Raw genomic sequence first — 72089 nt, forward strand, 5'->3', positions numbered from 1 at the left:
ATATGCAAATAATGGGGCTGATTTAAAATGAATGTCATTTAAATCCTCAGATCATAGTAAAATATACAATCTGGGTTAAATTTTCATTAACTTGTCAAAGACAACATCTCTAGCTGGAGTCAACACTCCCCTTCCAGAGAGCGAGTGAGCTCAGTGATGCAGGCTCAAGGTGAGCCGACACCAAAAGAGACTATGGACCTGTTGCACAGCAGATGAGGCCTGGCTGTGATCAGCCTGATAAAAGCTGGCTTGTTGGAGAGGGTCTGCTGAGTGATCTCATCAGGAATTCCCATTAGCAGAGAAGGAAAGGGACCTAGGCTGTCCTGTCCTGTCTCTCTGGCAGCTGGGTTATGTGACGTCTCTCTCAGAGCACTGAGATCGACGACACTACATCTCTTGCCTCATAAGCAACTGCTGAAATCTTCATCACCATACTCCTCGTTGTTCCTTCTGGTTTTAACATACCGATAGTCAAACATATGACGATCAAGTCTACTAAATCTTCCGAAGCCAAGATGCTTAGCCAAATTGGATGAAATTCTTGTTTGCAATCATGTAAGGAAAAACACAAATTGATCATCTGGAAAAAAAAAAGGTTTGTGTTATGAAAGGTTTGTGTTATGACTGAGTCTGACTGACTGACTGACTTATCAGATTGTCTACCACACAATTTATTATTTCTCATTTATCACAATGAGTTCTCCCAAAGCCAGACAATGCTAGACAATAGCAAAGCTTACTCATCGGGCACAATTTGGGCCCAGGTACCAGAGCAGGATTCCTCTAGCACCACAACCCTTTCAGTTTCTCAATCCCAACATGCCCTTGGATTCCAAGAGGAGCCTCTGGGACTTTTATTTTTTGTCTAGACAGTGTGTGAACTGCTGTCCCTCCTAAAGATGAAGACACAATGATATCAGGGGGAATTCAGCGCAGGCTTTTTAATAAATGGAATGAGGGGGATTCATTGAGATAATGGGTTGTCTGGGCGGGATGATACATGAGCACTCCTGCATAGAATAGTTTTCTCCGGTATGCTATAGTATGTTTGCCAAAGCTAGAGAATATAAAAGACCATTAAAGGGATCATATATAATCAGAACTGTGTTCAATTATTTCTATATGAGCTAAGCTACTATGGTTAGGTTACAATTAGCCTAGATAATTCTTTAGGCCTATTGTAACACTGTCTTATACAAAATTTACTGGCCTTTCCTTTCTATAAAGACATTTAATGGCCTTTGATGCTTCTATGGAAGGAGATGGAAGTCATACACAGCTTTGTTCAATTTACATGTCTGAAATGTGTTTTTGTGATCATGCACAGACATTTATCCATCTGTAGAGTTGTCATAGTAGCTTTGAATGCCCTTTAGATCTATAAGGAGGATAACTAGTAGTATACAAACTACAGTCAAGCTACATGAGGAGAGAAGAAAAGCAGTATTGTGTCCCTCTACTTCCCCTCAGCAGCTGATGTGCAGACTCAGAGAAACCTGAGCAGTCACCTGAAAACTCCTGGGGACCATCTCTATTGACAGCTTGTCTAAATCCCTCCCAACAAAATGTGTCCTAATTTACAGAGTTAGGGGGCGAGAGGAGGCAAGGTCTCAGTACTGCAGGAGGCTTAGAAAGGATGGACATCAGGGGGGTCTAACAGGGTTGAGGGCCTCATTGTATTCAAACCTACCTGTCCAGACAGGTCTTCTGTGCTACACAGCTATGACTGGGGAAAACGTCAAATGCAAGGATAAGAAACACCAAAGTACTATATCAGAGTTAACATTTCCACATACAACATATGTCATTTCTCATGAATGCACAACATAATTGTTGGCTCTGTAGAAAACCTTATTGAGAGAACAGTTTTTTATCTAATGTTCTATTGAGGCAAAGATTTGCCATTGTGCTGCTGGGTGTTACCAAACAAATGTGCACACAAAGACAGCTTTGTGCCTGCCTCCCTAGAGGTCATGTAAAAATGGCTTCAACATTTCTCAGGGAGAAAAGAGCCACATAAAGAAAAGATAGAGCCTGCTGAACGCATTGCTTGACTTTGTCAACTCTACCTAAGGCATGGTCACCAAAGACAAAAGTGTGGACAGGAGACCACTTCATGAGAACACTTCTGTCTACCAGCCTTGTATTTGGTTATGCATTGTGAGGTACTGCTCTAAGCCTCATTACCTAGAATACTTTATATAGTGTACAAACTATATGGTAAGGTAGGGGTGAGTTACCAATGACAAACTTGACGTTTTAAGATGGTCTTGGCTAATAGGACTTTTGGTGGAAGAATGAGAGCATTATCTACATGAGGCCATTCAGATGTGCCATTTCTTTCAGGGCACTTTTACAAGAGATGAGCCTAAGTAAGAATGGAGAGAAAAGAAACTGAAGATGGGAGAAGTGCACTGGATCTCATTTTCTCCTGTGGTCCCCAATGGCAGTACCTGCAGCTAACAATACCTTTTTTGTGTTCACTGACTGGCTTGTTTTGTAAACCTGTCTCCCAATGCAATGGGTAGGCCTTGTGTATCTATGACAATACAATGGACTGCAACAAGTTGCATCAAGCAATTCTAAATATTGCTTCTGGTGGGTATGATTGGTGTGTTACAAAATATCTAAAAATGAATATAAGCCACTTAGCTCACTGTTACCCTGATGGGTAATATGACACTTTCACTCAGAAAAGAACAGATGGGTGGAGTAGCTCATAATCAAATAACTGTATAATGTTGCTTGCTCTCATCATTCTGTCTGAAGAAATATTGAATTAGAGGATACAAGAGCCTGTTATTGCCCAGCTGTTGAGAGAGAAAGAGATATAGAGATATAGATATATAGAGAGATAGAGCGAGAGATCACACAACATGGATGATGTAGGCTTATTCACGGTTTTAGTCAGAAACTCAAAATAAATCTTTCAATGGGAATTAAGTTTTGAGATTTTTCATTGTATGATCAAAATTAAGTGGCTATGAACTTAAAATGAAGTGGGGATGGAATGCTCGCTCGCACGCTTTTTAATACATTCCCTTATAAATGGTTTCTCCCAAGTCACGAGTATTTACATGTGTTGAGAAAATGTTTTGGTTATTGGCACATTTAATTTAATTTCAGTTTCATTATTAAATGCAGTAATTTACCTGTTTGCATCCTCAAAGTGGATGCGATATTTAGGTGCACATGAACACCTTCTGAGCTTACAAAAAATACAGTTTGTTTGTTTCCTTTGTTTATAATTTGAGTATCTCGGGGCTCCATGTCTGTCTGTGTCTGTCACATGCGTACTAGGAGCGCGAGTGAGCGACTGCCGAGATCCACTGATCCGTGTTGAACACGATAGGGAGATGAAGCCATTCATTTTCATTGGAGGGAAGTGAAGTGGGCGAGGGGACCATTGGGTGATGCGAGCATGGGCGAGGGAGCATGAACAGGGGAGGGGATTTCCACATAACACGGTAATTCGGTAACACGGTAGCCACTCTAGCTTCACCCTCATGCTATTGCTAGCAAGCAGGCTAGGTACACTCTTAGAAAAAAGGGTTCCATAAGGGTTCTTCGGCTGTCCCCATAGGAGAACCCTTTTTGGTTCCAGGTAAAACTATTTTGGGTTCGAAGTAGAACCCTCTGGGGAAAGGGTTCTACATGGAATCTAATAGGGTTCTACCTGGAAGCAGAAATTGTTCTTCAAAGGGTTCTTCTATGGGGACAGCTGAAGAAATCTTTTAGGTTCTAGATAGCAAAGGGTTCTCCTACAGTATGATATGATAGCACCTTTTTTTCCTAAGAGTGTAGCACTCTCTAGCATGACTGCTAGTATGGACTGGTCAAGAATTTGGATTTTCGGCAGAAGCAAGGAGGGCAAATGACAACCGGCCATCAAGTCCTCAAAAAGAAAATCACTAGATTCTATGAATGTGATGACAACAGTAGCGCAACAACGGGAAAAAGGACACTAACGAGGAACAAGAAAAAAACAGAAGCGCTTCTTAAATAGCACAATTCAGAACCTGTATCAGAAGTTTAAGAGGGAATATTCAGAGATTCAAATTTCCTACTATGAATTCTGCAAAATACGTCATTTTTGGTTGCCGAGCCAGCAGTCCAAGATTGAGAACCTTATTGAGTCTTTGTGTTGTGAGAACCTGAAGAGGGAGTGCATGTAAAGAGAGTGCTCCCTTTGCCAAGCAAAAGAGCTTAATTAAAACATATGACTTTGATGCTGGTGAGCAGACATGGTGGTTTGAGTGGAAAACAAAGCTGAAGAGAGAGAGAAGAAAAACAAAGACGGAAACATGGAGAAGTTCACTGTACATTTGACAGTAAAACAAAATGTGTGGAGGACTTCTACAAAGGATTGAAAAAGAAGTTGGGGAAAAGACGTGTACAACATTCAACACCAATATTCCAAACTGAGAGAATAATTATCCTCTATGGGATCAGTGTCCCTAAACCGGGACAGTTGTTGCTTAATATGCAATAATGTGACTAGAATAAACAACAGCCAACTTTCCGGGGAACATAGACATGTCTTATATGGACAGAAAGCTTACATTCTTGTTAATCTAACTGCAGTGTCCAATTTACAGTAGCTATTACAGCAAAAAATACCATGCTATTGTTTGAGGACAGTGCACAACAACAAAACACTTTTATAACGGCAACTGGTTTGATACATTCACCTCTGAACGTAAATAATGTACTTACATTCAGTAATCTGGCTCTGATTTGCCATCTTGAGGGTCCCAGAGAAAAAATGTAGTGTAGTTTTGTTTGAATTTTTTTGTTTTATATATTCAAATGTTGGAACTGGATTGCACAGTTTGACCCCACTGCTGTCTCTGTCTCCACACCCACCCCGCCCGGCCATCTAGATGTGTGAAGGTTAGTGTCTTTTCTGTACGGAAGCTAATGATCCATCATATATGACATTCCTGGGAGTGTGTAAACTTACATTTCTTATTACCATAGCATTTTTGTATATTCTCTATAGTTATGTTCTTGAAAATGTATACATTGACAAATTCGACACATTTGAGCAAACTCCTGGCAGACTTGATACAAAATATTGTGTGGTGATGTAATTCTTCACTGGATCGGTCTGAAACTTTGCACACACACTGCTTCAATCTTGTGGACAACATCTAAACTATACCTAGAATCCTATCTCAATGTATGTAATGTTTTAACAGATCTAATGTGTTGTATTGGGGTGGCAAGTAGCCTAGTGGTTAGAGTGTTGGACTAGTAACCGAAAGATTGCAAAATCGAATCCCAGAGCTGACAAGGTAAACATCTGTCGTTCCGCCTCGGAACAGGGCAGTTAACCCACTGTTCCTAGGCCGTCATTGAAAATAAGAATTTGTTCTTAACTGACTTGCCTAGTAAAATAAAAATAAAAATATTCTCCTACATTCATTTCCACAAACTTCAAAGTGTTTCCTTTCAAATGGTATCAAGAATGCGCATATCCTTGCTACAGGCAGTTAGATTTGGGTATGTCATTACATATTTTTGAATTTCCTGTGTTTCCAGATCATCACCAACAGTCCAGGAGAGATAATTTGGAGGATACTTCTGTTTCTTTCCACATCACTGCAGCTATTTGAGCCCACAGACTGATTCTGGTTGAAAAAAACAGAGGCAGACCAAGATGGAAAGTCCAACACATCTCACAGCGCCGTCCAGCCCATTGAAGATCTAAGTGAAGCATTGCTCGGAAAGTAATGTGGTGGAGTATTATCAGGACGTTTACCCTGGCATCGTGCAAGACGTTCACGTAGAGAGTGGTGCTCTTGTCGCGTTGGCCCCAACCGTTTTTTTTGTTGGCAGATGAGAGACGACATCATATGGTACAGACCCCAGCATAAGCTTGGAATTGTCCCTGAGCCCCATCCAGTGACCAAGAGGCACATGGAGCTGGATGCATTGGTCTGGGAGCAACTTAGCTCTCTTTCTAAGCCGTAGATACCCTTGGAAACTCACTATACAGTACATACAAAGCAGGACATAAAATCACACATTAAATAGAACATGTGTAGCTCTCAATTAACTCGTCCTTCAATATATTTGTGCTAGAATTTCTAGTTGTTGCGTCTGTGTGTAGCCAAAACATTGTTCTCATGTTGAAAAGGTGCTAGTTCCAGTGTTTTGGAATCTTACTTTGTCTTATATTAATTAAATGTTTAACAATGGTTGTTGTTCAACATGTTTGCAATAAAATATTGTTTTCATAAGTTTTTTTTTTTTTTTACATACATGTCATTTCCATCACAACCCATATTTTTGAGGGAAATTAGTATATTATGTATATTTACATTTAATTATTTGTTTTAGATAGGGAAATCATATGGTTGTTATCATAATCTTACAAAATGGATGGGTGGAAATATCTTATTTTTCATGGTAAATACATTTTCAGCTGTCACTAAGGTAAGTTTATACATTCAGGCGTCGAGTTGAATTATTAATATTAGGAAAACCTTAAAAATCACTTAAAAGAATATTCAATACAATTTATGTACAAATGTATAAAAAATGTGTCATAAATAAATTGTATGATATTTCATTTTCAACTAAAATGGATGTTTAATGACATGATGGAACTGACATTTGCCTATGGCTGTCTGGGAAAAATAACAAAAATATATAAATTCCTGAATAGTACGATCGCAGCCATTATCAGATATTGTTTCTAGACAAATTAAAGACAATTATAATACTGGTAAAATGTATCACCCACCAATGCGGCTCGAACACCATCCGCAGGGACGCGCACCTCGCCAAAATTCCCAACAAAGCTCCACATACTGTACACGCCCTCTTTTCATTTGAATGTGTTCACAGGTGGAATAATTGTTTGAGCCGTGCTGAGAATTCGAAAAGTATAAAAGCCAACGGGCCAATATTATAGAACACCGCTGTGCATAAGCGTACACGTCATGCCCTCATTGCAATGGCAGCCTGAATAAAGCCCTTCACAATCTCTTCTTTTTGCCCATGTTTTGCTGAATATGTGGCTGGTGCAACTAGTAATTGTCCTACCTTGCTGCCTATTGTCCTGCAGTACTATGACATGTATGTTAATTTATTAAAGTGTTCCCGCTTTGAGTTTACTCCTAGAATGTTACAATATTTCTATTTAAATGTGGATACATTGAAGATCCCTGTTGCGTAATGTAATGAAGGTTTTTGGTTAAGAGTATACATGGTTAATGTTTTGGTCCATATGATAGAGGCCATTTGTATAAAGATACCTGTTTTTCAGGTGTACTTCAGTTCTGTTTTAGCTCAGGTATGTGAGTTGTGGGGAAGCTGAGGGGCAATAGGCTGGTATACTCTAATCTGCTATAGTTGGCTTGGGGTAAGCCTGATTCATTCAGTGTTTTGACAGTATTTGAAATCTGTTTATTTTGTAAATATCTTTCTAGACCTACGTAAATATCAATTGGATTTCATCTTTCAGCTGTACAACATTTTCACTGTGAATAAACTGTATACTATTTTGCACCTGATCCTGCTGCCTCCTGTTACTCACTACCCTTAATATGGCTGCTTCAACATCTGGGCCCTACAACAGACTCCCTCATCACCCCCAGAAACGTGGTGAGTCCATGGCCCATTTACTCAAAATTATTTCTTTATGTAAAATAAAACCCAATCCTCCCTCACCCTACTGTCCAAAGTGGAACAACAAGCACACAGTATATATTTGATAAAATTAGTGTTTCTCACATTACAGTCATAGTTCAGGAGTGTGAGTTCAGTGGCACAGAAAGCAGCGCTCAATGTGAGCCAGTTTTCCAACAGACCAGTCATGCATGATGAGCACAAATCACCTGCACGAGCTGTGAAACTCGGACTTAATAACAAACAGCAAACAAAATCTGCAATTTGAATGTTACGTTCACTATAACACCAACATTTAGTTAGTCGATGGATAAACATGACAAGCTCCTAAGTCGTTATACAAATCTTGTATAACAGAGAATCCCAAGATTTGCTAAATACCCTCCCACACTCTTCCTTATGGAGGTCTGGAGGAGAAATGCACAGGCATGCAACTGGAGAGGGAATTCACCACAAGAGACCCCTCTATCACAAGAAGGTCAAAGGTTGATTGATAGAAAATGGAAACAGCCTATCAGAAGGTTGCGCTCACTGGCACGTGACAGGTCTGGCAATGGGATCTTTTGTTTTCTTGCAGCAGCCAGAACATTTTGTCAAGCACTTTCCTTTCACAATCACTTCCTATATAAGCTGCTTGTGAGAAACTAAAATAAAAAAGTGCAATCGGGGTGGCCGTTACTAGGGGCAGGTCTTCGCAGTGCAGGTCATGGCCTATGCCATATAACCCCACACAGCTTCACCATTCACATGACCGGAGTGGTCATTGCGGTGGACTACTCATATCTATCATTATGTTTTCATCTGGGTTTGTTCACATAGAAAAAGCTTTGTGCGTGATACGATATTACTATGGGCTGTGTCTGTCAAGGAACAATAACACACTGAGATGTGAGTCAGGTAAGGGGTGCAGAAATCTGACTACCTCCCCTGAACCTTCTCTGTCTGCATGACCTGGCTGGACGCAGCTGTCTCTCTATGCCCGTCCTGCCGCTCTGCTGCTTCACATCGCCAAGCAAAACTGTGACACACCACACATAGTTCACACTCTTCCACCTCCCCTTCAACTGCCTTGAGCAGAGAGGGGAAGGGAGATGGGAAAGAGCACCAAAAAGCTGGTTTAAACACAGGATGCATTATGATACCACCACAGCTCTTAATTCTTGAAAAGGTACAGGTAGTTCATCCACTGCAGTCTGCCTAAGCCTCTTAGGACGAAGAGCGTCTGGACTCAAAGACATGAGAGACATGCTGAAACATCACGGATGGGACACAAATCCCCTGAGACTGTCAGGCAGCACAAATGACAGGAACAGCAACTGAGGGATCAGCAAGTCCCCTTTACCGCGGGGCAGGGGAACAGGGGCTTTCATGCCCTCATTGCAATGACAGCCTGAATAAAGCCCTTCACAATCTCTTCTTTTTGCCCATGTTTTGCTGAATATGTGGCTGGGTGGCAGCTGCAGGGCGATAACAGCAAGGCTCTGCTTGCGAAAAGCTTTTGTAGCTGCTCCGCTTATGGGCAGGGGATGACAAGATGCCTGCCCCTTTGTGTGGCAGGGAGAGAGCCGAGGGGTATGCAGGGACAGGGTTCACATGGGGCGAATGAAAATAAATGCTTCAGTGATGCAGCAGGCGTCAAGTCAAGCTGGGACACAAGCACCTTTTCCAAGCAGCTGATACACTTTGAACTTATCTCTAGGTGCAGCGAAATATGTCATCATATTCCACAGTGCAGAGATCAAAAGGAGAATCTGTGGATGTCAGTGGATATGCCAAACCAAATCTGCCATTTATTAACAATTTCACAAGTACCACTGACCTGCCCATCTCCAATAGTCAGGCTAATTCTGGTCCAGTCCGTCTGAAATGGAGACATATTTGGGGATTACCATACAAGAAGTCTACTGTATTACCTGAGATCTGCCTAACACAATCCCCTATTATGTAAATTAAAATAGAGTATGAATGCTTTTCTTTAACAGAAATCTCAGCAAGCCTCAGAAAACATCATATTGCAATGCATCTGAAACCATCCCAAGGGAACATGACACATCTCTATTGCATTTGAATAGCCTATATATGCAAAAAGCATAGTTGTTTAAGGAGACATATTGTAGCCAGCCATATATGTATGTAAATGTGAAATGACAACTGGCCACCCTCTTCACATCTATACGTTATACTCTGCTGCCCATCTGTGGTGGAAGCACGAAATAGCTAAGTTAAGTTAAGAACCCCCACTCATCAACATGTTATAAAACCATGCCAGATCTGTGAATATCCAACGTTTCTCTGTTTTTGGTAACATTGACTTTCCATATTTCATCAGAAGATATTTGTCTCGTATGTACTTGTATTAGAATGAGATGTGGTAAGAATGTACTGTTTGTGGCTCATATTTCAATTAGGCTGTTGGTATGGCAACATATTTTACTTAGACACAGGCAGTGATGGTTCTTTATTAGATTAGACAGTTCGTTATTTTTGGTTGATATTTGCTTTGTAACTGTAACAGTATAACTTTAAACCGTCCCCTCGCCCCGACACGGGCGCGAACCAGGGACCCTCTGCACACATCAACAACAGTCACCCACGAAGCGTAGTTACCCATCGCTCCACAAAAGCCGCGGCCCTTGCAGAGCAAGGTGCAACACTACTTCTAGGTTTCAGAGCAAGTGACGTGACTGATTGAAACGCTAGTAGCGCGTACCCGCTAACTAGCTAGCCATTTCACATCCGTTACACTCACCCCCCTTTCAACCTCCTCTTTTTCCGCAGCAATCAGTGATCCGGGTCAACAGCATCAATGTAACAGTATTACTTTACATCGTCCCCTCGCCCCGACCCGGGCGCGAACCAGGGACCCTCTGCACACATCGACAACAGTCACCCACGAAGCACGGTCGTTACCCATCGCTCCACAAAAGCCGCGGCCCTTGCAGAGCAAGGTGCAAGACTACTTCTAGGTTTCAGAGCAAGTGACGTGACTGATTGAAACGCTAGTAGCGCGTACCCGCTAACTAGCTAGCCATTTCACATCCGTTACATAACTACACATTTTTGTAACTATACATTGTAACAATATTGATTAACAATGCTTTGGTGCATTGTAATTATGTTTTCCAAGAATACACAAACATAGTATTTCTGAATAATTACATACTCAAAAGATTGTTACAGAGTAGTATATCAAGTTATTCATAAAGTAATAGAACAGTAATGATTAGGTAAAAACTGTGACTATTTCTAATAAAATGTCAAAGACATACTGTTTGTGTTAATTGTTTGCTATGTGGTTATCCTACATGCCACACTGAATGATTTATCTTCCTGAGATAAATAGGCTACACGTCTATGCATTGCAACACACATTATTGACTTGGTCCATTACAAGAGTTCCACAGAGGAGTCAAGCACAAATATTGGAGTTTACTGCCCACATGTGATACAATATATATTCCTGCTGACCGTATTCTATTTTGCCATTGGCTGAATCGTTGCGTTATTCTGTAGCTTCCTTTGATGCTTCATGTAATTTCATTGGATATAGCCTATATTGTCTTCCCCATGTTCATTGGTCCATAAATACACCGAGTTATTCTATTTGCTAGAAGCTCAATGCCTTGATCTCGAAAGCACCCAATTGGTTCATAAACTGGGTTAGTGGTGCAACGATCATCACAGGAGGAAGAAAGTAGGTCAGTGTATTCCTCCTGCCTATTGTCGTTCCAATCCGCCTCAGTACACATGGGCTGCCTTTCCACACGTAAGTCACATACTTTGTTATATCTTATGCAAAATGACTATATCATGTTTCCTTTATTCAACATTGTGAATTTGGTATACTGTGTGCATTTCTTTACTCGTATTGTGGTTTCAATTGGCTGTCTAAAGCCATTCCCGAGGAGGTGCAGTCATCGGTTTACAGTGTAACTTTTAAAGGCACACAGTGTCATGTAATGCCGGGGAAAAATGCGATTTGTAGGTGTCTAACCTAATTTAAACATCTGGAATGACCGTATGTAATTTTATTTGATTGGGAGGCTATTTTTGTCTGTTTGTACATTGCGTGATTTGCCTGAACTTCCCTACCACGGCTCGGATTAAACGAGGTCATTGCTGTGTTGCATAAAACAACTAGTGACGGGCGGTTGATTACCTGTTACAATCATTTGCCTTTTATAGGCCTATATAGTCATCCTTTAATTAACAGCACTCAATGTTTCTCCTCTATATGAGCAATGCAAGGCGGGTGTTGGGCTGATATTGATACACTGTAATGAAAACATACTGCACTGGATTCTGTTCTGTTTCAGAATATATCAAATCAATGTGACAGTCACTGACAGATTTCTTGCCGTTTGTAACCTATTATGTTTCATTATTTACCGTCGTCATTATTTACCCGCCTTGCATTGCTCGACACATCCTAGTACAGAATAGTCTAATAACAGCCATGTATTTCTTCCAAGCTCCAATGTTAGTGAAAACAAATACTATTTTGTTATAATTTGAGCAAATCCCTCTGCTCATAAAAGTACACCATTAATTGCAGACTGCTGTAAAAAAACGGTAAAAAATCTATATATGGGAAAGTTATACGTTGGGCAAGCTATTTATAAAAAGAGTCTCAATATACTGTCTATTCCTGACTAATAAATGGATACAGTACACCATGTCCAGGGAATGCACATTCCAATGCTCACTTTTAGAAGGACATTACTCTTCATGCTATTCTTAAAATATGAAACAGCTATTCCTGAAAAAGTCAACAAGTGCATCAGTAATGTGACAGTAATAACATAGATAATGCTATATGTTTTTAATTTGACATAATATGCCATGAAGGTAAATAGAGGTCATTGGGGCCAGAGAAAATTAAATCGTGATTGCGTTGTCTTTACTAACTCCATGATGGACAGTAGTAGGCTATAAGACAGGTCTTGTTTTTGTTTTATACCATATTTACCGGTCAGTACTGCATATTAACACACGAAAGTGGATTCTATTTGCTACTTCATCAAATGTTGGTAATCATCCATTACTTTAGCAAGTTGCAACATGTGGGATTATGTGTGGCACTTGGTTGTTTCCACTGGAGCTGTGCAACTCGCAGTAGCTTTTATGTTGGGTACCCAAAATGACACACTCCTTGATTTTTCACTTCTATTCTGAAGTCTCTCAGTCTTTCTTTCTTCATGTTGCCCTCATCCCAATAGCCAATTTTAGGTTTCAAGGGAGGGATTGAACAGCAAACAAGGCATCATATTTGAACACACTCCTACAGTGTATATGACCATAACCTGACCATATCTGCCTGCCCTGCCAGTATGATGCTCCTCTCAGTGTTTCCACTGAGCTTTCTCTGAGCCTACAGTAGCTCTCAAAGAACATGCAAAGAAATTCAAGCTGCTTTTTGTCAGTCCGGAATATTGTTAAACATGCTTGAAGCCAACAGCAAATTTGCAGAAAGAGCAGGATATGCCGAGGGAGAAGAAAGGAGAAATCTGACCTTGAATTTCTATACAATGGAGTCTAAAGACCTTGTATGATGTGGATTACTTGAGGTCAAGGTTCCTCAACTGGTGGCCCGCAGGGGTTTTTATTTGGCCCCCCCAAGTTTTCTGAGCATAAAAACATTTCTCCTTTCTTCTCCCTCTGCATATCCTGCACTTTCTGCAAATTTGCTGTTGAGCCACCCTGCCTTGATGACAGCTTTGCACACTCTTGGCATTATCTCAACCGTCTTCATGAGATAGTCACCTGGAATGCATTCAATTAACAGGTGTGCATTTGTGAATTTGCACACCTGTGGAATTTGTGGAATTTCTTTCCTTCTTAATGCGTTTGTGCCAATCAGTTGTGTTGTGACAAGGTAGGGTTGGTATACAGAAGATAGCCCTATTTGGTAAAAGACCAAGTCCATATTATGGCAAGAACATCTCAAATAAGCAAAGAGAAATGACAGTCCATCATTACTTTAAGACATGAAGGTCAGTCAATCCGGAAAATTTCAAGAATATTGAAAGTTTCTTCAAGTGCAGTCGCAAAAACCATCAAGCTCTATGATGAAGCTGGCTCTCATGTGGACCGCCACAGGAAAAAGGAAGAACCAGAGTTACCTCTGCTGCAGAGGATAAGTTCATTAGTTAACTGCATCTCAGATTGCAGCCCAAATAAATGCTTCACAGAGTTCAAGTACCAGACACATCTCAACTTCAACTTTTCAGAACAAAATGGCCTTCAAGGTCAAATTGCTACAAAGAAACCACTACTAAAGGACACCAATACTAAAGGACACCAATAATAAGAAGAGACTTGCTTGGGCCAAATAGCCCTTACACACCTCCAGGCAGTGTAAGGGCTATTTGACCAAGAATGAGAGTGATGGAGTGCTGCATCAGATGACCTGGCCTCCACAATCACCCGTCCTCAACCCAATTGAGATGGTTTGGGATGAGTGCAGGAAAAGCAGCCAACAAGTGCTCACCATATGTATGAACTCCTTCAAGACTGTTGGAAAAGCATTCCTCATGAAGCTGGTTGAGAGAATGCAAAGAGTGTGCAAAGCCGTAATCAAGGCAAAGGGTGGCTACTTTGAAGAATCTAAATATAAAATATAATTTGATTTGTTTAGCACTTTTTTGGTTACTACAGTTGAAGTCGGAAGTTTACATACACTTAGGTTGGAGTCATTAAATTTGTTTTTTAACCACTCCACAAATTTCTTGTTTAAGTAACTATAGTTTTGGCAAGTCGGTTAGGGCATCTACTTTGTGCATGACACAGGTCATTTTTCCAACAATTGTTTACAGACAGATTCTTTCACTTGTAATTCACTGTATCATAATTCCTGTGGGTCAGAAGTTTACATACACTAAGTTGACTGTGCCTTTAAGCCTTTGAACAGCTTGGAAAATTCCAGAAAATTATGTCATGGCTTTAGAAGCTTCTGATTGACATCATTTTTTGTCAATTGGAGGTGTACCTGTGGATGTATTTCAAGGCCTATTTTCAAACTCAGTGTCTCTTTGCTTGACATCATGGGAAAATCAAAAGAAATCAGCCAAGACCTCAGAAATAGAATTGTAGACCTCCACAAGTCTGGTTCATCCTTGGGAGCAATTTCCAAATGCCTGAAGGTACCACGTTCATCTGTACAAACAATAGTACGCAAGTATAAACACCATGGGACCACTCAGCCGCCATACCGCTCAGGAAGGAGGCACGTTCTGTCTCCTAGAGATGAATGTACTTTGGTGCGAAAAGTGCAAATCAATCCCAGAACAACAGCAAAGGACCTTGTGAAGATGCTGGAGGAAACAGGTACAGAAGTATCCATATTCACAGTAAAACGAGACCTATATCGACAACCTGAATAGCCGCTCAGCAAGGAAGAAGCCACTGCTCCAAAACCGCCATAAAAAAAGCCAGACTACGGTTTGCAACTGCACATGGGGACAACGATCATACTTTTTGGAGAAATGTCCTCTGGTCTGATGAAACAAAAAGTGAACTATTTGGCCATAATGACCATCGTTATGTTTGGAGGAAAAAGGGGGATGCTTGCAAGCCGAAGAACACCATCCCAACCGTGAAGAACGGGGGTGGCAGCATCATGTTGTGGGGGTGCTTTGCACCAGGAGGGTCTGGTGCATTTCACAAAATAGATGGCATCATGAGGTAGGAAAATTGTGTGGATATATTGAAGCAACATCTCAAGACATCAGTATGGAAGTTAAAGCTTGGTTGCAAATAGGTCTTCCAAATGGGCAATTTTTATTTAACTAGGCAAGTCAGTTAAGAACAAATTCTTATTATCAATGATGGCCTAGGAACAGTGGGTTAACTGCCTTGTTCAGAGGCAGAACAACAGTTATTTACCTTGTCAGCTCGGGGATTCAATCTGGCATCCTTTCGGTTACTAGTCCAGTGCTCTAACCACTAGGCTACCTGCCGACCCCAAGTGTTCTTCCAAAGTTGTGGCAAAATGGCTTAAGGACAACAAAGTCAAGTTATTGGAGTGGCCATCACAAAGCCCTGACCTCAATCCTAAAGAATATTTGTGCGCAGAACTGAAAAAGTGTGTGCGAGCAAGGAGGCCTACAAACCTGACTAAGGTACACCGGCTTTGTCAGGAGGAATGGGCCAAAATTCACCCAACTTATTGTGGGAAGCTTGTGGAAGATAACCCGACATGTTTGACCCAAGTTAAACAATTTCCAGGCAATGCTATCAAATACTAATTGAGTGTATGTAAACTTCTTACCCACTGGGAATCTGATGAAAGAAAAAGATGCTGAAATAAATAATTCTCTACTATTATTCTGACATTTCACATTCTTAAAATAAAGTGGTGATCCTAACTGACCTAAGACAGGGAATTTTTACTCGGATTAAATGTCAGGAATTGTGAAAAACTGAGTTTAAATGTATTTGGCCAAGGTGTATGTACATGATTCCATATGTGTTATTTCATAGTTTTGATGTCTTCACTATTATTCTACAATGGAGAAAATAGTACAAATAAAGAAAAACCCTTGAATGAGTAAGTGTGTCCAAACCTTTGACTGGTACTGTATATATATATATATATATATATATACACTGCTCAAAAAAATAAAGGGAACACTTAAACAACACAATGTAACTCCAAGTCAATCACACTTCTGTGAAATCAAACTGTCCACTTAGGAAGCAACACTGATTGACAATACATTTCACATGCTGTTGTGCAAATGGAATATTGTTTAGGTGTTCCCTTTATTTTTTTGAGCAGTGTATATGTATAAGTGTATTTATTTATATATGTGTGTATTTATGAACTCAGCCCAAAAAGAAACGTCCTCTCACTGCCAACTGCGTTTATTTTCAGCAAGCTTAACATGTGTAAATATCTGTATGAACATAACACGGAACCCAAACCGCCATCGTACGCCATCATGCATAAATTTTGTTCCTCCACACCAAACGCGATCACGACACACAAGTAAAAATTTCAAAAGAAACTCTGAACCAATTATATTCATTTGGGGACAGGCATTAGCTAGTTAGCTTACACTTGCTAGCTAATTTGTCGTATTTAGCTAGCTTGCTGTTGCTAGCTACTTTGTCCTGGGATGTAAACATTGAGTTGTTATTTTACCTGAAATGCACAAGGTCCTCTACTCTGCCAATTAATCCACACATAAAACGGTCAACCGAATCGTTTCTAGTCATATCTCTTCCTTCCAGGCTTTTTCTTCTCTTGACTTTATATTGCGATTGGCAACTTTCATAAATTAGGTGCATTACCGCCACTGACCTCGTTCATCTTTCAGTTACCCACGTGGGTATAACCAATGAGGAGATGGCATGTGGGTACCTGCTTCTATAAACCAATGAGGAGATGGGAGAGGCAGGACTTGCAGCACGATCTGCGTCACAAATAGAACTGACTTCTCTTTTAGCCCTTGGTAATACAGACGCTCGTTGGCGCGCGCGAGCAGTGTGGGTGCAATAATTGAATAATATAGATTTCTACATTTATTTTGCAACGCTCGTGCACGTGACGCGAGCAGTGTAGTCAGCTTGTAACAAGATTCAACAACTGAGACATAAACTGAACAAGTTCCACAGACATGTGACTAACATTAATGAAATAATGTGTCCCTGATCAACGGGGGGGGGGGGGGGGGGGGGGGGGGTCAAAATCAAACGTAACAGTCAGTATTTGGTGTGGCCACCAGCTGCATTAAGTACTGCAGTGCATCTCCTCATAGACTGCACCAGATTTGCCAGTTATTGCTGTGAGATGTTACCCCACTATTCCACCAAGGTACCTGCAAGTTCTGGGAGAATTGGGGGAATTGCCCTAGCCCTCAACCTCCGAGGTCCCAGACGTGACATTCCTGTCTTGCAGGAAATCACGCACAGAACGAGCAGTATGGCTGGTGGCATTGTCATGCTGGAGGGTCATGTCAGGATGAGCCTGCAGGAAGGGTACCACATGAGGGAGGAAGATGTCTTCCCTGTAACGCACAGCATGGAGATTGCCTGCAATGACAACAAGCTCAGTCCGATGATGCTGTGACACACCGCCCCAGACCATGACGGAACCTCCACCTCCAAATCGATCCCGCTCTAGAGTACAGGCCTCGGTGTAATGCTCATTCCTTCTGTGATAAACGCAAATCCAACCATCTCCCCTGGTGAGACAAAACCGCGACTCGTCAGTGAAGAACACTTTTTGCCAGTTCTGTCTGGTCCAGCGACGGTGGGTTTGTGCCCATAGGGGACGTTGTTGCCGGTGATGTCTGGTGAGGACCTGCCTTACAACAGGCCTACAAGCCCTCAGTCCAGCCTCTCTCAGGCTATTGCGGACAGTCTGAGCACTGATGGAGGGATTGTGTGTTCCTGGTGTAACTCGGGCTGTTGTTGTTGCCATCCTGTACCTGTCCCGCAGGTGTTCGGATGTACCGATCCTGTGCAGGTGTTGTTACATGTGGTCTGCCACTGCGAGGACGATCAGCTGTCCTTCCTGTCTCCCTGTAGCGCTGTCTTAGGCGTCTCAGAGTACGGACAAAGCAATTTATTGCCCTGGCCACATCTGCAGTCCTCATGCCTCCTTGCAGCATGCCTAAGGCACATTCACGCAGATGAGCAGGGACCCTGGGCATCTTTCTTTCTGTGTTTTTCAGAGTCATTAGAAAGGCCTCTTTAGTGTCCTAAGTTTTCATAACTGTGACCTTAATTGCCTACCGTCTGTAAGCTGTTAGTGTCTTAACGGCCGTTCCACAGGTGCATGTTCATTAATTGTTTATGGTTCATTGAACAAGCATGGGAAACAGTGTTTAAACCCTACAATGAAGATCTGTGAAGTTATTTGGATTTTTACGAATTATCTTTGAAAGACAGGGTCCTGAAAAAGGGACGTTTCTTTTTTTGCTGAGTTTATATATATATATATTTTTGCAATATTCATTGCATGCTGTAAAACTACAAGGAAACCATCTCCAAGTGATTTGAATTTAGGAAATCTGTTCCCAAGAGAGACATGTGATCATATACAAATGTAAGCAGTTTGATATGATTATGTTTAAGTCAAATATTATATCTGTTTGGGCTACTTGCAGTGAGATTTGCATTCTACAAATTATTTGTAGCCTAATTATGCCCCCCGACCAGCCGCTCAAGAAAAAATCAGCCCGCGCTGAAACTATTTGATGATCCCTGCTTTAGGTGTTAGAGGAAGGTTCATGTCACTTCACCCACCTAACCCAATGATTTGAAGCAATAGGTTTTCTCAACCAATAATAGAGTAATAATACAGTAATAATAATTGACAAAGTCAAAGGATGACACAAGTGTAGAAGGCTAGGTAGAGCTATAGCTGCCACCTAAGCCAAGAGCTGACCGGTCATAAATGTAGTGTTTTGTTACAGTATCGTGAATGGTTGTCCAGCTGTCTCCTTTGCCCTTTCCCTGAGGCACGCACAATGCTCGTTAATCTCTGTTGCTGATTTTTTAGACCCAAAATGTTCTCATTCCCTTTGAGTTGCGCACGTGTTTTGTCCATTCTGCTGACATGCTTGATATTTCCCTCTGGAGGTGTTTATGAGAGTAGCTGAGTGCAGCTACAGGTGTAAACATTCCAAATCAAAAGAAGGCATTGCTGTTGTCCATATACTCCAATGATGATATGAGCAGGAAGGTTAAAAGTCGAAACAGAAAGTTGTTCTGTTTATGGTGCGGATAAGTGTGCATGTGTCTCACTGACCTATACATAAGGGGTGTGTGTGTGGAGCCATAAGAGCACATGCTAAAATGATTGAGAAGTGGTCTCTTTTGTATACATCTCCCCATAGAGCCATGATAGTCTGGGAAACATAAACATATGCCTAGCTGTTCTGTTGCTAATTACAGGAATCACATCAGTGACTGGGCTGTCTGTTGTCCATAGTATACTGTGTGGCATTCAAAATGTTGTACTTTGTGGATAACTACTGCAGTATGATTAGTCTTATAGGCCTGAGATTTAGCATGGCAGTGATTGCGATCCCATTGCTAATACTATCCTGTTGGGGCTAGGCATAGAGGAGAATCTGTAGCCATCTCTTCTGCTCACACTATCTCCAGATCACCTCCCATCTGTCGCCCATCTGAGCTTTCTAAACAAGCCACTTAATCAGAGCACCACTCGCTGTTACATCATAGGCCTAGATGAGTCGCCACTCCCAGCTGGCCAGTGTGTTTTACGCTGTGACCTGACCTCTTGTCCTATCTGATCCTTCTCCAGGTACTGTGCTGGTCGATGCATCTGTGAGAAAAAGCCCAGCTCTGACATAAGGAGGCCAGTCCACTTCCTGCACCACCCATCCAGGTATGTGGACGCACATGGTTCTGTGGGATTTCATAAAAATTGACAGCCGCTCTGAAATGAGTTCACGACCTTCGTTTGAAGTGAATCACCAATGACATTTGTGACGCACAGCTTCTTGCTGTTTCACTTCAAAATGGCCACATGAGCAGTTGGCGGGGAGAACAGTTAGGGATGAAGTAAGTTATGATCACAGTCAGTCAGTGATACATAAGCACAGTCATGCGTGAGGGTGGTTTTCTCACAGCTATCTGTGTTTCATCAATATTGTTTTCTTGCATCTTATTAACTTGAACTGGAGTCTTATTTCTGCTTTTTTTTAAAACATGTCTTCTAACCATCTATTCCACCAAAGCTTTAACATCCCCTGTCTATCTTTCTAGCCTGGCTCTTAGAATGCTCTGTTCTGAGTAAAGGAGCCTACTGAGAAACGGACAGCTTGACTTACATAGCGAACATAGGCCATGTCATTACAGGAGCCAAGCCTGAGCTTTCCAGGACGGCACACAACAGAAGGGAATTACAGATAGCCTTACAGCGCTATGATGATGCTGCTGAGTGCACAGGACACTCTGTTTCATCTGAACGTGACAGAACGATGAGATCCCGCCAGGGGAGTGGCGTAAATAGGAAGCCAACAGTGACATAGCATTAAGAACATTATGAAAGGGAGAAGTTCTTGCAGGGCAGACAGTATCATAGTGCTGCTAACCATGTGTATCCAGCTGTTCACCCTGTCCCTGTTCCTGCTTCCTGGTTCGGCTTCTTCCCTGCTTCTCCTCATCTGATCAAGGTTTTTGTTTCCGCACAGCTTAAATATAAACCTTTTTGACACTTAGATACCATAGAGGTCATGTGCATTAAAACATTAGAAATGATCAGAATCCACCTTAGGGATCTTCTAGTGTTGTAACATGGATGGTGTTGAGTGTTACTGAATATGTGAATGCCATGGGGATGGTAAAATGATACTAAAGAATTTTCATTAGACTGATGAGCAGTGGAGTGGTGGTGTGAGGAGAGGAGTGACCTGTATGCTATCAGTGGGTTATGTGTAGTGGAAAAGGTTCCCTAATTGGCAAGCATTTAAGAAGTTCCTGCACCAATGTATCCGGGAAACCAGAGATTTGTCACAACTAGCTAAGCTGACCTTAGAGCAGGTTTTCCTTTTTCTACTTTTTTAGTCAGTACGAGTGAGAGATTTTGTGTTTGAGTATACACTGAGCATACCAAACACTATGAACACCTTCCTAATATTGAGTTGCAACCCCCCCCCCCCCCCCCCCCCCCCCCCTTTCCCTCAGAACAGCCTCAGTTTGTTAGGGCATGGACTCTACAAGGTGTCGACAGCGTTCCACCGGGATGCTGGCCTGTGTTGACTCCATCTACTGGCAACTACTACCATACATTTTCTGTCTTGACCATTCACCCTCTGAATGGCACACATACACAATCCATGTCTCAATTGTCTCAAGGCTTAAAAATCATTCTTTAACCTGTCTCCTCCCCTTCATCTACACTGATTTGAAGTGGAATTAACAAGTGACAATCAATCATAGCTTTCACCTGGATTCACCTGGTAAGTTAATGTCATGGAAAGAGCAGGTGTTCTTAATGTTTTGTACACTCAGTGTAGGCGTTTTAGCCTTCCTTTGGCTTAGGTGACAAAATGAACATTTACAAAAAGGCTTATTCTCAGGAGTACTGTTTTGTTCAGCTTACAAAAAACATGTAAAAAAAACCCATTGATGATGAATGGTATAGCAAGTCCTCTTTGCCCGGTGGATCACATGGTCAGCTCGGATGTCTGTTGTGACATATACCAGAGGGAAGGGTCAGGTTGTAGTGTAGATGTCTATGGTGACGTTGACAATAACAAAGTTCCTTGCTGCAGGCAAGAAATTATGGGGTGTAATTATGGTTTGGTTCGATGTAATCAAACTCTGAAACTGTCACATCATACGGATAGGGAAAAAGAGCTGTGGAAAAATAGGTCAGTGGAGAATCTAATTACAATGAAAAGACTTTCAGGCACAGTGGAGCAGAGCATTAGTTCTGGTCTGATTACAGGAGCAGGACAAGCCACAGTGACCTGAGGTAGCTGTGCTTTTTAAGGTATTTTTGTGCAACCTGGTCTGAGAGCATTTCGTATTATTCTGTATGTAAATCCGAGACACTCCATTTAGTATGAAATGTTAAGTTTCGTATGGTATGTATTCATTTGTGGATGTCCATCACTCATTCGTAGGATATGTTACGAATTACATTTTTGTATTATATTTTACAAATTTGCGAAACGTACAATATGTTACAAATTTGCAAAACATACAATATGTTACGAATTTGCAAAACGCATGATATGTTACATATTCTAGCAAGGTGGCTAACTTTAGCTAGGCTAGGGGTTAGGGTTAAAGTTAGGGTTACGTTTAGGAGTTAGGTTAGGGTTAGGGGAAGGGTTAGCTAACATACTAACTAGTTGCAAAGTAGCTAAACAGTAGTAAGTAGTTGAAAATTAGCTAAAATTTACCATGATGACATTTGAACTCGCAGCCATTGGGTTGCTAGATGTTCACGTTATACTTTTGTTTTTACCTTAAGTAACCATCTGTCTTATGTATCCATACCAAACGTAACATATCATACTAATTTGAGTGTCCCGGATTACATTTACTGTAAACCTGAAAGTGCTAGTAGCATTGTTAATAGGTTATTTACAAAGCCTAGGAAACATGCAATCTGTGAGGGTAGGGGTAGGTGATATGACCAAAATATCATATCACAGTATTATTATATATATTTTTTACAATATGGCGGTATTTGATAGTATTTTATTGTTCTGAATAATAAAGGTTGAAAATAGGTTTTATAAGTAGTGGATGACCCTAGGATGGCAAAAAAATATATTTTAATTGGTTTAAATGGACTTTCTCATCTATCGAGGCAAATTGACGAGGATTACAATGTTTTGTCATTTGAGGACGTTGCGTGGGAAACTACCAGGAGCGCTAAGTGATGGGTGAGCAGAGGAGACTCATTTAATCTATCTAAGTGAGGTTAGGAAAAGGCCATATTAAATATTATAAAAGGCCATACTGGTTGGATTATATAAACAGTGATCAATGCAGATATGGGTTCTTTATGAAATGTGACCCCTCCTGACAATCTGTCTTTCTCTGTAACATTGGCATTGTTTTATCTGAATTAGCCTTTATATTAAGGACTAATCTCACTAAATTATGTCTCTGACTGACACATAGGTTTATGTAACATATGCTGCATTATGTTATGAACACTATTCCAAAGCATCCGTTTTCAGTAATCCAAGGTTTTCGTTGATAACAAAATAAATTATAATTCTATCATTCTTCTTGTTCATTTTAGCTGGAGGTCAAGTGAATGATGCTTCTCAAAGATACTCTTGATTGTTGCCTAAGGGAGAGAGAGAGGCTTGAGCCTCTGCTATAGCTTTCACCTTATGTAAGACCATAGAGATATCAATCGGTCCTCTTACATCCCCTTTACTGAATGGGCCATCTATGGTATACATCAGCACCACGTTCAGGTTATACGGCAGCTGCTCAGGTTCAGAGGGCTTTGTTATATGATGCTGCTGTGGTTTCCTCATGCCTTGTATATAAAGAGGATGTCTGACTCTTCACTGACTTGCCTTTCAGATCTGGGTCACTGCTGGAAAGAAACTGAGTGAGATGTTTTGAGGATAACCGGCCTTGTGAATATTTGTGGTGAGTGTCACACCATCTTTAAAACAACCACAGTTTATTTCACTTTTTGATAAATTGTCTTTGTCTAGGAATTGAGATGTGAATATCTTGTGTGCTTTCATAGAAGTCTCTTTCACGTCAACTGACCTTTTTGTTGTGTATTATGGAGCATAATAAGTGCTGAAATCAGTGTGTTTTCTCTCTATAGATGATCTAATGGCAGACCAAAGAATGGACATTTCCTCCACGATGAACGAGTTCATGTCTCCCGGCTCCACTGATCTAATCAGCTCGATCGGCACACCCGGCATGGACTACACACGCAAGAGAAAAAGCAGCACCACAGACTACCAGTAAGCCTGACTTCAAAACTGCTTATATACTTTGTCCTACTTGCCACCTGAAGATAGTACATGTGCCAATCATCTTTATTATATTAATGTCACGTTAGTTCTGGTTTAGTGAGATCACATTTTTCTGTTTGTCATTTATGCCATTTTCTGACAGATGTGTATGTTTGTATGGGAATATTTTCTTACTGTGTGTCAAAGGTGTGTCAAAGGTTTCCACTTAAAGTTGACAGGATAACTACCTACCTAGAAATTAACAACCAATTAGGAACAAAGGGTAGCATAACCTTAATTTAGATTAGATCAGAATAATCAGTATACTTAATTTGAATTGTAATATACAAACTTCCTTGCTTTCACAGAATTGATGGATTTTCTTTTGAGTAAGTATCAAATCAAATTATGAATGTTAAAGTACATTGTAGTAAAGGAGCCAATCCCGTATCTGATTAGTTGGCCCTGTGTGATTCTTGTTTGGTCAGGATTGGCCTCTTCTTTGATCAAACTATACAAACTGTTCTAGCGTTTACCCCTAGAAATAGAGGTTAGACACTAATGTATTCCTCATCCCTTAATTTAGGTCATTCAAAATGAATGCGCTATGGTGATCAGTACCCTGAGAGTGACTGGTCAGTTAGTATGTACAGTATGGATCGCTGTGAATATGGGAGAGCCAGTCATGCTATAGTGTAGATTTGAATAGCTAGAATTAGTATAAACATCAAAGCACAAAGGGGTGCTGCAGTAACAATCTTGAAGCACCAAGACTGTATTACAGTTGTGTTAAAAAATGTATTTGCTGGTATTTAGTTTGATCAGGCCTTCGTTTAATAGAGAGGGCACCCTGATTTGATGTATGGTGTATAATGGATGATGGATGATACATTATATTGTTGTCTCTAGCTCATTCACTAAAGGCACATATTTGTTTTTACCTCACTTAGTGAGACTTAAGACAACAACTCTGTGTGAATACCTTTGGGTCAATTTTGTAGATTATTTCATATTTGAAATAATCTATATTTGAGGCTATTGAATGCTATTATAGTATGGAGTTGACAAGTCTTGAAGTTGCACAGGATATGTGTCACCATTCTAGGGGTGGCAGGTAGCCTAGTGGTCAGAGTGTTGGGCCAGTAACCAAAAGGTTGATAGATCAAATCCCATAGCTGACACAGTACAAATCTGTTGTTTTGCCCCTGAACAAGGCAATTAACCCACTGTTCTTAGGCAGCCATTGTAAATAAGAATTTGTTCTTAACTGACTTGCCTGGTTCAATAAAAAATGTCATGGCTTAATTTCTTGTTTGTGAAAGGACAGTAAGGCTGAGTGGGATGACAGAGTAGGAGTTCAGCTGTGAACAATATCAGAGGCACAAGGTATTTCACCTGAATCTACACTAAGAAAGGTCTCAAAGAAACCAGGTTCCTAATTTTGTAGGAACATTTCTAATAACTATTCATATAGCTTCTACCAAAGATGGTAAGAAAATATTTGAATGGCTTGCATTAGTAATGTTGATGTTTCATGTCAAGTAAAAGCTCTCCATGTTTTTTTAATTATACAAATTTCAAACGACTTCTCACTTTAGTATTTTGCTTTATTCATAATTACATTGCATACTGTAACATCATTATTTAATATTTGTGGTAAAATAATTGTTTTACTATATTTCTTTGTACTAATGTTAATGCTTCTCCTCAAAGGGATAGCATGGACACAGACAATGATAGACTTGGTGATCATCAAGGCCGGATTAAAAATGCCAGGTAACCAAATGTTTCTATCTCCCGTAGGATGACATAAAAATCGATGGAATAAAAATCTTTGTGTTTATATTAGAGATTCGTCATGTTTCTGTAAATACGGGCAGACTATGGATGTGTCGATTTGTTTGTCTGTGTTAAACGCTCTTTGTATTGTTTGGATGGCAGGGAGGCCCACAGTCAGATTGAGAAGAGACGCAGGGACAAGATGAACAGCTTCATAGACGAGCTGGCCGCACTAGTGCCTACATGCAACGCTATGTCCCGGAAACTGGACAAACTAACAGTCCTGCGCATGGCTGTCCAGCACATGAAGACCTTAAGAGGTGAGGCGAGAAGGATTTGAATAGGACTGCTGCCAGAACAGTACAGTGATGACAACCACCACCATGCAGCTGATCAATAAAGTACATCAGAGAAATACAAATTACATATTGATTCATTTGTCTTACATATTAGATTTTTCTGACTCACAGGTGCCGCTAACCCCTACACTGAAGCTAACTACAAACCAGCCTTCCTGTCAGACGACGAACTGAAGCACTTAATACTGAGGGTGGGTGTCCTTACTTCCATCACTGTATGGTGTCCTCAGAGTGCGTTTCACGATAAGTATGCATGTGTGACTCAGTATTTCTCTCTCTCGTCTCTCCCTCTCCACAGGCATCTGATGGCTTTCTGTTTGTTGTTGGCTGTGATCGAGGGAAGATACTGTTTGTTTCGGAGTCAGTCTACAAAATCCTAAACTACAGCCAAGTATGTCCTCTCCAATATGTTGCAGTTTTTTCCCCCATTTAATGGTGGTACTGTAGTCATTTTTACCCTCATACGCTACCCTGATGACATGAATATAACATTTATTCATTACATTTGATGATTGTAGACCCCCTTTAACCTGGTATTACTTTACAGACATTTACATTTTAGAGACATTTACTTTACAGATGTTTACATTTTAGTCGTTTAGCAGACACTCTAATACAGAGTGATATACAGTTAGTGCATTCATCTTAAAATAAGTAGCTAAGACAACTACATCTCAGTCAGTACATTCTTCCACAATAAAGTAGCTATCAGCAAAGTTGGTGCTAGTCGGAAAAAGTCAAGTACAAGTGTTAGTTCACGAAAGGCAAGGGTGTTAGTTATTTTGTATTTTTTATGGGCCTCATTTATGTAACGTGGTCTTATCTTACGGCATTCTCTCCCTCTCTGTGCAGAATGACCTGATTGGCCAGAGCCTGTTTGATTACCTGCATCCTAAAGACATTGCCAAAGTCAAGGAGCAGCTGTCCTCGTCGGACACTGCGCCACGGGAGCGCCTCATCGATTCTAAAAGTAATGCACCCTGGCCTCTAGTTACCAGCCTTTCTCTAAGTGCCCGGGGGGTGGAGAACAAGGAAAGCAGGAACACTGTGTGTCTGAGAGTAGAAGAGCAGACTGTAATCATCAGCCTGCTGTCCCCTACATAGCTAGCACAGTGACACTCAATGTATCCCCCTGTACTGTGTGTTCCTCATTATTTAAATGTACGAAGCTAACTGTAGGGTAGTGCTATTTTTACATCAAGACATGCTGGGTTTAGGGGACATATAAACAGTCAAACCATTTATGTAAATTCAGCCAATTTAAATGTCAGTAGCTAAATGTAGGGTAATGCTATTTTTACATCAAGACACGCTGGGTTTAAGGTAAATATAAACAGTCAAACAATTTCTGTAAATTCAGCAATTTTTTTGTAATAGCAAAAAATGATGTATTGTAGCTTTATTTGCCAGAGTAGGACTTGATACAGTATATATTTATTAAGGATCATGGGTGATACTGTTCCTGTCGTTGCAGCATAGGTTAAATGCTATTTTGTGTCTTGTCCTCAGCTGGCCTTCCAGTAAAGACAGACATCACCCCCGGCCCATCCAGACTTTGCTCTGGAGCCAGGCGATCCTTCTTCTGCAGGATGAAGTGCAATCGGCCCCTCATTAAAATGGAGGACAAGGACTTTCCTTCCACCTGCTCCAAGAAGAAAGGTACTTTAGCTTCCTGTCTTTTTATTACATGACTTATTTAAGGGTGTTTTTTCATCTCCTGTGAATCATTTTAGTTGACATTTAAACCAGTTCATTTGGTTTCGTACCAATATACTACTTACTCATTGATGTCAGTGATAGCTCCAGAGTAGAGCTAGTTGATGATGATCCAACCACTGTATCCGCAGCTGACCGTAAGAGCTTCTGCACAATACACAGTACTGGCTACCTGAAGAGCTGGCCACCCACCAAGATGGGTCTAGATGATGACAATGAACCGGACAACGAGGGCTGCAACCTCAGTTGCCTGGTGGCCATTGGACAGCTGCATCCCCACATTGTCCCTCAGCCAATGAACAATGAGATCCGTGTCAAACCCACTGAGTATGTCTCACGCCATGCCATCGATGGGAAGTTTGTCTTTGTTGATCAGAGGTGAGAGATGTTTTATGGCATGCAAGCAGACATACAAACATGTAGCAAAGGATGTGCCAGTTGGCCCCTACACAGTGATGTCCTGACACCTGGCTGGACCTCGTGGGCAGTCCAGAGCCCGATTTACTGTAGAGTGACAGCTTATGTGCGAACAAGGTTTTTGTCAATGTCCAAATATAGCATCAGCAAAATGTTCCAGATGGAGGTGTAATGGAGGCCTAGAGGGCAGACAGGATTCAGTGTAGATATGTTGACAACAAATACTCCACTGCCCCCTGACAAAACCATCCCATAACCTCGCCACGTCACTAATACTGTTTGGTACCCTGGGAATTTCTAGATAATGTCACAGGGTGCAATGTGATTGTCATAGGGCTGGGCAAAATATCATATCACAATATTATTATTTTTTTAAACTGTATTTGACGGTATTTTATGTTTTTGAATAATAAAAGTTCTAAATATGTTTTCTGAGTAATAACCCTACGGTGGCAACGCATAAATTATAAGTGATTTCAAATGGGCTTTATCCCTTTATACTGTTCAATCCAAACAAAAGTGATTTTCAGCATTTTCATCCATTTCTGCTTTTCCTGCACTTATATTATCAATTCCACACTGTGCCACGCAGCATGATATTGGCAAAAAATATCGACGCCTAGCTAATTATTCTAATTCTATAGTTGGAATATAGTGGGAAGCACCTTGAATACATTGTTGTTTGACACGACAACAAATTAATAAGCCAGTGAGGAATTATCGATAGGGTGAGAACCAACGTTTTCATCACTGTTTCCAGGTGACTCTAATTAGGTGTTACATGACATGTTTTCATGCTAGCCAACATATTCTTTACCAGCCCACTGCTACTGTTCTAGATGACTGTTGGGAATATACTAGTAGACAAGGCAGTGGTTTTGGTTGGGCATTTGGAAAGCTTCCTGATTAGTGGTTTGAGTTGAAGGTTGGCTCTTCTGTGCTGATAGGGGATGGTTTCTACATGGTTTCTCCCAGATCCTGTTGTTGATCGAACCTTGGTAGAGAAAAGGAATGATTGGTCAGAAGTCAGAGATATAGGGAAACGGGTTCACAATTACATTGGTAGAAGTTTTTATGCATTTTTATCGCTTTTCACAGGTGGATCCAAGGACCCAGATAGTGGGCGCACAGGAGCAGGCATTTACGTTCCTGAAGTTGATGTGCAGATATGTGGAAGACTAAACTGTCAGTATACTCAGTTGAACAGTTGGGATAGTAGTTACCCTCCAGTGGGTGGAGGACGTACAACCTGTCAGAATTATAGTATGCTCAGACTTCCTGTCTGTATATCATCTGGCAAATGTAATAGGAGTGACCTACTATTGGAGGTATTAATGTTATTATGGAGAATTGAGAGACTGGTTGTAGTAGTTCAATTCCGGTGTGGAAGGGAATGAAATTGTAGACCAGTTAGCCAAAAGAGTTGAAGAGAGGGAAAGATTAGAAGTATAAGGCCATTGAGGTTGGACGGGGTTTGGAAGGGATTTTGGGGATGGGGGAGGGTCTATTAGAATTTAGTAGGGCTCTTTTTTATTTTCTCAGAAGTACTGAGTTAGGTAGGAGGATTTAGAAATGTGGAGCTCATGTTGTAAACCGTGATTGACCACACACTCCAGCATAGTAGTGGCGGCATGCACCTTTAACGTTTGTTTGCGGACCGCTATTATATCATAGAAGCCAATATATTCATACTTTGCCTATTCCTCTCTGATAAGATACCGTTGCACAACATGCTTTTCTTGGCTTACACCGGCACAAGTACCAGGCAGTGTTAGGTAACTAGATACGTTTGCTCTGACTCTTAGTACATTTAGCTAGCTAGCCAGCTAACTAGCGATAAGCGTCTAACACACATTATTTTAGCAACACCTTGCTAAGAAAAGACCAACTAGCAGACAGTAAGATACACAAACGAATAGAGTAATTATAGAACGCTTGTGGAAAGTAGCATGTCACCAACATTGTTGCATCCATCTGACCATGCGGAGTGAACGGCAAGAAAGTGCTTGTGACTCTATGGTCGAGCAACTGCTCTCTTGATTGACGGGGCAGGGATTGGTATAGTTAGCGGCATGCAACACGAGTCAAGAAGCAAACGGAGTCAACTATAAAAACAGACATTAACGTTACACCCGCCAGAGTTGCGTAATACATTTAACAAACCAAACATTGAAGTACCGTTATAGAAGTTAAAGTAAAAACTGAAACCGGTCCGTGCATCAATGCCGGTATATAATCAAATACGGTATACCGCCCAGCCCTGGATTGTCATGGCATTGATTATGATCAAACATGCAAAGCAGGAGGGAGAATATAATTTTATTTGCATACAATAAAAAAAGATGTGGTCTAGACTTATCTTAAAAATGTTCTAAATACCACTGGCCTGCATTGATAGTCAGGACTTGTGCTTACATTTACATTACATTTAAGTCATTTAGCAGACGCTCTTATCCAGAGCGACTTACAAATTGGTGCATTCACCTTATGATATCCAGTGGAACAACCACTTTACAATAGTGCATCTAACTCTTTTAAGGGGGGGGGGGGGGTTAGAAGGATTACTTTATCCTATCCTAGGTATTCCTTAAAGAGGTGGGGTTTCAGGTGTCTCCGGAAGGTGGTGATTGACTCCGCTGACCTGGCGTCGTAAGGGAGTTTGTTCCACCATTGGGGTGCCAGAGCAGCGAACAGTTTTGACTGGGCTGAGCGGGAACTGTACTTCCTCAGAGGTAGGGAGGCGAGCAGGCCAGAGGTGGATGAACGCAGTGCCCTTGTTTGGGTGTAGGGCCTGATCAGAGCCTGAAGGTACGGAGGTGCCGTTCCCCTCACAGCTCCGTAGGCAAGCACCATGGTCTTGTAGCGGATGCGAGCTTCAACTGGAAGCCAGTGGAGAGAGCGGAGGAGCGGGGTGACGTGAGAGAACTTGGGAAAGTTGAACACCAGACGGGCTGCGGCATTCTGGATGAGTTGTAGGGGTTTAATGGCACAGGCAGGGAGCCCAGCCAACAGCGAGTTGCAGTAATCCAGACGGGAGATGACAAGTGCCTGGATTAAGACCTGCGCCGCTTCCTGCGTGAGGCAGGGTCGTACTCTGCGAATGTTGTAGAGCATGAACCTACAGGAACGGGTCACCGCCTTGATGTTAGTTGAGAACGACAGGGTGTTGTCCAGGATCACGCCGAGGTTCTTAGCACTCTGGGAGGAGGACACAATGGAGTTGTCAACCGTGATGGCGAGATCATGAAACGGGCAGTCCTTCCCCGGGAGGAAGAGCAGCTCCGTCTTGCCGAGGTTCAGCTTGAGGTGGTGATCCGTCATCCACACTGATATGTCTGCCAGACATGCAGAGATGCGATTCACCACCTGGTTATCAGAGGGGGGAAAGGAGAAGATTAATTGTGTGTCGTCTGCATAGCAATGATAGGAGAGACCATGTGAGGATATGACAGAGCCAAGTGACTTGGTGTATAGCGAGAATAGGAGAGGGCCTAGAACAGAGCCCTGGGGGACACCAGTGGTGAGAGCACGTGGTGCGGAGACAGATTCTCGCCACGCCACCTGGTAGGAGCGACCTGTCAGGTAGGACGCAATCCAAGCGTGGGCCGCGCCGGAGATGCCCAGCTCGGAGAGGGTGGAGAGGAGGATCTGATGGTTCACAGTATCAAAGGCAGCCGATAGGTCTAGAAGGATGAGAGCAGAGGAGAGAGAGTTAGCTTTAGCAGTGCGGAGCGCCTCCGTGACACAGAGAAGAGCAGTCTCAGTTGAATGACTAGTCTTGAAACCTGACTGATTTGGATCAAGAAGGTCATTCTGAGAGAGATAGCAGGAGAGCTGGCCAAGGACGGCACGTTCAAGAGTTTTGGAGAGAAAAGAAAGAAGGGATACTGGTCTGTAGTTGTTGACATCGGAGGGATCGAGTGTAGGTTTTTTCAGAAGGGGTGCAACTCTCGCTCTCTTGAAGACGGAAGGGACGTAGCCAGCGGTCAGGGATGAGTTGATGAGCGAGGTGAGGTAAGGGAGAAGGTCTCCGGAAATGGTCTGGAGAAGAGAGGAGGGGATAGGGTCAAGCGGGCAGGTTGTTGGGCGGCCGGCCGTCACAAGACGCGAGATTTCATCTGGAGAGAGAGGGGAGAAAGAGGTCAGAGCACAGGGTAGGGCAGTGTGAGCAGAACCAGCGGTGTCGTTTGACTTAGCAAACGAGGATCGGATGTCGTCGACCTTCTTTTCAAAATGGTTGACGAAGTCATCAGCAGAGAGGGAGGAGGGGGGAGGAGGGGGAGGAGGATTCAGGAGGGAGGAGAAGGTGGCAAAGAGCTTCCTAGGGTTAGAGGCAGATGCTTGGAATTTAGAGTGGTAGAAATTGGCTTTAGCAGCAGAGACAGAAGAGGAGAATGTAGAGAGGAGGGAGTGAAAGGATGCCAGGTCCGCAGGGAGGCGAGTTTTCCTCCATTTCCGCTCGGCTGCCCGGAGCCCTGTTCTGTGAGCTCGCAATGAGTCGTCGAGCCACGGAGCAGGAGGGGAGGACCGAGCCGGCCTGGAGGATAGGGGACATAGAGAGTCAAAGGATGCAGAAAGGGAGGAGAGGAGGGTTGAGGAGGCAGAATCAGGAGATAGGTTGGAGAAGGTTTGAGCAGAGGGAAGAGATGATAGGATGGAAGAAGAGAGAGTAGCGGGGGAGAGAGAGCGAAGGTTGGGACGGCGCGATACCATCCGAGTAGGGGCAGTGTGGGAAGTGTTGGATGAGAGCGAGAGGGAAAAGGATACAAGGTAGTGGTCGGAGACTTGGAGGGGAGTTGCAATGAGATTAGTGGAAGAACAGCATCTAGTAAAGATGAGGTCAAGCGTATTGCCTGCCTTGTGAGTAGGGGGGGAAGGTGAGAGGGTGAGGTCAAAAGAGGAGAGGAGTGGAAAGAAGGAGGCAGAGAGGAATGAGTCAAAGGTAGACGTGGGGAGGTTAAAGTCACCCAGAACTGTGAGAGGTGAGCCATCCTCAGGAAAGGAACTTATCAGGGCGTCAAGCTCATTGATGAACTCTCCAAGGGATCCTGGATTAATAATTAACTGCTTAATAATTCTCTTTTGTAGGGCCACTGCCATTTTGGCTTATCTACCCCAAGAGTTGCTGGGTACATCGTTTTATGAATACTTTCATCAAGATGACATAGGACACCTTGCGGAATGTCATAGACAAGGTATGTATCAGATTGAACAAGGATACCAATATAACACCAAAGAGCAAAGTTTTAGACTCAGCGATACATCCCTGAGTCTCAGGCCTTACATGAATCATTGTGTAATGTCTGGTAATTTTGTCATATAAAATGAATTGCGCTAAGCATGTCACATAGCGAGTAGACTGTGATATGAATTAATATAGAACCTGGCAGGCTACCATTTGGCACGTCACAGAGGCCAAATGTGCAGATATCATGCCTTATGTAGCTCACCCCCTGGCTGCCACCTCTGTTTTTAGTGCTCCAGATGAGGGAGAAGATCAATACAAACTGCTACAAGTTCAAAATAAAAGACGGCTCCTTTATCACACTGAGAAGTCGCTGGTTCAGTTTTATGAACCCTTGGACCAAAGAGGTGGAGTACATTGTCTCCACCAACACTGTTGTCTGGTAAGTAGCTACACACATCTGTTTCTGCTAGGACTTTCTTCCATAGTCCTCATTTAACTAGTCAATGCATAATATTACACTGTATTCATTGTATTAGGGTCATATCCTAATAAAGTCGGATAATGAATAATACGATTTCAAACAGCTGATTACATTTGCAATGCCTACTGCGTCAAAGTTGTTTTATCACCACCACTATTGTTTCAACATGAAATCAATGTCCAACTCATATAGCTATCTGGCTTGCATCAGAAAACAAAGCATGTATTATTGGAACTCTTGCATATTTATTACTGTGTCTTTCTAGAGCTGTTGGGCTATCTATGCAATAGATGTTAATAAGCTGCCCAATGAGGTGTGAAGTCACGAGCATGCTCAGTGATGACGCTCACTCTCTTTTCTCTCTCCCTTTCTCTGTCTCAGTGTGCCTGAAGGATCTGATGGCATCTATCCTCAGCTCGCCGCCTCCCCCCAGAGCATGGATAGTGTACTCACAGACGGTAAGCCTGCCCTCCTGCTGTGCTCTCACACAGCAGTTCACCCGCTTGGATGAAGTGTGACTGTACTTTGATGAGTTGACATAAAAATAATTGTGCCTGGCATGACTGTGACTAAGTAATAGTTTGGTTTTTCCAAAATGTGACTGACCTTTTGCGTTTATTGGTTGCAGGAACTGGCAAGCGGGCCCTTCAGACCGTGCCTGGCATCCCCGGCGGCACAAGGGCAGGGGCGGGAAAGATCGGCCGGATAATCGCAGAAGGGGTGATGGAGATCCAGAGGTGAGAGGAACCATGTGGATTGTGTTATGATTGTCTTGTCAAACATAAATTGGCATGTCTGTATGGTCATCGACCCCCAGTGCATATTGGAAATGTCTGTGTGTCACTGAAACTGTATGGGGCTGTGTCCTGCTGTTTTTACCCTGTGTTTTCTGTACTCTTCCAGGATAAGAGGCTCCTCGCCCTCCAGCTCTGGCTCCAGTCCTCATAACTTCACCAGCACTCCACCCCCAGACATGTCGTCCCCAGGGGGAAAGAAGGTAAGAGATCCCACCTGTCCTTCCATATTCTCCTCCACTTCAACCCTTCCCAACTGGGAGGAAGTCTGCTATTCACTCCACTGCTCATCCATGTGAAGTCAGTAATGAGCACATCTGGTGGATATTTTTAGTGTCTGTTGGTGGCTCATTATTCAGGATGCAATGGTGATTCCTGAATGTCAATTCTGTCTTGATTCTCTCACAGATACAGAACAGTGGAACTCCAGAACATCCCTCAGCAGGGCTGATACCGGGACCAGACTCCGTAGGCTATCCATACTCCAACAACTCCAATCTAAGTATGCATTTTTCCCCGCTCTGAAATCTAATCTTGATTACAGTTAATGAAACTATCCACATAAAATGTTAAATATTTAACCCTTGTCCTTACCCTGTTTAGGCGATAACTCTCACATTGGCATTGACATCATGGATGAGCCAGGCTCCAGCAGCCCGAGTAATGACGAGGCAGCCATGGCTGTGATCATGAGCCTTCTGGAGGCAGACGCAGGGTTGGGAGGCCCAGTGGACTTCAGTGACCTGCCCTGGCCACTGTGAGGACTGTCAGGCTTAGGCAAGGCCACCTAAATGGGCTGAACATGGTGAAGTAAGGGCTGAGTGTTACAGTATTCACATTGTGTCCGTTTGTGACCAGTACCAGAGAGCCATATCAACAGGGCTAATGCAGCTGTAGCCTCACAGTAAGGCTGAATGCAGGCGGGCCCTGAAAAGGAAGGAATACTAGGCCTGGGATCAGCCATGATGTACAGTCCACCTCAGTGCGGTTTGGGAAAAGTGAAACTGCCTCATTACCCCTGTAGTATTATTGTACCAGTTATCCGGGTTTTTCTATGTCCATTCATCCTCACAGGCATTGAACCCAGTTCTTTTATAATGGCATTGGGTTTTTTGTAGTGTTTTTACACTACAAAAAACATGTCAATATTTCTTAAGAAAATTGTATCATACATGTTTATTCTAATTTTCTCAAAATATGTATATGTAAAAGTGTATTGTATCAGTAGTGAATTATTTTTAAAAGAAAACTTCCTCTATTGCTTATTTACATTTTCGAAAATACAAAACAGGGCGGTCTGTATCAAGTTACCATCCAGTGGCATACAGTATCACTGCTAAATCAGCTGTAGGGATTTTACATTGTTGCTACAATGCGGAAATCCAAGGTACTTTGCTACAATATGTTGAGTGTGGGAATAGTGAGTAATCCGTTTGCTTGCCAACAATAGATGAAATGTGACAAAAATCAAAGACTAGTTCCTGTGCCAGAGTTGATAGGAGACTGGTTGGTATTGTCCACACTACTTGTGATGTTTGCATATTATGGGGGCACACCATTTCTCATCACCCACTCACCTTCCTGGACCACCTCACTGCCAGTGGCGTCCACCCACACACAGGATGTGCTTTACTACTGACCCCCGGGAAATATTGTTGTTCCCTAGCAACAGGTAGACTATCCAAATGACCCATAAAAGGAAGACGTTCCTCCTGATCTGAAATCAGGTCAACTCAAACCACAATTGCTGGCTAGGTATTCCACATGTATTAGGCTACTTTCAGTTTGAAAGTGTAGGTGCTCTATGTAGAGGAATAAGAAGGTGAAAGTAACCTCTTTCAACTCAAGTGCTATTAATGGAAAATAAGCACAATGATAGGAATAAAAACACTATACATTGTAGTGATTTTAATGTCTTTATGTCATGCTGAATATCCAGGGAGCACAGAATCTCATTACCAATCCTATGATGTCAACCAACCATTACATGATTCAAAGTATATCTGAGGGGAATTCAACAGTAATTTCCACTGAATGGTGATGAAATCAGAGGCTTATCTCCATGGCCAGGCATCACGCTTTGCACCTGTTCCCCAAACAGTTACAGTATTCACTAGTCTTGCCATCCAGGAAGTATGCCTAGAACTGCACGTGAAATAAAACTCAGGGGGAGAACACAGTAACACGTCACAGTGCACAGCCCGATAACCATTGTAAATAATATATTAATAATAATAACTACAAAATAATTGGGTTTGCTAAATTTATTTCAAACAATTAACAGAAGAAAAAAAAATTCCTTTGGTCAAGTATTTTTTTTTTAAAGAAATAAGAGAAATATGCCCTTTTGCCAGTCTAGTCCCTTATAGGGTTTTTACAGTCGACCAGGTCCTTGAGGCTCTAAGGCTGTGGAGGAGGTGCCAAGGCAATATGGTTATGATCCCCCTCTATATTGATCCCCCTCTCGCTCCATGCTGCAGTACGCTGGGGAGGGAGGGGGCAGTCCTCAGACTGCGGGAGAGGGGGCGTCTGGGTCACCAGCATCGTTGTTGTAGCTGTACTGGGGTTCGCTGGGGGGCTGGTTGGGGAGGATGTCCAGCTCGTCCACCTGAGGGCCAGGGTGCATGTTGACCAGCTGGTCCTGGGGGATATCTGCAGCAGCTGCAGCCAGGTTAGTGATGGACTTGCTTTTGACACACTGGAAGTCAACATGGCGGCTCTTGCCCTCCTCCTTCTCCCAGGACATGCGGATGAAGGGCCTCTGTACGTAGTTGTAGATGACCTCAGGACGGCCACCAGGACGCTTCTTCACCTTCTCTTTATACGTGGGGTAACCTACCAATACATGGTGCAGACAACAGAGCCAGTGAGTTCACAATGCTGAATCAAAATCTTAAATTTTTGCTCTGAACCCCAGCAAATACATGATAAAACCATCATCTTACCTTCAATGCCTAATCTTATTTTCTTCAGTCCTCTCTCCTTTAAAACTGATTTGGCAACATCTCGATTTTCTATATATTTGAAGAACCGGTATAGTTTTGTGCTGTATATTACTGCAGAGAGAAAATAAAATGTTATGAAACAGCAACTCATTATCAACAACTTTTTTTAAGCAGTGTCAATTAAGTTTGTCCCTTTAGGTAAGTAAACAACAGTTTAATCCACAGCAGGGATTATTAATTAGAAGGATCACATTTTTGGTATCTTATTAGGATCCCTATTAGCTCTTGCGAAAGCCGAAACTCTTCCTGAGGTCCACACAGAACATGAAACATGAAATAATACAGAACATTAATAGACAAGAAAAAGCTCAAGGACAGAACTACAAACATTTAAAAACGTCACACATTATGTACACACAAAATATCTAGGTCAGGTCTAAGGCACTGCATCGCAGTGCTAGCTGTGCCACCAGAGACTCTGGGTTCGAGCCCAGGCTCTGTCGCAGCCGGCCGCGACCGGGAGGTCCATGGGGCGACGCACAATTGGCCTAGCGTCGTCCGGGTTAGCCGGTAGGGATATCCTCGTCTCATAGCGCACTAACGACTCCTGTGGCGGGCCGGGCGCAGTCCACGCTGACCAGGTCGCTAGGTGTACGGTGTTTCCTCCGACACATTGGTGCGGCTGGCTTCCGGGTTGGATGCTAGCTGTATTAAGAAACAGTGCGGCTTGGTCGGGTTGTGTTTCGGAGGACGCATGGCTCTTGACCGTCGTCTCTCCCGAGCCCGTACGGGAGTTGTAGCAATGAGACAAGACAGTAACGACTAATAATTGGATACCACGAAATTGGGGAGAAAAAGGGGGTAAAAAATAAATACATAAATGAATAAAAATATCTAGATCAAATAGGGGTGGGTGGAGAGTGTGTGGATTCACTCACTCTGTGAGTACTCTTCTCCCATCTGTGGTGGGTACTCTTCGTCCCAGTCCACTACGTCATCATCAGTGAGCACCACGATGTGACATTCTCTCTCTCCGCTCTGGGCGCTGGCCACCATCAGAGGCACAACCATTTCCTCCAGGTAGAACTCAAACTGACGCCGGGCACCGTCGTTAGACAGCTCATGCATGAGGGCACCTAGGGACAATGGGACATGGTCAGTCAGGAGACAGCAGTTCAGAGACGCAAACTAACACACTAACTTCCCAGAACATTTTCATCAGTCTTATGGAAACCTAATTAATCACTAATAATGGATATGAAAACCAAGGGCTCATGATTTCTGTTCACTGAGCCAACCAGGTCAAGGGTAAAAAGGGGGTATACTCACTGAGGTCTCTGCACTTGATGGTGTTGTAGTCAAAGGTGATGCACAGATAGTCACATGCCTCCCTCAGCTCAGGGATGGAGATTCCATCGGGGCAACGGATTATTCCAGACTTGTAGTAATCCTGCCAGTTAGAGAGTGAACAGAGAAAACACAAAAGACAGCCATTACAGAGACTGCCTCACTCACAGACATCAGCCCCCCTATCAGCACCCCCTTCCTAAAATGGCCAACGCTGTCTCCCCTACAGTACGTAGAGATATCAGTTTACTGCCAGCTGAGCTCGGCATGGATTAGATTTGCGAATGCAAAAATAAAAAGGTACATCTTTCAAATCAAATGCTATGCCTCTAAGATTGATCCCCGTTTGTCAACAACAGCCCACATTTGAATCAATCCATTCCTCCATATTCACTTCAGCAGCCTACAGCCACTGGTACTGATTCTTGTAGTTGTTCTCAGGACACTCATAGCCTCAGTGGACAACTCATGGCATCTACTCCATTCTATAATAACAGTCTGAGGCTGACTATAGCCTTGAGTAAATGTTTTAGGCTACAAATAAGTTAATCAATTCAGGATTACTATGAGTAGCAGGCTGCCTCTTGTGGCTCAGAAGAGCAAAGGTTAGCAATGGCAACACTAGATCAAGGAATATTTTTCTTCAAGTAAAAACAGTCAATATTTGACCAAGCTAGTAAAAGGGAGTGTTGTACTTGGTAATATAGTGCTATTGACTGACCAGGATGGCTCGGAACACTGTAGAGCTGATGCCCTCGGCAACTTCATACTCTCCTTTTTCATTGGGCCGTGTGAAATTGTGTTCCCTTCCAGATCCAAACATTCTGCAAGAAAGCACAAAACAGGTCACATTTCAGTGTTGTTCAGCATTCATACAATAAAGAATCTAAAGGAAAAAACCCATGTAGGTGACTTCCTCCTCATATAACCACACTGGTAAAACAAAACTTCATATGGATTGATGATTTTACCATAACAAAGTACAACAATGAGGTCAGCCCTACCTGCCCAGCATGGTGTTGGGCTGTGCTGTGAAGATTGAAGGGTCCACCACGAACCGTGTGTTATCCACAATAAGAGTGACCCTCTCGGAGCCTGAGGTCCGGATGCTGCGGGTACCCAGGCCCGTGCCCAGTCCCTCCTTGCTATTCTCATAGACAAACACCATCTCTCCCACCCCCAGGCTCTTAAAGCAGCCCTCAGTGCTGGATAGGCTGCTGACCAGCCCGCTGCTACTGGAGCCGCTGGGGGAAATCCTCTGAGGACGGGGGCTGCTGGGCCTGGAGCCACCGTCCCTCTCACGGTCTGGAGGTGGAGGCAGAGAGGGACTAACTCACTGGCATGACGACTGACCTTTCTCACAAACTACTCCAATTACATGCCAACATTAACATCCAACATGTTCTCTTAGAAATCTTATTTTAGGAGACTTGTGAAAGTGGTCTCAGTACGTTCTACTCACCGCTGTTGTGCTGGCGGGTAGGCGAGGTGACATTTCTGATGCAAGGGGTGAGCTGGCCCTCTCCCCTCTCGTGCGACGAGTCTCGGGAGCGGTCGCTGGAGCGGCGGCGGTCGCGTGAGCGGTCACTGCCCCCGCTAGCACCATGCAGGCTCATCTTCACCAGGTCTGCCTCCAGTCGAGATGCACACGACTGAGCGCGGGCCAGAGCAGAAAGCACACTAAATACTAATTGCAGTTAAACTCTACACAGATAACACACAACACACACACTCTCCCTCTGTTGTCCCCTAATGTATTATTACAGATTGCAGGTCACAAATCCTGTGTCTGCTGTAACCGTAGAGACACTCAGAACCGCAGTGAAAGTATGGTTCGGGGCTAGAGCTTTACTAGAACCAGTATTTACCTCTAGAGGTAATTATAACAACACCGCCCTGACCTGATGCACTGCCTGGAGCAAGAGAAACAATGTAGTCACACACTCAAAGCAATAAGTAACAATGCATCTGTACTGAGAAAGTCAGATATTTGGAAAGAAAGACAGTATAGAAGCAGCCCATCGAACCCAAGAAGACTAACGGGACAGAATGGAATAAGACAAATGTACACACAAAAGCAGAATCCCTTTTATTGTAGGCGGACCTCTTGTCTAATGGTACATCTTTTAAAAGGGAAAAGGCATTAAAAGCACTATCAAAATGGAACAAGGCCTTTAATCACAAATGGTTGCGTCCCTATATAGGTCTACAATCATCAGTAATGGTGTCCCATTTAGTATTGAAATATTGAACATATTGTCCCAGTCTGTTCTCTTAATATGAGAGCACATCACATCAGTGAGCCATAGAAGTATAAAAAAGCCAACGTTCCTGTTTAGAGAGAAGCCAAAAGACACACTTGCATGGTCATGTTCTGCACCAGTTCTTACAAATGAGGAAAAATAAGGTGTTTTTTGTAAGAATTTGCTTTGCAAGTTAGGTAGCTAGTCTCTCTGGGGACTCTTAAATAACAACTACAATGACCCAAGAAATGCCAAAGACTTCCTTTCTGCCAAAACAACAGCCAGTAAAGAGCATAGACCATTAGCAAACACTTAACTTAAACTTGTAGTTATAAAGTGTACATAGTGCTGCCATGACAGTGGACTTTTAAAATAATGACTACTGGGAGCATTATGACAGCGGGCCTGTCTGACTTTACAGTTATGATAAAAACAGTAGCCTTTTATGATGTTGGGCTCAAGAGTAACCAGCCCTTCATTGGAAATCACAAAGGACAATGTCAACATGAAATCAAAATCTATTTGTTACATGTGCCAAATACAAAAGGTGTCAACCTTACCAACAAGCCCTTAACCAACAATGCAGAGCTTTTTAAAAAATGTTGTAAGAAAATATTTGCTTTTTTTTTTTAATAGATAAAATAAAGTTACAAAATGCACAATGAGTGTGTGACTATGCTGAAAAACATCTGTCTAGCCTATAATATGATGGCCTATACCTATAGCACTATACACATGATCATGGATGTGAAATAACTCCACAGAAATTACAACTATCTTGGTAAGTGTCAGTTCTTTCTGACCTTACACACTATCAAATACAAAGTAATTGCCTCACCTCGAGTGCTTGCAGAGTTTGCGAGGTCGGGTGTTTTTCGTTCCCAATTCTCGGTGTCACTTGAGTTGCTATCATATGACTGTGGACGTGCTGCCATCACCAGTTCACAGAGACGTCCAACCCGGATTATTCAACATTCATAATCTGACATGACGAAGGGCGTCGAGTTAGATATTAATTCACTGGGTTGATTCAGGAAAGCAAAACAAGCTGTAAATATTCACATAAATGCAAGTTATACGTTCAGTGAATACGAAACTAAAACTCAGTTCCCCTTCGCATTCCAACTCGACAGCTGCTCGCCAGCTAATGTCACGATGATCCCGAATAATATGAGCTGAACTAATGGTGGCTAACTAGCTAGCTAACAATCATGACACTAGCACCCAAAATAACTAATGTGATCACAACATAGCCAGCAGTAAATTAGTTACCAGTCCCAGCTAGTAAATAGCAGATGGTTTAGAATGCTTGCAATATATATGTTTAGCTAGCCAGGCAGTGGCTACCTATGTGAAGCTGGCCACAATAGTGGAATTTGCGGGTAGCCTTCAAGATAAAAGTCCTCCATTGAAAGCGATGCAAACGGATACATATAGCGGAATCAGGCCATATTTGGACAAGATAATGCTAAACGAGTTCGAAATGTTGTTATATAATCTTAACAAAATACAATAATTTGTTAATTTGACGAAACAAAGACTTCAGAATTGTGGGGCGACAGGTAGTCTAGCGGTTAGCGCGTTGGGCCAGTTGGCTAGATCGAATCCCCGAGCGGACAAAGTACAAATCTGCCGTCCTGTCACTGAATAAGGCAGTTAACCTGCGGTTCCTAGGCCGTCATTGTAAATAAGAATGAGTTCTTAACTGACTTGTCTAGTTAAAAATTGTAATTGGGGCATACTTATAAAGTCTACACCCCCCCTTGGATTTCTTCACGTTTTGTGTTACAAAATCGGATTAAAATGGATGTGTCATTTCTTGGTCATTTATGATCGGGCTCCATTGGTCAACGATCTACACAAAATACTCTGTCAAAGTGAAGGATAATCTTTTTTTTAAATTTTAAATATGAATTTATGAAAATGTTAACACTAATATACCTTCATTAGATAAGTATTCACCCCCTTGAGTCAATACACGTTAGAAAGTCATTTGGCACAGATTACAGCTATTAGTCTTCTTGGGTAAACTTTGCACACCTGTATTGTGCAATATTTGCCCATTATTCTTTTCAAACTTCTTCAAGCTCTGTCAAGGATCTGGGGATCATGGCTAGACAGCAATTTTCAGGTCTTGCCATAGATTTTCAAGCAGATTTAGGTCAAAACTAACTTGGCCACTCAGGAACATACCAATTAGAAGTGTAAGGAACTCCAGTGTATATATGGCTTATTGTCCTGCTGAAAGATGAATTCCCCTCCCAGTGTCTGGTGTAAAGCAGACAAACAGGTTTTCCTCTAGGATTTTGCCTGTGGTTCCCTCTGTCCCGTTTCTTTTCATCCTGAAAAACTCATACCCATGCCATGCTGGAGCCAGCACCATGCTAGAAAGTAAGGAGGCAGCTAATTCAGTGATGCATTCCTTTGCTGTGTTTTTTTTGCAGTATTACTTTAGTGCCTTGATGCATACATGTTTTGGAATATTTTGATTATGTATATTTAAATTGTTCTTTTCACTCTGTCATATAAGTCATTATTGTAGAGTCACTACAATGTTGTTGATCCATCTTCAGTTTTCTCCGATCACAGCCTTTGAACTCCGTAGCTGTTTTAAAATCACTGATGACCTCATGGTGACATCCCTAAGCAGTTTCCTTCCTGTCATGCAGCTCAGTTCAGAATGACAACTTAGTCTGATGTGTCTAGATGGTTTAATATATCATCCACAGCATAATTATTAACTTAACCATGCTTAACGTTATATTCAATGTCTGATCTGTTATTGTTACCCATCTACCAATCACTGCCCTTCCTTATGCGGCTTTTAAAAGGCTCCCTGGTCTTTGTAGTTGAATCTGTGAAATTCAATACTTGACTAAGAGACCTTATGGATATACAGTACCAGTCAAAAGTTTGCCAAGAGCGTGCAAAGCTGTCATCAAGGCAAAGGATGGCTATTTGAAGAATCTAAAATATGAAATATATTTTGACTTGTTAAACACTTTTTTGGTTAATACATGATTCCATATGTGTTACTGCATATTTTTGATGTCTTCACTATTATTCTACAATTTAGAAAATAGTAAAAATAAAGAAAAACCCTGGAATGAGTAGGCGTGTCCAAACGTTTGACTTCTACTGTATGTATGGGGGACAGAGGAAGGGGGTAGTCATCTTTTTTTTTATGTCAATCCCTATTATTTCACATATAATTTAGTGGGATATGTTAAGCCACATTTTACTTCTGAACTAATTTAGGCTTGCCTAAACAAAGCGGGTGAATACTTACGCAATGACTATATTTTAGTTAAATATTTTATTAATTTGTAAAAATGTGTAGGATTCTCTTTTCAATTTGACAGAGTATTTTATGTAGATCAATGAGAAAAAATTACATATTTCAATCCCACTTTGTAATACAACAAAATGTGAAAAAAGTTCAAGGGGGTGTATGTAGACTTTTTCTACAGGCACCGAGTAAAAACCATTAGGAACACCTGCTCTTTCACTTTTATTTATTTATTTCACCTTTATTTAACCTGGCCAAGATAAAGCATAGCAATTCGACACATACAACAACACAGAGTTACACATGGAATAAACAAAACATACAGTCAATAATACAGTAGAAAAATGTGAGCAAATGAGGTGAGATAAGGGAGGTAAAGGAAAAAAAAGGCCATGGTGGCGAGGTAAATACAATATAGCAAGTAAAACACTGGAATGGTAGATTTGCAGTGGAATAATGTGCAAAGTAGAAATAGAAATAATGGGGTGCAAAGGAGCAAAATAAATACAGTAGGGGAAGAGGTAGTTATTTGGGCTAAATTATAGATAGGCTATCTACAGGTGCAGTAATCTGTGAGCTGCTCTGACAGTTGGTGTTTAAAGCTAGTGAGGGAGATAAGTGTTTCCAGCTTCAGAGATTTTTGCAGTTCGTTCCAGTCATTGGCAGCAGAGAACTGGAAGGAAAGACGACCAAAGGAGGAACTGACTTTGGGGGTGACCAGTTAGATATACCTGCTGGAGCGCGTGCTACGAGTGGGTGCTGCTGTGGTGACCAGTGAGCTGAGATAAGGCAGGGACTTGCAGAGACTTGTAGATGACCTGTAGCCAATGGGTTTGGCGACGAGTATGAAGCGAGGTCCAACCAATGAGAGCGTACAGGTCGCAATGGTGGGTAGTGTATGGGGCTTTGGTGACAAAACGGAAGGCACTGTGATAGACTGCATCCAGTTTGTTGAGTAGTGTTGGAGGCTATTTTATAGATGACATCACCGAAGTCGAGGATCGGTAGGATGGTAAGTTTTAGGAGGGTATTTGGCAGCATGAGTGAAGGATGCTTTGTTGCGATATAGGAAGCCGATTCTAGATTTAATTTTGGATTGGAGATGCTTAATGTGAGTCTGGAAGGAGAGTTTACAGTCTAACCAGACACCTAGGTATTTGTAGTTGTCCACGTATTCTAAGTCAGAGCCGTCCAGAGTAGTGATGCTGGACGGGCGAGCAGGTGCGGGCAGTGATCGGTTGAATAGCATGCATTTAGTTTTACTTGCGTTTAAGAGCAGTTGGAGGCCACGGAAGGAGAGTTGTATGGCATTGAAGCTCATCTGGAGGTTAGTTAACACAGTGTCCAAAGAGGGGCCAGAAGTATACAGAATGGTGTCATCTGCGTAGAGGTGGATCAGAGAATCACCAGCAGCAAGAGCAACATCATTGATGTATACAGAGAAGAGAGTCGGCCCGAGAATTGAACCCTGTGGCACCCCCATAAAGACTGCCAGAGGTCCGGACAACAGGCCCTCCGATTTGACACACTGAACTCTATCAGAGAAGTAGTTGATAAACCAGGTGAGGCAATAATTTGAGAAACCAAGGATGTCGAGTCTGCCAATAAGAATGTGGTGATTGACCTTGGCCAGGTCGATGAATACGGCTGCGCAGTAATGTCTCTTATCGATGGCGGTTATGATGTCATTTAGAACCTTGAGCGTGGCTGAGGTGCACCCATGACCAGCTCTGAAACCAGATTGCATAGCGGAGAAGGTACGGTGGGATTCGAAATGGTCGGTAATCTGTTAACTTGGCTTTCGAAGACCTTAGAAAGACAGGGTAGGATAGATATAGGTCTGTTTGGGTCTAGAGTGTCACCCCCTTTGAAGAGGGGGATGACCACGGCAGCTTTCCAATGTTTGGGAATCTCAGACGATACGAAAGAGAGGTTGAACAGGCTAGTAATAGGGGTTACAACAATTTTGGCAAATCATTTTAGAAAGAGAGGGTCCAGATTGTCTAGCCCGGCTGATTTGTAGGGGTCCAGATTTTGCAGCTCTTTCATAACATCAGCTATCTGGATTTGGGTGAAGGAGAAATGGTGGGTGCTTTGGCGGGTTGCTGTGGAGGGTGACGGGCAGTTGACCGGGGTAGGGGTAGCCAGGTGGAAAGCATGGCCAGCCGTAGAGAAATGCTTATTGAAATTCTCAATTATAGTGGATTTATCGGTGGTGACAGTGTTTCGTAGCCTCAGAGCAGTGGGCAGCTGGGAGGAGGAGCTCTTATTCTCCATGGACTTTAGTGTCCCAGAACTTTTTTGAGTTAGTACTACAGGATGCAAATTTCTGTTTGAAAAAGCTAGCCTGAGCTTTCCTAACTGCCTGTGTATATTTGTTCCTAACTTCCCTGAAAAGTTGCATATCACGGGGGCTATTCGATGCTAATGCAGAACGCCACAGGATGTTTTTGTGCTGGTCAAGGGAAGACAGGTCTGGAGTGAACCAATGACTATATCTATTCCTAGTTCTACATTTTTTGAATGGGGCATGCTTATTTAAGATGGTGAGGAAGGCACTTTTAAAGAATAGCCAGGCATCATCTACTGACGGGTTGGGTTGGCCCCCCCCCCCCCCCCCCCGATCTTTGTGGGCTATACTCGACCTTGTCTCAGGATGGTAAATTGGTGGTTGAAGATATCCATCTAGTGGTGTGGGGGCTGTGCTTTGGCAAAGTGGGTGGGGTTATATCCTTCCTGTTTGGCCCTGTCCAGGGGTATCATCGGATGGGGCCACAGTGTCTCCTGACCCCTCCTGTCTCAGCCTCCAGTATTTATGCTGCAGTAGTTTGTGTCGGGGGGCTAGGGTCAGTTTGTTATATCTGGAGTACTTCTCCTGTCTTATCCGGTGTCCTGTGTGAATTTAAGTACGCTCTCTCTAATTCTCTCTTTCTCGGAGGACCTGAGCCCTAGGACCATGCCTCAGGACTACCTGGCATGATGACTCCTTGCTGTCCCTAGTCCACCTGGCCGTGCTGCTGCTCCAGTTTCAACTGTTCTGCCTGCGGCTATGGAACCCTGACCTGTTCACCGGATGTGCTACCTGTCCCAGACCTGCTGTTTTCAACTCTCTAGAGACCGCAGGAGCGGTAGAGATACTCTTAATGATCGGCTATGAAAAGCCAACTGACATTTACTCCTGAGGTGCTGACTTGCTGCACGCCATCGACAACTACTGTGATTATTATTATTTGACCATGCTGGTCATTTATGAACATTTGAACATCTTGGCCATGTTCTGTTATAATCTCCACCCGGCACAGCCAGAAGAGGACTGGCCACCCCTCATAGCCTGGTTCCTCTCTAGGTTTCTTCCTAGGTTTTGGCCTTTCTAGGGAGTTTTTCCTAGCCACCGTGCTTCTACACCTGTTTGGGGTTTTAGGCTGGGTTTCTGTAGAGCACTTTGAGATATCAGCTGATGTACGAAGGGCTATATAAATACATTTGATTTGATTTGAGTAAAACAAACTTAGGGAGTAGGCTTCTAATTTTAACATTCATGAAACCAAGGCTTTTACGGTTACAGAAGTCAACAAATGAGAGCACCTGGGGAGTGGGGCTAGGCACTGCAGCACCCATGTAAGAAAGATGTTTATTGACGACAGCTCAGTGTTCAAGACCATTCTCCCAAGACCAGCTGGTACGCAATGTCTAATATTAAAGTCTCGAGATTTTGCTCGTCTGAGGTAGAGTACCTTTTTGATAATCTGTAGACCACACTATCTACCAAGAGTTCTCATCTATGTTATTCGTAGCCATCTATTTACCACCACAGAACGAAGTTGGCACTAAGACCGCTCTCAACCAACTCTATAATATATAAGCAAAGAATATAAGCAAAGAAGAAAATGCCCACCCAGAAGCGGCGCTCTTAGTGGCCGGGGACTTCAATACAGGGAAACTTAAATCCGTTTTACCACATTTCTATCAGCATGTTAAATGTGCAACCAGAGGAGAAAAAACTAAACACTGGACCAACTTTACGCCACACACTGAGACCCATACAAAGCGATCCCTCACCCTCAGTTTGGCAAATCTGACCATAATTCTATCCTCCTGATTCCTGCTTAAAAGCAAAAATTAAAGCAGGAAACACCAGTGACTAGATCAATAAAAATAAAAAAGTGGTCAGATGCTTAGCTACAGGACTGTTTTGCTAACACAGACTGGAATATGTTCTGGGATTCCTCCAATGGCATTGAGGAGTACACCACATCAGTCATCGGCTTCATCAATAAGTGCATCGGTGACGTCGTCCCCACAGTGACCGTACGTACATACCCCAACCAGATGCCATGGATTACAGGCAACATCCGCACTGAGCTAAAGGCTAGAGCTGCCGCTTTCAAGGAGCAGGAGACTAATCCGGACGCTTACTGTATAAGAAATCCCGCTATGCCCTTCGACGAACCATCAAGCAGGCAAAGCGTCAATTCAGGACTAAGATTGAATCTTACTACACCGGCTCTGACGCTCGTCGGATGTGGCAGGGCTTGCAAACCATTACATACTACAAAGGATAGCACAGCCAAAAGCTGCCCAGTGACACGAGCCTACCAGACGAGCTAAATAACTTCTATGCTCGCTTCGAGGCAAATAACACTGAAATGCATGAGAGCACCAGCTGTTCCGGAAGGCTGTGTGATCACTCTATCCGCAGCCGATGTGAGTAAGACCTTTAAACAGGTCAACATTCACAAGGCCGCAGGGCCAGACGGATTACCAGGATGTGTACTGCGAGCATGCGCAAGTGTCTTCACTGACATCTTCAACCTCTCCCTCTCCGCGTCTGTAATATCAACATGTTTTAAGCAGACCACCATAGTGCCTGTGCCCAAGAACACTAAGGTAACCTGCCTAAATGACTACCAACCTGTAGCACTCAAGTCTTCAGCCATGAAGTGCTTTGAAAGGATGGCCATGGCTCACAACACCACCATTATCCCAGAAACCCTAGACCCACTCCAATTCGCATACCGCATCAACAGATCCACAGATGCAATTTCATTGCACTCCACACTGCCCTTTCCCACCTGGACAAAGGGAACGCCTATGTGAGAATGCTAATCATCGACTACAGCTCAGTGTTCAACAGCTTAGAGCCCTCAAAGCTCATCACTAAGCTAAGTACCCTGGGACTAAACACATCCCTCTGCAACTGGATCCTGGTCGTCCTGGACGGGCCGCCCCCAGGTGGTAAGGGTAGGTAACAACATCCGCCATGCTGATCCTCAACACAGAGGCCCCTCAGGGGTGTGTGCTCAGTCCCCTCCTGTACTCCCTGTTCACGACTCCAACACAATCATTAAGTGTGCCGATGACACAACAGTGGTAGGCCTGATCACCGACAACAATGAGACGGCTTGGCCATGTGGTGCCAAGACAACAACCTCTCCCTCAACGTGATCAAGACAAAGGAGATGATTGTGGACTACAGGTAAAAGACGACCAAGCACACCCCCATTCTCATCAACTGGCCTGCAGTGGAGCCGGTTGAGAGCTTCAAGTTCCTCGGTGTCCACATATCCAAAAAACTAACATGGTCCAAGCACACCAAGACAATTGTGAAGAGGGCACAACAAAACCGTTTCCCCCTCAGGAGACTGAAAAGATTTGGCCTGGGTTCTCAGATCCTCAAAGGTTCTACAGCTGCATCATCGAGAGCATCCTGACTGGTTGCAACACTGCCTGGTATGGCAACCGCTCGGCCTCCGACCGCAAGACACTACAGAGGGTAGTGCGAACGGCCCAGTACATCACTGGGGCCAAGCTCCAGACACCCTAGTCATAGACTGTTCTCTCTGCTACCGCATGGCAAGCGGTACCGGAGCGCCAAGTCTAGGTCCCAAGAGGGTTCTAAACAGCTTCTACCCCCAAGCCATAAGACTCCTGAACACCTAATCAAATTGCTACCCGGACTCTTTGCATTGCCCCCCCTCCCTTTTACACCGCTGCTACTCTCCGTTGTTATCATTTATGCATAGTCACTTTAACAACTCTACCTACATGTACATATTACCTCAACTAACCGGTGCCCCTGCACATTGACTCTGTACCGGTACCCCCTTGTAAATAGTCTTGCTATTGTTATTTTACTGCTGCTCTTTAATTACTTGTTACTTTTATTTCTTATTCTCATCTACATTTTTGGTTAGGGGCTCGTAAGTAAGCATTTCATGGTAAGATACACCTGTTGTATTCAGAATATTTGACTAATACAATTTGATTTGACCATATGACATTCATATTGCAATGTACAACCTTACCTATGGATCTTGGGTTCACGAAATGGGGTAAGGCTGTACCGTGCATGTTAGTATGCCCCCAATGCAATTCTGAACTCTTAACACATCCACAGTGCGATTAACTTTTTTTTGTTGTCAAAATAACTAATAATTGTATTTCCACTATTAGTTTCCGTTTGCATCACTGTCAATTGGGGACTTTTATTTAAAAGGCATACAGCAAATTCCACTATTGTGGCTGATCCTTATTGTGGCTAGCTTCACATAGGTGCAGTGGCTAACCTGAGCAAACATGATGTGCTAACAGTTGGCTATTGACTCGTCGGCTGACTGGACAAAACATAGCTAGTTTCAAGTCAAGTTAGCTAGCTGCATTAGTTCAGGGTATTGATCAATCAATAGTTACGTTAGCTACAACAAGCTATATACGCAGAGGAACTACCAGTAAACTAGCTTGCTCGCTGTCAAACGTTAGCTAGCAAGCTCAGACATAAGAACACTTACATACACCAAAATAAGTCTTACCTTTTAAATTATAAGTATTCTCGCATTAATAGCATATAGCCCATACAAAACATATACACGGAATTCAAAGGATCAGTCCAATCCGTTAGTAAAATAATGGATCTTGGTTTGACATTTTCCCCTAAAAGGCAGAAGTGATGTTGTCCCTGCGACTCAGACGCTCTCGCGAGATTTGGCTGTACAAAATATTTTTTTTCTTCTTCTTCTTGGCAGTCCGCAAACAAATATCAATAGTGTATGCCGCCACCTACTGTATTTTTTGTAGTATGAATTCATTACACTTTGTGAAAAAAATTAATTGCCCTTCCAACTACACCCATTAAAACCTCACCACTATTCCACTACTTTGGCCCCATCTGATCCTACTTCAGGCCAGCAGTCTGGGAGGATGGGACACTATAATTCAAAAACATTAACGCTTTGGCAGTAAAATCTCCTACACCCAAGTACTTCTCAGTAGCTGCCACCACATCATCTATCCTCTGTGATTTACATTCCATCCCTGCAGTACAATTGACAACCATGGCCTTGAACGCCCCCCAAAAAACCTTACTGAAGCACGTTATTCCTATCACTCCATTGACCTCGGCCTACTCACAGGGATCCTCTTAGGATCCCTCACCCTGCACCCATCTTCCTCTACTACTCTCTTCACTGCCTTAGCATACAACACCTTCTGCACTACTCTGATCCTGGCAACCTGAACCTGCCTTTCTCTCACCGGACACAGTTCTGATCTTCAGCACCATGGGTACCCCTACAGTTTACACACACACACATTTCCACTGATACTACACATTCCTTTGTCTCATGTCCTCCTGCATACTTATAAAATCTAGGAATCTCCCTCCTACACACGGCTTATCTGAGGTTTGAGGCAGACTACATTCTATAAGATGTATTGCCGCCACATACTGTACCGGGTAGTGAACAATAGAATAAAAAATAAAACATTGCAGAAAAAACCCCGGACATAATACAAAAAAGTAGACATTAAAACCCCATCTCACTCCTTCAGTCACAATCCAATTCAAGTCACATCGCTATAGGCTCAGGGGCTTGTGATGGTGGAACATTCTTCGACAGGATTCCCTGCAGGCCTCTGCTGTAAAATCAGAGTCCCAAAAAGTGTTCAGCTGCACTCACAATGATGACAATTTTCTCAGATTCCTTCCATTTGTGGTGTGCAGTTTATGAACATTGCAATAAATGATAGAAAGTCCACCTTTTTCACACGCAATATGACATGATCCCTCAGTTGCCGAGAAATATTAGCCGTGTTCAAGAGGATGAAAAACGGTAATGTGTCATGGTTAAATTGTGACCGACTGATCAACAAATAATAATGAGTAGTTATTTATGATCCAAGGTTGCTCTGTCTAATGTAACACCAAACAAACCCATTCACTGGTGCAGGCTCTACTAAAGCTTACTATGCGGTAGGATTTTAACAGTGAGGAGGCATACGAGGAAGATGTGCTTTTTTTTGCCTATGTGAGGCTTTTTACTTGCGTGGTGGATATAGTGGATATAGCTAGGAGACCTAATAAATGAAAACCCAGGCTTCAATCCATGCCGACAAAGCAGTAAACCATTATAGGTTTACAACTTCCCTTGAAAAGAAGGCTGTCAAAAGCATTTAAACACAAAACAGGGGGTTTACTTAACCGAGCTGAATGTACAGAAACAGGAACCATAATCGGAGCTTGCTGGGATGTTACCTGACCAGAGTCCTGACATTGCATTGCAGTAGGCCTACATAGGTAAACACGAATGAGCAACATCACCTGAAACAATGACAACTTGCACTCTGTATGATTGTTCATCTTGAACATCTTGAACACCAGCTTCACTCCCGGGTCTTTACTGACCTGCTTGGTTATTGAGGGCGTGTCCACCCTTCTTGGCACAGTCACCTTTTGTAGAGAAGGGGAGTCAGGTGAATCAGGAAAGAAATGTTCAGTTTTGACTGCCAGTAACCCAGCAGAACCAAGGGCAGGGTCAGACCCCTCCCCAGCTTCAGGCCTAGGGCACAACTCAGTATTATCAGTCTCAGCAGATAGCGTGTGAGAGGCTCCCCACTCTTACCAGCAACCGGCAGAGACTCCGCCCCACCACCATCCATCAGCTCAGCAGTATTGGCCATGGGCAGCTGGCTAGCCACCAACTCATCAACAGCATCAGAAACCTGCAGCTCCACTGGAGTCTCGGGCACCCCAGCCTGCAGCTCGGACTCACCCCCAGAAGGGAGCAGAAGATCAAGGACAGGTAGATCAGGGACCTCACCAGCAGACAGGGAAAGCTCATCCTATCCTCCAGGTGCGCACCGCAGAACAGAGTGGACAGTTCCTCGTCGGGAACAGTGCTTGACTGTGGGGCCTCTACAACAGGTGGCGAATCAGCCGACGCCAAGGATCTCCATGGCTGGTGGAACACGCAGGTAGCCAGTACGTGCCCGTGCTTGTTGCAGTGATAACACAAGGCCTTGCCACCAGGGCAGACTTCCCAGTCATGGCCACAGTCACATGTACACCTTCTCTTAGGGGTGCGGGTATCACAGTCGCACAGCTCCATCCCCGGACACAGGCCTCACCCCATCACCTCCAGTAGAAACCTTTGCACCTTGAAGAGCTTCTCCAACTGTTAGTCGGCCAGGTAAGCTCCGCCCAGTGCTGCCAGGCCTGTGGAAATTCACGGATAGAGGCCCTGATGACCGGATAGAGGACCCTTCAAACAGGTCATCCTCTGTGTTCATCCACCAGAACCAGTCATAAGCAGTGTTCACCAACTCGAGCATCACGCCACCTTTCTCCATCTTATAGCATGCACGCACTCCTCACTGTGGCTGGGTTTTCCGGAACTTCTGACACCACTTGAGAAATACTGCACCAAACATCATAGACAAAAACTTAAAAACTACTTACATATTTCTTGTGTAATCTTAGATTTATTCAGACTATTTTGAAGAAGTGTAGTTTTCTTGTTCTTCAAGGCAAGGCATTTTAAGGGAGTATGCAAGCAGAGACGTTCACTTCGCCTAGCTGAGTTCTGCTAGGAGCAAACCGAACCTATGTATGTGGATGCCTTTAGCTTGACTGATGCGACTCACGTGACTCACAGCGAGGGAGAGCTGTGATACACTGGTCTGGACAGGAGGCCGTTGTCTGAAGTCTTTGAGTCAGGTGTCAGCCAGACTAGGCTCTACTACCATTACCTCTTCAATGCCACTCGCTCCTTCAACTCTTCTCACTGCCTCCAGGAGACACGCTGGACAGCCCTTATTCTTGGCACCTCTGTCTCCTTCACCCTAACTGGGCAATCCAGGAATTTGAGTTCATGTTGGCCATCACAATTGCAGCAGCGTTCAACACCATTGTGCCCTCGAAGCTCATCACGAAGCTCATCACTAAGCTCAGGGCCATGGGACTGAAACTGGATCCTGGACTTCCTGAAGGGCCGCCCTCAGGTGGTGAGGGTAGGCAACAACACATCCGCCACGTTGACCCTCAACACGAGGGCCCCTCAGGGGTGCGTGCTTAGTCCCCTCCTGTACTTGATGCTCACCCACGACTGCGTGGCCGCGCACGACTCCAACACCATCATTACGTTTGCTGACGACACGATGGTAATAGGCCTAATCACCCACGATGATGAGACAGCCTAAAGGGAGGAGGTCAGTAACCTGGCAGTGTGGCGCCAGGACAACAACCTCTCCCTCAGCGTCAGCAAGACAAAGGAGCTGATAGTGGACTACAGGAAACGGAGGCCCAAGCACGCCCCCATTCCCAAGCACGTCCCCATCCACAGGGTTGTAGTGGAGCGGGTCAAGAGCTACCCATACAATGCATTCGGAAAGTATTCAGACCCCTTGACGTTTTCCACATTTTGTTACATTACAGCCTTATTGTAACGGCTGTCGCTCTCCTCATCCTCAGACGAGGAGAGGAGAGAAGGATCATCAGACCAAAATGCAGCTTCAGGGAAATAAGCCATCTTTTTATTTAACACGATGATGATGGCAACACGAAAAACAAAACACTTTCAACTTTACAAAACAAGAAAACGAAGTCAACGAAACCTGAACATAAACTTACATAACTACACGTAAACTCACGGACAGGAAACAGACGACATCGAAACGAAAACGAACAGCCAAACAGTCCCGTATGGTACATACATTACACGACACAGGAGACAATCACCCACCACGAACACTGTGACAACGCCTACCTAAATATGACTCTTAATTAGAGGAACGCCAAACACCTGCCTCTAATTAAGAGCCATACCAGGCAACCCAAAACCAACACAGAAACAGAAAACATAGAATGCCCACCCAACCTCACGTCCTGACCAACTAAAACACATAACAACTAACATAAATAGGTCAGGAACGTGACATTACCCCCCCCATAAGGTGCGAACTCCGGGCGCACCAGCACAAAGTCTAGGGGAGGGTCTGGGTGGGCATCTAACCACGGTGGTGGCTCAGGCTCTGGGCGAGGTCCCCACCCCACCATAATCCATCCTAGCTTCCTCCCTCTAAGAATGTCCACCCTCCTTTTACCCCCACAAAATCCTCTTAATAACATCACTGATAGGGACAGCACCGGGACAGAGAGATAGATCAAGACAGAGGGATAGATAAGAATATAGAGGTAGATCAAGATAGAGAGGGAGATAATGATAGAGGGGCAACTCCGGACTGAAAGGCAGCTCCGGACAGAGAGACAGCTCTGGACTGATGGGCAGTTCTGGGTATCTAGCCGTTTAAGGCTGAAGGGCAGCTCATGGCTGACTGACGAATCTGGACGCTCATGGCAGGCTGACGGCTCTCGACGCTCATGGCGGGCTGACGGCTCTCGACGCTCATGGCGGGCTGACGGCTCTCGACGCTCATGGCGGGCTGACGGCTCTCGACGCTCATGGCGGGCTGACGGCTCTCGACGCTCATGGCGGGCTGACGGCTCTCGACGCTCATGGCGGGCTGACGGCTCTCGACGCTCATGGCTCTCTGACGGCTCTGGCTGCTCATGGCTCGCTGGCGGCTCTGGCAGATCCTGTCTGGTTGGCGGCTCTGGCAGATCCTGTCTGGTTGGCGGCTCTGGCAGATCCTGTCTGGTTGGCGGCTCTGGCAGATCCTGTCTGGTTGGCGGCTCTGGCAGATCCTGTCTGGCGGGCGGCTCTGGCAGATCCTGTCTGGCGGGCGGCTCTAGCGGCTCCTGTCTGGCGGGCGGCTCTAGCGGCTCCTGTCTGGCGGACGGCTCTGTAGGCTCATGGCAGACGGGCGGCTTTGCAGGCTCATGGCAGACGGGCGGCTTTGCAGGCTCATGGCAGACGGATGGCTCAGACGGCGCTGGGGAGACGGATGGCTCAGATGGCGCTGGGGAGACGGATGGCTCAGATGGCGCTGGGGAGACGGATGGCTCAGATGGCGCTGGGGAGACGGATGGCTCAGATGGCGCTGGGGAGACGGATGGCTCAGATGGCGCTGGTGAGACGGATGGCTCTGGCCGGATACGGCGCACTGTAGACCTGGTGCGTGGTGCCGGAACTGGAGGCACCGGGCTAAGGATAAGCACCTTCCTACTAGTGCAGGAAGCAGGGACAGGGCACACTGCATTCTCAAAGCCCACTCTATACCTGATGCGAGGTACCGGCACTGGTGACACCGGGCTGAGGACAAGCACATCAGGATTAGTAGGGGGAGAAGATACAGTGTGTTCAGGGCTCTGGAGACGCACAGGTGGCTTAGTGCGTGGTGATGGAACTGGAGGCACCGGGCTAGATACACGCACTACAGGGAGAGTGCGTGGAGGAGGAACAGGGCTCAGGATACGCACTGGTAGCCTAGTGCGTAGTGTAGACACTGTAGGTACTAGGCTGGGGCGGGGAGGTGACGCCGGAAATACCGGACCGTGGAGACGTACTGGCACTCTTGAGCATTGAGCCTGCCCAACCTTACCTGGTTGAATACTCCCGGTTGCCCGACCAGTGCGGGGAGGTGGAATAACCCGCACCGGGCTATGTAGGTGAACCGGGGAAACCATGCGTAAGGCAGGTGCCATGTATGCCGGCCCGAGGAGACGCACTGGAGACCAGACGCGTTGAGCCGGCCTCATGACACCTGGCTCAATACCCAATCTAGCCCTACTATGCACTCGTACAGGAGACACCGTGCGCTCTACTGCGTAACACGGCGCCTGCCCGTACTCCCGCTCTCCACGGTAAGCCTGAGAAGTGGGCGCAGGTCTCCTACCTGCCCTAGGCCCACTACCTCCTAGCCTCCCCCCAAGAAATTTTTGGGAATTACTTACGGGCTTTTTGGGCTTCCGTGCCAGACTCGTTCCCTCATAGCTCCAGTTCCTCTCTCCGGTAGCCTCTGCTCTCCTCAGTGCCTCCAGCTGTTCCCATGGGAGGCGATCCCTACCAGCCAGGATCTCCTCCCAAGTGTAGCAACCCTTTCCGTCCAATACATCGTCCCATGTCCATTGCTCCTTCTTTTTCTGTCCCTTACTCCGTTGACTCCGCTGCTTGGCTCTGGTATGGTGGGTGATTCTGTAACGGCTGTCGCTCTCCTCATCCTCAGACGAGGAGAGGAGAGAAGGATCATCAGACCAAAATGCAGCTTCAGGGAAATAAGCCATCTTTTTATTTAACACGATGATGATGGCAACACGAAAAACAAAACACTTTCAACTTTACAAAACAAGAAAACGAAGTCAACGAAACCTGAACATAAACTTACATAACTACACGTAAACTCACGGACAGGAAACAGACGACATCGAAACGAAAACGAACAGCCAAACAGTCCCGTATGGTACATACATTACACGACACAGGAGACAATCACCCACCACGAACACTGTGACAACGCCTACCTAAATATGACTCTTAATTAGAGGAACGCCAAACACCTGCCTCTAATTAAGAGCCATACCAGGCAACCCAAAACCAACACAGAAACAGAAAACATAGAATGCCCACCCAACCTCACGTCCTGACCAACTAAAACACATAACAACTAACATAAATAGGTCAGGAACGTGACACTTATTCTAAAATAGATTAAATTGTATTTTTCCCTCATCAATATACACACAATACCCCATAATGACAAAGAAAAAACAGGTTTATATAAATGTTTGCAATCGGTCGGGTTTATCGTTACTCATTGTGTATTTATTCCTGGTGTTATTATCAATCTATTATTTTGCTATTTTGCTCTCTGCAATGTTGAGAAGGGCCCGTAAGTAAGAATTTCACTGTTAGTCTACACACATTTGATTGGATTTGAGCATATACAGTGCCTTGCAAAAGTATTCATCCCCCTTGGCGTTTTTCCTATTTTGTTGCATTACAATCTGTAATTTAAATAGATTTTATATTTGGATTGCATGTAATGTACATACACAAAATAGTCCAAATTGGTGAAGTGAAATGAAAACAAATACTTAAAAAATAAAATAAAATAATACATGGAAAAGTGTTGTATGCATATGTATTCACCCCCTTTGCTATGATGCCCCCAAATAAGATCTGGTGCAACCAATTACCTTCAGAAGTCACATAATTAGTTAAATAAAGTCCACCTGTGTGCAATCTAAGTGTCACATGATCTGTCACATGATCTCAGTATATATACACCGGTTCTGAAAGGCCCAGAGTCTGCAACACCACTAAGCAAGGGGCACCCCCAAGCAAGCGGCACCATGAAGACCAAGGAGCTCTCCAAACAGGTCAGGGACAAAGTTGTGAAGAAGTACAGATCAGGGTTGGGTTCTAAAAAAATATCAGAAACTTTGAACATCCCACAGAGCACCATTAAATCCATTATTAAAAAAAAATGAAAGAATATTACACCACAACAAACCTGCCAAGAGAGGGCCGCCCACCAAAACTCACGGACCAAGACCAGGCAAGGAGGGCATTAATCAGAGAGGCAACAAAGAGACCAAAGATAATCCTGAAGGAGCTGCAAAGCTCCACAGGGGAGATTGAAATATCTGTCCATTGGACCACTTTAAGCTGTACACTCCATAGAGCTGGGCTTTATGGAAGAGTGGCCAGAAAAAAATAAGCAAACATGTTCGCCAACAGGCATGTGGGAGACTCCGCAAACATATGGAAGAAGATACTCTGGTCAGATGAGACTAAAATTGAGCTTTTTGGCCATCAAGGAAAATGCTGTGTCTGGCGCAAACCCAACACCTCTCATCACCCCGAGAACAGCAGCACCACAGTGAAGCATGGTGGTGGCAGCATCATGTTTTTCATTGGCAGGGACTGGGAAACTGGTCAGAATTGAAGGAATGATGGATGGCGCTAAATACAGGGAAATTCTTGAGGAAAAAATGTTTCAGCCTTCCAGAGATTTGAGACTGGGATGGAGGTTCACCTTCCAGAAGGACAATGTCACTAAGCATACTGCTAAAGCAACACTCAAGTGGTTTAAGGGGAAACATTTAAATGTCTTGGAATGGCCTAGTCAAAGCCCAGACCTCAATCCAATTGAGAATCTGTGGTGTGACTTAAAGATTGCTGTACACCAGCAGAACCCATCCAACTTGAAGGAGCTGCAGCAGTTTTGCCTTGAAGAATGGGCAAAAATCCCAGTGGCTAGATTATAGAGACATACCCCAAAATACCTGCAGCTGTAATTGCTACAAAAGGTGGCTCTACAAAGTATTGACTTTGGGGGGTGAAGAGTTATGCACGCTCAAGTTTTCAGTTTTTTTGTATTAGTTCTTGTTTGTTTCACAATCAAACATATTTTGCATCTTCAAAGTGGTAGGCATGTTGTGTAAATCAAATGATACAACCCCCCCAAAAATCCATTTTAATTCCAGGTTGTAAGGCAACAAAATAGGAAAAATGCCAAGGGGGTGAATACTTTCGCAAGCCACTGTAACTTCCGCTGGCATACGATATTCTTCCCTTCGGCATACACTTGACACATGACAATCTTTTGCATTCATGACACTGAAGGGGTTAGTGCACATAAGCTCTTCTAGGCTATCTCACAAAGTCTAACTTTACATGAGAAGGGAGAGACTCTTCTTCTTCCTCCAGTGTCTCAACTCCTTGTCTTCCACCCAGAGTGCGAATTATACCTTAACATTCGGTCCTCCTTTGTGTACAGGCGCTTCATGTGCACGGGCTTAATAGTAAAGACATGTCTTTTTTCATTACCTTTTAATTTGTCATGAACACATTCGGCGAATGTCATTGGGTATACACTCTTGTAGCCTTAATTAATTGATGTGTCTTGCTGTCAAAAGGACATTTTTTGTAGAAATCAAATTTGGGACACCTGAAAGGGGCTGAGACACGGGACTGTCCCAGGATGACAAGCGCAGATACATGGAAGACATTTGTTTCAACCATGACACAGAGATGGGGGTGTTCATTTAATTTGGAATAAGCTAATATTTTAATATTTACCACTATAGCAGTGCAAATAGCATAAAATGTATATATAATTAGCATTATTTAGAGACCCCCCCCCAAAGTTTGACTTTGTTGCATTTAGGGGGACTCATGTCTCATTCAGGGGGTCCCTGAGTCCCTGCAACTCTGCTTCCACCCCACAAAATGTAGACATGCACAATTTTTAGCAAATATTCAATTTATTAATGCATATAAAAATTCTCACATGATATTCACATAGAAATGTTTTTTTTTTAAACATTTTGTGCTTTTCATGAATTCTTATTTTGAAATTACAAAGCATCTGTGAGAGTAGTAAACAATGATGTCATTATGATTATAACAGTACAAACAGGTCCTCATTGTGAACATTATTTAAAGTAAACAGTGCTTTACACTGAAATAAAGCAATGTCAAAGAGATGGACATATCAAAGGCATTAACAAACCTTTTTTGACACTGTTAACGGTAATTTGTGGGAAAGCAATGTAAAAAAAATATATACTGTTCTGTGTGCTTTAGTCCAGGTAGTGGTCAGAGAATAAACAAAATGTATCGTTAATTCAAATGCAGTAAAACCAGGAAATACATATAAAATATAAATAAATAAATAGTACATTACATTAATAAAAAAATTATTTGGATAATAATTTTTTAAATGTCTAAAACTAAAATGACATTTACAATGAAAACTTTAACTTTCATTGTGAGATTTCAACAGTTTTTTTAACAAGGTAACACTTCTGTAAGACTGAAGAGACTGAGGCTTAACTTGTATACAAGCCCAGTCCTGTGAGATCATCAGGAAGCAGACTCCGGATCTTCCCTGATTGTCCATGTTGTTGTGCTTTGGCGTGTGAGGCTGCAATTATATCCTTTAACTTCAGCTGAAGCCAGTCTTGTCTCTCCCCAACCTGCTTGTGTACTCCCACGTTATGCATGAGCTGGACCTCACTGATGGACCTCTTTCTGTTGGTTAGAGAATAACCATTGCAACCCGCTTAGATTGAGATGACGTAGATTACAGGATACAACAAAGCAATGAAATGCCATTGAAGAATAAACCATGGTATGAAACGCAATACACAAAATTGCATTTCGACAGTTAAGTTGGTCAACTTACCTCATTGGTCTCGCCTGTGTGTGTAAACTGCAGAGGACAATTATCAATACAATTTTGTCCAAAGATCTGATGGAAAGCATATTGATTGCCTGAAAAATTAAAAACGCGTCTCAGCAATCTTCTATGAACTTATTTAACTCATTACTAGTAGTCTGTTTTCCATAAAGGTCAGTAACATGGTAAGACAATGCTACACATTTAACATAACGTTAAGACAGTTAATAAATGTATCTTAGATGATCAATATCAGATTACAACATTTATTGCAAACTTTTACTTACCAGTTTCTGCCTGAGTTTATTCCACAAAGTTTAGATGTGTTTTTCTGTAATGCTTTGGAGGGTCTAGCTGGTTGATCAGTCTTTTATAAGTGCTTAGAGTATCTCTCCCTCCTTTTTATACAGTAGCCCTCCCCTGGTCATTGATGAGACACTTTCATTATTGATGTTGATGTCACCCCTTCAGTGCAGGCATCTGCATGACGATACCTCCACCAACACTCACCACTAATTCAGCTTTCAGCTCCTCTGCCAAGGGCCCTGCTGGTCACACTGCTTTCACACTGCTTTTGAAGCTAATGGTTGTCCATGACATGACACTGAACAAGAGGGTCTACTTCAATTAAATGTCTATCTATTCATCTACTAAACTGCAGAAACCTGGGATGTGATAAAGGTTTTTGATATTGATGTCTTTATTTTTTTGCTGTACGTAACAGAGCTTTGCTATCCTCAAATTACCTAGAGTTATTGTCTCTGGCTGTCATCTAAATATAGAAACAAGGCTGTTTATTTATTGCAAGCATGTAAAGGGTATATGAGGCCTTGAAGTGAAAAAGTGCTGTTGGACCACCACAAAAGCAAAGGCTCAATGGAACCCATCCACAGACTATTTATTGGTAACTTTGGCAAGGAGAACATTTCCTTGGAGACAGTCGTTGGTATTTCAACACATTAGAAAGCTAAATGTGCTTAGAGAGATGTGCCCAGGCTGTGACGTCTAAATTGCACTCTGACTTCAGACCCATCAAGAGTGTTCCGTCACTCTCTACACACTTCCTGTAAAGGTAGCAATGTGAGGGTGAAAGAGCATAGCATCCACTTGCATTTACTCTTGGTATTCACAGCATCAGGTTAATTTATCTTGCAGCAAGCTATTATACAGTGCGTTCAGAAAGTATTCACACACCTTGACTTTTTATACTTTTTGTTGTGTTACAGCATGTATTTCAAATAGATACAATTTCGATTTTTTTGTCACTGGCCTATACACAATACCTCATAATATCAAAGGGGAATCATGTTTAAAAATGTAAATAACTTCTGAAATCTGAATTGTCTTGATGCAATAAGAATTTCCCCCCTTTGTTATGGCAAGCCTAAATAAGTTCAGGAGTTAACATTTGCAAGTCACATAATAAGTTGCCTGGACTCACTCTGAATGCAAAAATATTGTTTAACAATGGTCCTCCTTTTCCTATAGTCCACAATCATTACGTTGAGGGAGAGGTTGTTGACCTTGCTCCACACGGTCAGGTCTCTGACCTCCTCCCTATAAGCTGTCTCATCGTTGTCAGTGATCAGGCCTACCACTGTTGTGTCTTCAGCAAACGTAATGATGGTTTTGGAGTTGTGCATGGCTGTGTAGTCATGAGTGAACAGGGAGTTCAGGAGGGGACTGAGCACACACCCCTGAGGGGTCCCGGTGTTGAGGACAAATGAATAACATTCTCACATAGGTGTTCCTTTTGTCCAGTTGGGAAAGGGCAGTGTGAAGTGCAATAGAGATTGCATCATCTGTGGATCTGTTGGTGCGGTATGCGAATTGGAGTGGGTCTAGGGTTTCTGGGATAATGGTGTTGTTGTGAGCCATGACCAGTCTTTCAAAGTATTTCATGGCTACAGATGTGAGTGCTACGGGTCGGTAGTCATTTAGGCAGGTTACCTTAGTGTTCTTGGAAACAGGGACTGTGGTGGTCTGCTTGAAACATGTTGGTATTACAGACTCAGACAGAGAGAGGTTGAAAATGTCAGTGAAGACACTTGCCAGTTGGTCAGCGCATGCTCGGAGTACACGTCCTGGTAATCCGTCTGGCCCTGCGGCCTTGTGAATGTTTACCTGTTTAAAGGTCTTACTCACATCGGCTGAGGAGAGCGTGATCACACAGTTGTCCAGAACAGCTGGTACTCTCATGCATGTTTCAGTGTTACTTGCCTCGAAGCGAGCATAGAAGTTATTTAGCTCGTCTGGTAGGCTTGTGTCACTGGGCAGCTCTCGACTGTGCTTCCCTTTGTAGTCTGTCATAGTTTGCAGGCCCTGCCACATCCGACAGGTATCGGAGCCGGTGTAGTACGGTTCGATCTTAGCCTTGTATTGACGCTTTAACTGTTTGATGGTTTGTCGGGGGGCATAGCAGGATTTCTTATAAGCTTCCGGGTTAGAATCCCGCTCCTTGAAAGCGGCAGCTCTACCCTTTAGCTTAGTGCAAATGTTGCCTGTAATCCATGGCTTCTGGTTGGGGTATGTACGTACAGTCACTGTGGAGACGAGGTCCTCGATGCACTTATTGATAAAGCCAGTGACTGATGTGGTGTACTCCTCTATGCCATCCGAAGAATCCGGGAACATATTCCAGTCTGTGCTAGCAAAACAGTCCTGTAGTTTAGTCCACAATCTAATTGAAAAGAAGGAAGCCTATACAGAATTAAAGTATCCCAAAACAGGTATCATATTTGCTAATAAGGCACTAAAGTAATACCTCAAAAACGTGGCAAAGCAATTTACTTTTCGTTCTGAATACAAAGGGTTATGTTTTAGGCAAATCCAATACAACACATTACTGAGTACGACTCAACATATTCTCAAGCATTGTGGTTGCTGCATCATGTTATGGGTGTGCTTGTAATCGTTAGGGAATGGGACGTTTTTCAGGATGAAAAATAAATGGAATGGAGCTAAGCACAGGCAAAATCATAGAGAAAAACTTGTTTCAGTCTGCTTTCCACCAGATACTGCCTACATTTTGAAAAACATGTTTTCACTTTGACATTATGGGTTATTGTATGCAGATAACTGAGAACAAAAATCTATTTAATCCATTTTGAATTCAGGCTGTAACAAAACAAAATGTCACGATCGTGTGGAGGATTGACGGACCAATACGCAGCTTTAGGAAAATAAGCCATCTCCTTTTTATTTACGAAGAAGGCACACGAAACAAACACACTTCCGAACTAAACAAAACAAGAAAACGATCGTGAAGCTAAACAACGATGTGCACACACTGGCTACAAACGTATCACATAGACAACTACTCACAACCAATGAAAGCCTATGGCTACCCTAAATAAGGCTCCCAATCAGAGACAACCGAAATCAGCTGTCTCTAATTGGGAACTCATTCAGGTAACCATAGACTCTCCTAGACAACTAAACATACATAGACAACGCTAGACACATGTACTCAACACAAACCCATATACTATACCCAACAACCCCTTTACCATAAAAAACACCCAAAACCAACAAAACACAAACATTCCCCATGTCACACCCTGACCTAACTAAAATAATAAAGAAAACAAAGAATACTAAGGCCAGGGCGTGACATAACCCCCCCCTTAAGGTGCGAACTCCGGGCGCACCATTAACCAGTCTAGGGGAGGGTCTGGGTGGGCTTCCATCCACGGTGGCGGCTCCGGCTCTGGTCGTGGTCCCCACGTCACCACAGTCCCTAACCACCTCCTTAGCTTCCTCCAAATGACCCCCCTCCACATTAACCCCATTGCATTAAGGGGCAGTTCCGGACTAAGGGGCAGCTCCGGACTAAGGGGCAGTACCAGGGTAAGGGGCAGTACCAGGGTAAGGGGCAGTACCAGGGTAAGGGGCAGTACCAGGGTAAGGGGCAGTACCAGGGTAAGGGGCAGCACCAGGGTAAGGGGCAGCTCCGGACTGAGGAATGGCAGCTCCGGACTGAGGGACTGCAGCTCCGGACTGAGGGACTGCAGCTCCGGACTGAGGGACTGCAGCTCCGGACTGAGGGATGGCCCATGGCTGGCTGACGGATCTGGCTGCTCATGGCTAGCTGACGGATCTGGCTGCTCATGGCTAGCTGACGGATCTGGCTGCTCATGGCTAGCTGACGGATCTGGCTGCTCATGGCTGGCTGACGGATCTGGCTGCTCATGGCTGGCTGACGGATCTGGCTGCTCATGGCTAGCTGACGGATCTGGCTGCTCATGGCTAGCTGACGGATCTGGCTGCTCATGGCTAGCTGACGGATCTGGCTGCTCATGGCTGGCTGACGGATCTGGCTGCTCATGGCTAGCTGACGGATCTGGCTGCTCATGGCTAGCTGACTGATCTGGCTGCTCATGGCTGGCTGACTGATCTGGCTGCTCATGGCTGGCTGGCGGCTCTGGCAGATCCTGTCTGATTGGCGGCTCTGGCAGATCCTGTCTGATTGGCGGCTCTGGCGGATCCTGTCTGACGGACGGCTCTAGCGGCTCCTGTCTGGCGGGCGGCTCTAGCGGCTCCTGTCTGGCGGGCGGCTCTAGCGGCTCCTGTCTGGCGGGCGGCTCAGTAGGCTCATGGCAGACGGGCGGCTTTGCAGGCTCATGGCAGACGGGCGGCTTTGCAGGCTCATTGCAGACGGATGGCTCAGATGGCGCTGGGGAGACGGATGGCTCAGATGGCGCTGGGGAGACGGATGGCTCAGATGGCGCTTGGCAGACGGGCAGTTCAGGCATCGCTGTGCAGACGGCAGACTCCTGCCGGCTGAGGCGCACTGTAGACCTGGTGCGTGGTGCCGGGACTGGTGGTACCGGGCTGGGGACACGCATCTCAGGGCTAGTGCGGGGAGCAGCAACAGGACGCACAGGACTCTGGGGACACACAGGAGGCTTGGTGCGTGGTTTAGGCACTGGTGGTAAAGGGCTGGAGACACGCACCATATAGCTAGTGCGTGGAGGAGGCACTGGTGGTACTGGGTTGGGGCGGGGAGGTGGCGCCGGAAATACCGGACCGTGCAGGCGTACTGGCTCCCTTGAGCGCCGAGCCTGCCCAACCTTACCTGGTTGTATGCTCCCCGTCGCCTGACCAGTGCGGGGAGGTGGAATAACCCGCACCGGCCTATGTAGGCGAACCGGGGACACCATGCGTAAGGCTGGTGCCATGTACGCCGGCCCGAGGAGACGCACTGGTGACCAGATGCGTTGGGCCGGCTTCATGACATACGGCTCAACGCTCAGTCTAGCCCGGCCGATACGTGGAGCTGAAATGTACCGAACCGGGCTATGCACGCGTACAGGAGACACCGTGCGCTCTACTGCGTAACACGGTGTCTGCCCGTACTCTCGCTCTCCACGGTAAGTACAGGGAGTAGGCGCAGGTTTCCTACCTGACTTCGCCACACTCCCTTTAAGGCCCCCCCCAAGAAATTTTTGGGTTGTACTCACGGGCTTCCAGCCTTGTCTCCGTGCTGCCTCCTCATATCGCCTCCTCTCGGCTTTAGCTGCCTCCAGCTCTTCACGAGGAAGGCGATATTCTCCCGGTTGTGCCCACGGCCCCTTACCATCCAGTATCTCCTCCCATGTCCACGAATCCTGTGTAGGTGGGTCCTGTTGCCGCTTTCCATGCCGCTTGGTCCTGTATTGGTGAGTAGTTCTGTCACGATCGTGTGGAGGATTGACGGACCAATACGCAGCTTTAGGAAAATAAGCCATCTCCTTTTTATTTACGAAGAAGGCACACGAAACAAACACACTTCCGAACTAAACAAAACAAGAAAACGATCGTGAAGCTAAACAACGATGTGCACACACTGGCTACAAACGTATCACATAGACAACTACTCACAACCAATGAAAGCCTATGGCTACCCTAAATAAGGCTCCCAATCAGAGACAACCGAAATCAGCTGTCTCTAATTGGGAACTCATTCAGGTAACCATAGACTCTCCTAGACAACTAAACATACATAGACAACGCTAGACACATGTACTCAACACAAACCCATATACTATACCCAACAACCCCTTTACCATAAAAAACACCCAAAACCAACAAAACACAAACATTCCCCATGTCACACCCTGACCTAACTAAAATAATAAAGAAAACAAAGAATACTAAGGCCAGGGCGTGACACAAAATCTGTTAGAAAAATATTTCTATATACATTTGAAATATATTATCAGCACAAGATACAGTTAAAGTTGGAAGTTTACATACACTTAGGTTGGAGTCATTAAAACTTGTTTTTCAACCACTTCACAATTTCTTGTTAACAACTATAGTTTTGGCAAGTCGGTTAGGACATGTACTTTTTGCATGACACAAGTCATTTTTCCAACAATTGTTTACAGACAGATTATTTCACTTATAATTCACTGTATCACAATTCCAGTGGGTCAGAAGTTTACATACACCCAAGTTGACTGTGCCTTTAACCTGTTGAGGCTAGGCTAGGGGGTGCTGTTGTCACTATTTATGGAAATCGTGTAATTTTTAAACGGCTTCCTACTAAATTCTTGATCGTACAATATGCATATTATTATTATTATTGGATAGAAAACAGTCTCTAGTTTCTATAGCCGTTGAAATTTTGTCTCTGAGTGGAACAGAACTCATTCTACAGCAATTTCCCTGACATGGAGTCAGATTTCACACATTTTGGCCCCTGATCTGGAGTCAGTTTAAAGGCCATTGTTATTGCTATGAGTATACAGACACTGCTTACGTCTTCCCCTGGATGCCTTTACGTGATGACGCTTTGAATGGTATCGATTGCGCAATCACAGCCCCTATAAAACAAAAACACGTGTAGGTAGGAACTCTTTTCCAGATGCGTCGGGCGCGCGGTGGACACCGACCCTGCTCATTTTCCAAGCATTAGTGTAGCCAGTTATATTTCTCCGGTCATGTTTCTACTCGTTATAGGAGTTAAAAACATCATAAGGTAGTTAATTTAAACCGTTGTATAGCAATTTATATCCGTTTAGTGCGATTTTGGGACATTTATTTCTGAGACACTGTGAATCTCTGGGCACGGTTCCAATTCATGCCGAACGTAATGGGCATTTCTACATGGCAAGAGGACAGCTTTCGACCAAAAGACGATTAGACCCAAGAAAGGATTCTTTGCCCAAGATTCTGATGGAAGAACAGCTCAAAGTAGGAACAATTTATTATGATAAATCGTGTTTCTGTCGAGAAATGTTATTCGCTTATGACGCCATTTTGTTTGATGTAGCTTCGCTTGGCGCAAACTGTATTGAAAAGTAAGGATAATTAAAAAAATGTAAATCAGCGATTGTATTAAGAATTAAATTGTCTATCAATCGCTCTCCACCCTATATTTTTTAGTCACGTTTATGAGTATTTATGTATACGACTAGATCACTGTCTAATATGGCGCACGACATTGTCTGACCAGCTGGGCAACTTTTGTCATTGTCTAACCATGATTTTGGTGGCTAAATATGCACATTTTCGAACAAACTGTATATGGATTGTGTAATATGATGTTACAGGAGTGTCATCGGAACAATTCTGAGAAGGTTAGTGAAAAAATTAATATATTTTGGCGATGTTTACGTTATCGCTCTCTTTGGCTAGAATCAATGCTCTGGTAACGTTTGCATATGTGGTATGCTAATATAACGATTTATTGTGTTTTCGCTGTAAGACACTTAGAAAATCTGAAATATTGTCTGTATTCACAGGATCTGTGTCTTTCGATTAGTGTATGCTGTGTATTTTTACGAAATGTTTGATGATTAGTAATTAGGTAAACACGTTGCTCTATGTATTTATTCTAGTCCATTTGTGACGGTGGGTGCAATTGTAAACTATGACATCTACCTGAAATATGCACATTTTTCTAACAAAACCTATCCTATACCATAAATATGTTATCAGACTCTCATCTGATGAGGTTTTTTCTTGGTTAGTGGCTATCAATATCTTAGTTTAGCCGAATTGGTGATAGCTACTGGTGTTGGTGGACAAATAAAAGATGGTGTCTTATGCTAATGTGTTTAGCTAATAGATTTACATCTTTACATATTGTGTCTTCCCTGTAAAACATTTAAAAAATCGGACATGTTGGCTGGATTCACACGATCTGTGTCTTTCATTAGCTGTATTGGACTTTAATGTGTGAAAGTTAAATATTTAAAAAAAATTTTTTTGGGGAATTTCGCGGCTCTGCCTTTTCAGTGGAATGTGGGGGGGGTGTGCCGCTAGCGGCACCCCAGTCCTAGACAGGTTTTAAACAGCTTGGAAAATTCCAGAAAATGATGTCATGGCTTTAGAAGCTTCTGATAGGCTAATTGACATCATTTGAGTCAATTGGAGGTGTACCTGCAGATGTATTTCAAGGCCTACCTTCAAACGCCGTGCCTCTTTGCTTGACATCATGGGAAAACCAAAATAAATAAGTCAAGACCTCAGAAAGAAAATTGTAGACCTCCACAAGTCTGGTTCATCCTTGGGAGCAATTTCCAAATGTCTGAAGGTACCACGTTCATCTGTACAAACAATAGTACGCAAGTATAAACACCATGGGACCACTCAGCCATTATACCGCTCAGAAAAGAGATGCATTTTGTCTCCTAGAGATGAACGTACTTTGGCGCGAAAAGTGCAAATCAATCTCAGAACAACAGCAAAGGACCTTGTGAAGATGCTGGAGGAAACAGGTTCAAAAGTATCTATATCCACAGTAAAACGAGTCCTATATCAACATAACCTGAAAGGCCGCACAGCAAGGAAGAAGCCACTGCTCCAAAACCGCCATAAAAAAGCCAGACTACGGTTTGGGGACAAAGATCGTACTTTTTGGAGAATTGTCCTCTGGTTTGATGAAATAAAAATAGACCTGTTTGGCCATAATGACCATTGTTATGTTAGGAGTAAAAAGGGGCACGCTTGCAAGCTGTAGAACACCATCCCAACCGTGAAGCACGGGGGTGGCAGCATCATGTTGTGGGGGTGCTTTGCTGCAGGAGGGACTGGTGCACTTCACAAAATAGATGGCATCATGAGGAAAGAAAAATATGTGGATATATTGAGGCAACGTCTCAAGACATCAGTCAGGAAGTTAAAGCTTGGTCACAAATGGGTCTTCCAAATGGACAACGACCCCAAGCATACTTCCAAAGTTGTGGCAAAATTGCTTAAGAACAACAAAGTCAAGGTATTGGGGGTGGCCATCACAAAGCCCTGACCTCAATCCTATAGAAAATGTGCGGGCAGAACTGAAAAAGCGTGTGCGAGCAAGGAGGCCTACAAACCTGACTCAGTTACACCAGCTCTGTCAGGAGGAATGGGACAAAATTCACCCAACTTATTGTGGGAAGCTTGTGGAAGGCTACCCAAAACATTTGACCCAAGTTAAACAATTTAAAAGCAATGCTACCAAATCCTATGTGAGTGTATGTAAATTTCTGACTCACTGGGAATGTGATGAAAGAAATAAAAGCTGAAATAAATCATTCTCTCTACTATTATTCTGACATTTCAGATTCTCAAAATAAAGTGGTGATCCTACCTGACCTAAGACAGGGCATTTTTACTAGGATTAAATGTCAGGAATTGTGAAAAACTGAGTTTAAATGAATTTGGCAAAGTTGCATGTAAACTTCCGACTTCAACTGTATTTAGCTACATAGAATACCACTGTTATATTGAGGTCTTTAGTTGGGCCTACCTGTGCCTTACATGATCTATGGGTGGTGGATAACCTTGTCATACTTTCACAGGACACATTAGGTAACCATGAGATAAGTTTTCTAAATGTGGAAGAGGAATGGCTATGCCATGACAGAAGGAGTAGGTCCCACAAAAGGAACAATATCTAGCTGTCACAAGATGACCTCTTTACAGTAGCCTTGGGTGGATCTCTTACAATGTCTTGTTATGTATTCTCATAACATACTATGTTTAATAGGAATACTAATTTTAATAGGACACCTGCTCAACCCCTCATGATTCCAGTCACTGTTTGGTATTGTTGTACAGATAAAAGTTCAGGATCCTGCTCAAAGGTCAAAGGTTGATTTATGTGATGGCTGTCACTTTTCAGCCCCCCCCCAAATTG

At 43.6% G+C, this 72089-nt stretch overlaps 2 protein-coding genes across 10 annotated transcripts; one reads left to right on the top strand and one right to left on the bottom strand.

Moving 5' to 3' along the window:
- The first annotated feature begins 11299 nt into the window (after positions 1-11299).
- On the top strand, positions 11300-37904 carry LOC129852713 (basic helix-loop-helix ARNT-like protein 1). 5 transcript variants are annotated; one of them, XM_055918330.1, is made up of 19 exons: positions 11300-11404; positions 19916-19999; positions 23674-23742; positions 23930-24074; positions 24434-24454; positions 25779-25841; positions 26007-26164; positions 26315-26394; positions 26502-26594; positions 27056-27173; positions 27713-27862; positions 28051-28297; positions 33425-33531; positions 33813-33963; positions 34387-34463; positions 34634-34742; positions 34909-35002; positions 35208-35301; positions 35403-37904. In XM_055918330.1, exons 4-19 carry the CDS (start codon positions 23938-23940, stop codon positions 35558-35560), a joined length of 1857 nt encoding a protein of 618 aa, XP_055774305.1. In that variant the 5' UTR covers positions 11300-11404; positions 19916-19999; positions 23674-23742; positions 23930-23937; the 3' UTR covers positions 35561-37904. The 5 variants fall into 5 exon arrangements, with proteins under 5 accessions (XP_055774305.1, XP_055774309.1, XP_055774307.1 ...); XM_055918334.1 differs by lacking the exon at positions 24434-24454; XM_055918332.1 differs by lacking the exons at positions 11300-11404; positions 19916-19999 and adding an exon at positions 20022-20175.
- LOC129852719 (BTB/POZ domain-containing protein 10-like) lies at positions 37049-51603 on the bottom strand. Of its 5 annotated transcripts, none has more exons than XM_055918372.1 (9): positions 51433-51603; positions 42173-42316; positions 40554-40743; positions 40096-40396; positions 39813-39915; positions 39074-39194; positions 38683-38880; positions 37745-37855; positions 37049-37634 (listed from the first exon to the last, which is right to left on the bottom strand). In XM_055918372.1, the coding sequence occupies exons 2-9, from the start codon at positions 42245-42247 to the stop codon at positions 37306-37308; spliced, it is 1428 nt and encodes a 475-aa protein (XP_055774347.1). In that variant the 5' UTR covers positions 42248-42316; positions 51433-51603; the 3' UTR covers positions 37049-37305. The 5 variants fall into 5 exon arrangements, with proteins under 5 accessions (XP_055774347.1, XP_055774349.1, XP_055774351.1 ...); XM_055918374.1 differs by having other exon boundaries at positions 42173-42382; XM_055918376.1 differs by lacking the exon at positions 42173-42316.
- Positions 51604-72089: the final 20486 nt, after the last annotated feature.

The sequence above is a fragment of the Salvelinus fontinalis genome, chromosome 4 (genome assembly GCF_029448725.1).
Source record: "Salvelinus fontinalis isolate EN_2023a chromosome 4, ASM2944872v1, whole genome shotgun sequence".
NCBI classification, from domain to species: Eukaryota; Metazoa; Chordata; class Actinopteri; order Salmoniformes; family Salmonidae; genus Salvelinus; species Salvelinus fontinalis.

Bases quoted from the DNA above. Each gene is read 5' to 3' on its own strand.
- LOC129852713 (XM_055918330.1), top strand. From the start codon at position 23,938: ATGGCAGACCAAAGAATGGACATTTCCTCCACGATGAACGAGTTCATG. The intron at 24,455-25,778 runs GTAAGTATCAAA...TTCTCCTCAAAG, and splicing joins ATTGATGGATTTTCTTTTGA to GGATAGCATGGACACAGACA. The intron at 35,003-35,207 runs GTAAGAGATCCC...ATTCTCTCACAG, and splicing joins CGTCCCCAGGGGGAAAGAAG to ATACAGAACAGTGGAACTCC.
- LOC129852719 (XM_055918372.1), bottom strand. From the start codon at position 42,247: ATGATAGCAACTCAAGTGACACCGAGAATTGGGAACGAAAAACACCCG. The intron at 40,397-40,553 runs GTGAGTAGAACG...CTCCACCTCCAG, and splicing joins TACCCGCCAGCACAACAGCG to ACCGTGAGAGGGACGGTGGC. The intron at 38,881-39,073 runs GTGAGTATACCC...CATTGTCCCTAG, and splicing joins CATCAAGTGCAGAGACCTCA to GTGCCCTCATGCATGAGCTG.